The following is a 72,089-nucleotide window of genomic DNA, read 5'->3' on the forward strand; positions in this document are numbered from 1 at the left end:
TGTAACGATCTAATTTTTAGCATGTCATGACCAATACTAATCGTCAGGTGTTACTATTTAGTTGGCTTATGAGACTCTAGATTCTGTAATACGTGTATAGATATAAGCCTGTTGATAAATTCCATTTTATGATGTTATTGTGTGCTAAAAAGTGTTGAGTTTATGAATTAACTTATGTACTTTTTGACATTTTTAGAGATGTTTGTGTATATTTCTCTTATTAAGTTTTATGGTTAAAATCATGCTTTCTAGGATTATAATTTGTTAATTTTATTCCACATGATACCGTGATGTATTCTTGTTTAATATATTTTAGGTTTTAGAGGTATTATTAGTCTCAAAGATTGAAGAAAGCATGCAATGAGAGAATTGCATGAAGAAAATAAATAATGTCTACAAATACATAAATGTGTACACATCATCAGATGTACACACATAATTTGTATGTACATGCCGCTTCATGCGTACACATTATTGAATGCACGTGATTTATTAAAAATTGCACATTAAAGTCACGTTTTGGACCAAAAAATGCCCCAAGCACTAGATTTTTGAAGCATTTAAGTGAAAAATATAAAGAAAAACATCGAGTAATTTTTAGGTTTAATTTTTTTAGTATATATTAGCATAATTTTAGAGAAAGAAGCTCCAACTTCTCTCTAAAATTTTTAGAATTTCTCATAAAATTCTCTTTAGTATTAGTTCCTAATATTGTTAAATTTTAGTTTTATTTATATTTTTTTGTTCCACTATCTTATTTTAATAGAATTTTTTTGTTAATTTTTTGTTTATATTATTTAGTTTATGAATTCTTATTGAATTTATTTTTTCATGCATGAATTTGATCTATATTTTATTATTGCTTACTTGAGTTGATATTATTGAATTCTTGTAGTGGGTAGTTGTAACTTTTGTTAATTCTTACAATTTATGATGCTTTATGTCTATGTACACCAAGTTTTGATAAAATGTCGCACTTATTTATAGAATAGATTTTCATTCTTGGTTGTCAATGAGTTATAGCTCAAATGGCATAGTTTCCCCATACTCATCTAAAAGGTCGCGGGTTCGAATTTCTCTATCTTTAGTTAAAAAAAAAAAGATTTTCATTCTTGGCTTGGGTTAGAAACTTGAGTAATCTTGAATTACTAATATCCAAGTTGATTAATAATTTAGAGATGTTAATTAATCTTGTTTCTACTAACACTAACCTTTGAATAAATTCAATTAGTAAGTTGGCTAAGACATGTGTATTTAAATTAATTAAGCCTAATTGACTTTTCTCAATTCATAAAGATTAACGAATTGAGTTTTCTCTTTGTAATTATCATGTTGTGATTAGTAACAAGGATAGTGATCCTTAACCCTAAACCCTTAATAAGATCTTTTTAGAACTTGAATTTACTCTCTTTTTCAAGTTAATTGTCTTAATTACCTTAGTTTAATTTGTCTTGCCGTTTAGATATTATATTGCTCCATAATTTTTTTCTATTTCAATTTACGTTAACTGTGATCAAACCTCTAATTTTTTCATAGTCAATCAAATCTCTAATTTTTTCATAGTCAATGATTATACATTGTATTGTGATTTCAAGAGAGAACAACCCATGATTAAACTCTCTGTTATTATTTTAAATTTGTAAAATCTTTTTAAACCAAACTTTGAAAGTGTTAATTGTTGATTTTTAACTTAAAAAATTTTAAACCGATATTTAGTACTCATCACTTGTTGCGCTTATCAGAATTGCGTTAGTCAAGTTTTATAAATTTGTAGTTGAGATTAAAAACATATATAAATACAATCATACATCCATATAGCAGAATATATAATAAAAATAGATATCATACATGAGTGCCTTAAGAGCTCAATTTGTATATATATCACTATAGAGAATACAAGTCATAGCAAATAGATCAAACCCAGATACATACTGTCCAGAAGCTAGTACATATTAAGCTTATATACATATATTACATACAACACCCCAAGACTTGACCGAAGTAGGAGCCCCTAATCTAGAACTCAAGCTAACTAATGATAGTAAAAGTCTTAACCATCAGAAAATACTATAAAAAAAGAGTGAAAAATATCTAGCGTTCAGAGCTAGGATCATCGATAGATGTCATAAAATAAATCCCTACCTGATGACATCTCACAGGTGGCCTTGGACAAGGACCCTGGCTCTCCACCTTCTCCAGCTACACTCTCCTCAGATGAACTAGAAGCTAAATCTGCTACCATCCAATCCTCCATCCAGGTATCTCTTCAAAAGGATCCTCCTCCTCTGAAGAATTGGTTAGAAAGTTGTTAGCCTCGACTGGAGCAAGTGCCTCCCCAAGGGGTCCAAACTACTTTACCAAAGGATCAACTGGCTGAGGGTCTGACTAAGGTTCATGTAGCATGGCTGACTGCAAATCAGGCTCAAACCACTGAGGTGAGTCAGGATGAAACAATGGCGGAAATTCAGGTATATGTTCAACCTTAAATAGAGGCTGAGGTGGAAACAGATAATGTGCACCTCCGTGATGTAATTCGGCAAGAAGGAAATTATAGGGCATATTTAGGTCAAACTCCGAACTAAATAATGGGTGTAAAAATGGACGATCATGAAATATATATATATATATACACACGAATACCAGGCTCTCCCTAGATGACGGTACTACCCCAAATTGTGTCCTTGTAGGTGAATATATCCAGAATTTGAAAGAATATAACTCTCGAACCCATCTATAAGAACGGTGAATATACGGGAATGAGAATTTAAGGTTTCCAACAGCGTATAACGAGGGAAGGTCGAGGTAGTCTAGTACTTTAATCTAGAGTTTATATTGGGGTTAATACTCAAATTCGTCCTTGAAAGATCACGCGATCTTCATTTTTATTTCCGAATGATTTTTTTAATCAAATTAGTCCCTGAAAGATAAACTGTATTACTGTAAGTTAAATTAGTCCTTTCGTCAGTTGGATGATGACGTGACACCCACGTGGCAGGTTAGTGACACGTGGCATTACTTGACATGTACAAAAAAATTTTATTAGTCAAAATAATTCTTGAAAGTTCAGACGTAAGTCATTTTTATCCCTCAAATTTTAGAAATTAGTCAAACTAGTCTTTATATATATATTTTTTATTTTTTCTTCATAATATAAAATTTGAAATATTTTTTTTATACTACTAATTTTAATAGAAATGTAATTGACAAACAAAACATTAGTAATTGTATCTTTTCTTTTTAAAATTTTTTTCAATAAAATTATCTCTCTCCTTTAATTCTTCTCAAAATCTTTCTGTTACGGTAGGTAACCGGAGATTAATACGACGAATGGCGTTTGGCGGCCCAAGTGTGTGATGGAGGAGGACTCCGGGTAGGTCCGCAACTCGGGAGGCTCCGTCCGACTTGTGCTCGCGTGTGAATGGGGGGTGGTACCTGCAAAGACACTTCGATGCCTAAGTTAGCAAGAGTGTGAGCAGGTCTAGAGAGTATTGGACTTAGAGATACCTGAGGGGTGTCAGTGTATTTATAATGGTGAGCCAATAACCACCGTTGGTGTAGTGCCGTATCTTTAGGGTGGTAACCGTCCCTATTATCTTGGGGAGGTTAAGATATGGCTTTATGAGGCGGTTAGAGAGATTTTAGGGGCGGTTACTCATTTGAATGAGTGTTTATCTGTCAGCTAATCTCACATCCGACCTCTTCAGATCAAGTCGTGGTTGGCACCGACTTCTTATGTGAAGGTCGGCACTTAGCAAGGCTCTAATCCTTTAGATTAGGCCTTTTAGTTGGACCCGGGCCTTTGCATTGGGCCAGGGTATGAACAGTGCCCCTACATGAGCCCAAATTTTCTTAAAAGTTTGGGTTCAAGTATTCAACTCGGGTGCGTAGTCGACTTGTTTGAAGAAAACGTGGGTCTTAGAAACCGACGTGATTTTCGCGACCTTTTGTTTCTGACAGTTACGTCAGTTCAAGCGTCGTGTCCGTTGGGGAAGTGTTGAGGGCTTTGGTAACGGTGCAATCTCATTAATGACTGCTTCGTTTTTACCATTATGCCCCTGGGTGTATTTATAAATACTTTCCCTCTCTTTCTATTTTCCGTTTCTACAATCTTTCAAACTTCTCCTTTTCTTGTTCGTGCTGCATTCTTGCGTTCGAAGACTTCTGTTCTTCTCCAACCTTCATTTTTGGATAAAGGTTAGTTTTGCTTTCTCCATGTCATGTTTGCATGTTTTGTTTAGCGAGTAGATAGGTTGACCCATAGACCTCAGATTCGTATCTCTTCTCTTTAGGGGCCGTGTTTTTTGATTTTTTCTTTTCTTTTTCCCTTTTTGTAGGTTTCTGCCACTTTTCTTTATATAAAAAATGGCCTCCGTAGACATTCTTTCTCAGTGGGTTGACGTTACGGTCCTTGGGGAGGAACCGTTGGTCGACGCTGAGTTCATCACTCACCTTCGTACTCATCACAGGCTCTGTACTTCGGAGGAGGACGAGCCCAAATATGAACTGATAACCCCGGGTCTTGAAGACCGGGTCTGTTTTGGGAGAGTTAATGAGGCGGCCCCTCATTTTTTCTTCATGTATGAATGTATGATCACCCGCTTGGGTGTTTTCCTCCCTTTCTCCGATTTCGAGATATCCGTTTTGCACCACTGTAAAGTTGCCCCTACTCAGCTTCACCCCAATTCTTGGGGTTTTTTGAAGATTTATCAGTTTATAAGCCATGCTCTGGACTTCCCGACCTCTTTGAGGATTTTCTTTTATCTTTTTCATATGACTAAGCCCTTTAGTGGGCTAAACAACAAACAGCAATGGGTATCCTTCCGAGCCATTCAAGGTCGGAGGATTTTCACCCTTTTTGATGAATCTTTTCACGACTTCAAAAACTTCTTCTTCAAAGTTCAAGCCGTAGAGGGTCGCCACCCCTTTTTTCTGGACGAGCATTCCTCCCCTCGCTTTCCCCTTTACTGGTTGCCGGCCTCCCCTTGCGAAAAGATTGGTCTAGATGACCTAGACGAGGTGGAGGCGGCCATTGTGGGGTTTTTCCGAGAAGCGTGGGGGAGGGCCCCATACTTAGATACGAGGAAAATCCTTCAGGGGACGTCGACTTTTGTTCAATCTTGCATAGGTAGTGCATGCATTTCTTTTTCCGAGTTGTTTCCGCCGACTTGTGTTTTACCGACTTGTAACTTGGTTGTTTCTTTTGTAGATATGGCAAAAAAGAATGCTCAGGAGTCTTACCAACGGGTGCAGGAAGCTAAAGCGAAGTCCCGGGCCCGGTCCGGGGGTGCCAAGGCGGTCGTCTCTCCTCCTCCTCCTCCTCCTCCTCCTAGAAATGTGGGTACCCCCTCTCAACCTATTATTATTTCCTCCTCCTCAAGTTTGGCTCGACCACTCCCTTCTGCCCAACTACTTTCCGAGCCGGAGAAGAAGAAGCGCAAGACTTCAGGGTCTGGCCCCTCTTGGGAAGGTGGGGTTAAGGCGGATGCTCTTGCATTCGTCCGAAAGAACATCTATCCTCTTATAAATATGGATGATGTTTCTGTTCGGAACCACCTTACCGCTCTGGCCGAGGAAAGTTTTAGGGCGGCGGGAGTTTGTGGCAAACTTTTGGACATATTTGAGAAGACTCCCCTCAGCTCCTTGGGGACTTCCCCAAAGGTTGAGGAGCTGGAGGAGAGGCTTCTTATGTTTGAAAAACATGAGAGGGAGTTGAAGGAGGAGAGGGATAAACTGAGGAAGGAGAGAGATGTCCTCCGGGAGAAGGAGAGCCAGCTGCGAGCCCAATGCACTATGGAGGTGAATCTGAGGAAGGCAGCCCAGGAGAGTTATCAAAGCTTATTTAAAGATATGGTGGAGGTGAGGAAGGATTTGATGAACTCTCGGAATGCTTATACTGAGTTGGAGGACTCTATCGCCGAGGGCGCCGAGGAGTCTTGGAGAATTTTCTTGGAGCAGGTCAGGGTCATAGCCCCCGACTTGGACCTTTCTCCACTACATCCTGACAAGGTAGTTATCGATGGCGCTATTGTTGATCCTCCTGCCCCCGAGGTCGTTTCCGAGTCAGACCTAAAGACTCGGGGGCAGAGGATTATTGAGTCTCCTCCTCATTCCAAAGATGCTCCGAGTTCTTCAACCCTTGCCCCGACTTCCTCTTTGGCTCCTCCTCCCGGTCCTGGTGGAGCTTCTCCTGGTGGTGGTGATTCCTCTACTCCGATGAAAAAATGACTTTTATTTTGTGGCTATATGGGGGCCCGGCCTGTGGGTCCCCCTTTTTTAAACTTCTATTTATTTGTTGTGAACAATTTCCTTCTAGCCTTTTAAGGCCGTAAACAAAATATTCCTATCCGCCCCCTTTTTTGGATAAGGGTTTTAAACAAAATAAATGCCCTTTTTTGGATAAGGGTCTAAGTTACCTTATGCGTGCACATGCTTTTCTGTTTTGGATATGTTTGATCTTTTCGGAGAAAACCTTTTGTTAGCTTGCATTGTTTTCTCGAGCCTTTTTCGTGCAAAGGCTTGTATGCAACCTTTAAGCTTTTTCGGGTTTTCCTATCTCTTTTGTTATCCTTTATACTCGACTTTACTTTAGTGAGTTTTTATGACTTAGGTTATTTTTGCGATGCGTTTTTCATTTACTCGGAATATATCCGAGTTTTTCTACTCGGGTTCTTGTCTTCGACTTATGAGTCGGACTGTTCCCGAGTTTAATACGATCAGCTCATATAACCTCTTTACGCCGACTTGTACCTCGTCGTTTCATCCTGACGACCATGTTAGGTCGGTTCATGGGATTTTCACGTTTTGTCGAGCTTAAGTCGGCGCGTTTCGTAGAAAGACTTATAAAAATAAAGGAGGGTTTTAAGAGAGATATTGTAAAAAAGATCTTTATTAATTGGGAAGGTACCTTTTTGCTACTAAGGGTCTTGACAGCATGTTTTCCCTTAGCCTCTACTATGATGCCTCGTTAAAAACCCCTCTCCAGAAAAAACCCTTTTTTTTTGGGAAAAAATCATGAAGCTGGGAAAAGAGTACATCAGGGAGTAGAGTTCGCTTCTAACTGTAGTACCTTTTCATATTACAAGCATGCCACGACCTTGGTAGCTCAGTGCCGTCCAGGTCGGTTACTTTATAATAACCTTTCCCTAACACTTCCTTGATTTTGTATGGCCCTTTCCAATTTGCGGCGAGCTTTCCATCTCCTGATTTGTTGACTCCAATGTCGTTTCTGATTAGGACCAAGTCGTCTACAGCAAATGTTCTTCGAATGACTTTCTTGTTGTATCTGGTTGTCATTCTTTGCTTTAACGCTGCTTCTCTTATCTGGGCATCTTCTCGGACTTCGGGGAGCAAGTCGAGCTCCTCTTTGTGCCCCTGTACATTTCCGACCTCATCATGGAGAATTACCCTTGGGCTTTGCTCACTGATTTCTATAGGAATCATGGCTTCTATGCCGTAGACTAGTCGGAAGGGTGTTTCTCCTGTGGCGGATTGGGGGGTCGTCCTATAAGCCCATAGCACTTGGGGGAGCTCGTCAGCCCAAGCTCCCTTTGCTTCCTGTAATCTCTTCTTCAGTCCTGCCAGTATGACTTTGTTAGCTGCCTCGGCTTGCCCATTGGCTTGTGGGTGTTCTACCGAGGTGAATTGATGTTTGATTTTCATACTGGCTACCAAACTTCTAAAGGTGGCGTCGGTGAATTGGGTTCCATTATCTGTGGTGATGGAATAAGGTATTCCATACCTTGTGATAATGTTTTTGTAGAGGAACCTGCGACTTCTTTGAGCGGTGATAGTGGCTAGTGGTTCTGCTTCTATCCACTTTGTGAAGTAATCTATTCCCACGATCAAGTATTTGACTTGCCCCGGTGCTTGGGGAAAAGGACCTAACAAATCCATTCCCCATTTTGCGAAAGGCCAGGGGGAAGTTATACTGATGAGTTCTTCTGGTGGAGCCACGTGGAAATTTGCATGCATCTGGCATGGCTGGCATTTTTTCACAAAGTCTGTTGCATCTTTCTGCAAGGTCGGCCAATAAAATCCTGCTCGGATTACTTTCCTGGCCAGCGACCTTGCTCCGAGATGGTTTCCGCAGATCCCACTATGTACTTCCTCCAACACCTCGGTGGTTCTTGAGGTCGGTACGCACTTCAGCAATGGCGTTGATATCCCTCTTCTGTAAAGGACATTTGTCACCAAAGTATAATGTTGTGCTTCCCTTCGGATCTTTTTAGCCTCTTTCTCCTCTTTGGGGAGGATGTCGAATTTCAGGTATTCGACTAAGGGATTCATCCATCCGAGGTTTAGGCCGACTACCTCAAGTACCTCTTGTTGATCCTCTGTTTTTGATACCGAGGGCTCTTGGAGGGTTTCTTGGATCAGGCTTCTATTGTTCCCTCCGGGTTTGGTACTTGCTAACTTGGATAGGGCGTCAGCTCTGCTATTTAGATCCCGAGTTATGTGCTTAACCTCGGTTTTCGCAAAGCGCCCGAGGTGTTCCAAGGTTTTTTCCAAGTATTTCTTCATATTGGGGTCCTTTGCCTGATATTCTCCACTTATTTGGGAAGTCACCACTTGTGAGTCGCTGTAGATTATCACCTTTGTAGCGCCAACTTCTTCAGCTAACTTTAATCCGGCAATCAAGGCCTCATATTCTGCCTGATTGTTTGAAGCCGGAAATTCAAATTTTAAGGAGACCTCTATCTGGGTCCCTTTTCCATCTACCAATATTATGCCTGCGCCGCTCCCTGTCTTGTTGGAGGATCCGTCTACATAGAGTTCCCATGTAGTCGGTTTTTCCTCTTGTTCACCTGCGTATTCCGCAATGAAGTCGGCGAGGCATTGGGCTTTAATTGCAGTCCGAGTTTCGTATCTCAAATCAAACTCGGAGAGCTCTATTGCCCATTGAACCATTCTCCCTGCAACATCCGTCTTTTGGAGGATTTGCTTCATGGGTTGGTTCGTACGGACTCTTATTGTGTGAGCCTGAAAGTAAGGTCGTAGCCTTCGTGAGGCTATTACTAAGGAGTAGGCAAACTTTTCTAGTTTGTGGTACCTTAGCTCAGGGCCTTGTAAGACCTTACTGGTAAAGTAGACTGGGTGTTGACCGACCTCGTCTTCTCTGATCAGGGTTGATGAGACAGCCCTGTTTGCCACGGATAGGTATAGGACAAGGTCTTTTCCCGGTACTGGTCGGGTTAAGATAGGAGGTTGGCTTAAGAATTTTTTGAACTCTTGGAACGCCTCCTCACATTCCGGAGTCCATTCAAACTGGCATTCCTTCCTTAATAAGGAGAATAATGGAAGGGATTTTAGTGCCGATCCTGCCAAAAATCTGGAGAGGGCTGCAAGTCGGCCATTGAGCTGTTGAACCTCTCTTAGACAAGTCGGGCTTTTCATTTCTAAGATGGCTCTGCATTTGTCGGGATTGGCCTCAATCCCCCTTTGTGTTAGCATGAAGCCTAGAAATTTCCCTGCTTCTACTGCGAAGGCGCATTTTGCGGGATTTAGTCTCATCCCATGCACCCTTATAGTGTTGAAGACTTGCGAGAGATCGGTTAAGAGGTCGACTTCTTGCTTGGTTTTTACTAACATGTCGTCGACGTATACTTCCATTAGGCTCCCTAGGTGGGGGGAAAACACTTTGTTCATCAGCCTTTGATACGTGGCTCCTGCATTCTTTAGTCCGAATGGCATGACCACGTAGCAATAGTTGGCTCTTGGTGTGATGAACGATGTTTTCTCCTGGTCGGGTTCATGCATCGGGATTTGGTTATATCCCGAGTAGGCGTCCATGAACGATAGGTATTGGTACCCCGAGCTGGAGTCCACCAGGGTATCAATACTCGGTAGGGGATAAGGGTCCTTAGGACATGCCTTATTCAAGTCGGTATAGTCGACGCACATTCTCCATTTACCATTCTGTTTTTTGACTAGCACTACATTGGCTAGCCATGTTGGGTATTTGACCTCTCTAATAAAGCCGGCTTCCAGAAGCGCCTGTACTTGCTCCTCTACTATTGAGGCTCGCTCTGGGCCGAGCTTGCGTCTTCTTTGCTGTATAGGTCGGGACCCTGGGTAAACCGAGAGCCTATGGGACATGAGCTCGTGATCAATCCCGGGCATGTCGGAAGCCTTCCAGGCGAAGAGGTCGGAATTAGCTCTTAGGAGTTCGCCCAATCTTTGTTTCAGGGTTTCCCCTAGGTTGGCTCCTATGTGAGTGTTTTTTCCTTCCTCTTCTCCGACTTGTATCTCCTCGGTTTTTCCTCCCGGCTGGGGTCGTAGCTCTTCTCTGGTTCTTGCGCCACCTAACTCTATGGTGTGGACTTCTTTGCCCTTCCCTCTCAGATTTAGGCTTTCGTTATAGCACTTCCTTGCCAATTTTTGATCTCCCCTTACCGTTGCTATTCCTCCTGGAGTCGGGAATTTCATGCAAAGGTGGGGAGTTGATACCCCTGCTCCAAGACGATTAAGGGTAGTCCTGCCAATTAAGGCATTGTAGGCTGACCCTTCATCGATGACTATGAAGTCTATGCTTAGAGTCCTTGATTTTTCCCCTTTTCCAAAGGTGGTGTGAAGGGGTAAAAATCCTAGTGGTTTTATTGGCGTATCCCCTAGTCCGTAGAGGGTGTCGGGGTAGGCTCTCAACTCTTTTTCATCTAACCCTAGCTTGTCGAAGGCGGGCTTGAAAAAGATGTCCGCCGAGCTTCCTTGGTCTACTAGGGTTCTGTGGAGATGGGCGTTGGCTAGGATCATAGTTATCACCACGGGATCGTCATGCCCGGGGATTATCCCTTGCCCATCTTCTTTCGTGAATGATATAGTGGGGAGGTCGGGTGTTTCATCCCCGACTTGATAGACTCTTTTGAGATGTCTTTTGCGAGAAGATTTAGTGATTCCGCCTCCCGCAAATCCTCCTGAGATCATGTGGATATGCCTCTCAGGGGTCTGTGGTGGTGGATCTCTCCTGTCCATATCATCTCGCTTTCTCTTTCCATGGACGTCCGACCTTTCCATGAGATATCTGTCGAGCCGACCTTCTCTAGCCAGCTTTTCTATCACATTTTTGAGGTCGTAACAGTCGTTGGTGGAGTGACCATATATTTTATGGTACTCGCAATACTCGCTGCGACTTCCCCCTTTTTTATTTTTAATAGGTCTTCGGGGTGGCAGCCTTTCAGTGTTGCAAATCTCTCTGTATACGTCCACTATAGAAGTCTTTAGAGGAGTATAAGAGTGATACTTCTTGGGCCTCTCAAGACCGAGCTCTTCCTTCTTTTTGACTTCCCTTTCTCTCTCCCTAGAGGAGGAAGTGGGTCCAGGTCGCGAACTCAGGTCTCTTAGCTTTGCATTCTCTTCCATGTTGATGTACTTCTCGGCCCTTTCTTGTACATCACTTAGAGAGACGGGGTGTCTTTTAGATATGGACTGTGAGAAGGGACCTTCTCTAAGTCCATTGACTAACCCCATTATTACTGCCTCTGTGGGCAGGTCTTGGATCTCTAAACATGCCTTATTGAACCTTTCCATATAGGCTCGTAAAGACTCTCCGACCTCCTGTTTTATTCCCAGGAGGCTCGGAGCATGTTTTACTTTGTCTTTTTGGATTGAGAACCTCATCAAGAATTTCCTAGAGAGGTCTTCAAAGCTGGTGATGGATCTCGGGGGAAGGCTATCGAACCACTTCATCGCTGCTTTCGATAAAGTGGTCGGGAATGCCTTGCATCTCGTAGCGTCGGAGGCATCGGCTAGATACATCCGACTTTTAAAATTGCTTAGATGATGCTTTGGATCCGTGGTTCCATCATAGAGGTCCATATCAGGGCTTTTGAAGTTCCTTGGAACTTTTGCCCTCATTATGTCCTCGCTGAAGGGATCTTCTCCGCCCGGGAGTTGATCTTCGCCTTCGTCGCGGGAGTTCTTGAGGGAGGATTCTAGCTGTAAGAGTTTTCTTTCTAACTCTTTTCGCCGTTCCATCTCCTCTTTAAGGTACCTTTCGGTTTCCTTTTGTTTCTCCCGCTCTTGCTCCAATTGCTCCAGGCGGCTATGGACCAATCCTATTAGTTCAGCTACGTGGGATGGTCCGTCCTTTTCTGATTCACGCCCATCTGAGGAATTTACCTTTGGATTCTTTACTCCGGAGGTACCCTCTCTGTGCTGGTCGTTGTCTTCATTGCCATTTCCCATGTCTAGATTCTCTTGTTCAGAATCTGTTTCGACATGGCCTTCTTCATGGGATCTATCTGCCATCGTGGGATGATCTCGCGGGTCCCCGGCAACGGCGCCAATGTTACGGTAGGTAACCGGAGATTAATACGACAAATGGCGTTTGGCGGCCCAAGTGTGTGATGGAGGAGGACTCCGGGTAGGTCCGCAACTCGGGAGGCTCCGTCCGACTTGTGCTCGCGTGTGAATGGGGGGTGGTACCTGCAAAGACACTCCGATGCCTAAGTTAGCAAGAGTGTGAGCAGGTCTAGAGAGTATTGGACTTAGAGATACCTGAGGGGTGTCAGTGTATTTATAATGGTGAGCCAATAACCACCGTTGGTGTAGTGCCGTATCTTTAGGGTGGTAACCGTCCCTATTATCTTGGGGAGGTTAAGATATGGCTTTATGAGGCGGTTAGAGAGATTTTAGGGGCGGTTACTCATTTGAATGAGTGTTTATCTGTCAGCTAATCTCACATCCGACCTCTTCAGACCAAGTCGTGGTTGGCACCGACTTCTTATGTGAAGGTCGGCACTTAGCAAGGCTCTAATCCTTTAGATTAGGCCTTTTAGTTGGACCCGGGCCTTTGCATTGGGCCAGGGTATGAACACTTTCTTATTCTTTTCTATTCTAAAATGTTTTTCTTACATTATTGCATTTTGCTAGAATATATAGATATACTCAAAATTGAAATGTGTGTATTTATTAACCTAAACAATGTTATATGTTCAAAATCAAAATTTATGTATATTAACCTAAACAAAGTTATACCACTATTTTTTTCTACTACATCTTTTTTTTCCATTACGGTATTACTTACATATAGGATGTAATGGTAGTGATACTTAGAGTCAAAATTAAAAAAAAAATTCACAAATTTTGTATATAAACTGATAATGATAAACCAATTTTTCAATTATTGAGTTTTACTATATAAATTAAATAATAATAAAAATTATAATTTTAAAAATTTTAAAAAATTTAAAATTTAAAATATTAAATTTTTAAATATATAATCAACAATAATTTGATAAATTCATTTAAATAAAAAAATTCACATAAAAAATTACAATTTAAAAATGTAAAATTTTAAAATACAAATGACAAAATAATTTTATAAAAATTTAATTATTTTTATTATTTTATGTAAAGAGAATTTTGTTTACTAAGGTTTAAAAAATAATATTAAAATTAGTAGTATAAAAAATATTATAAATTTAATATTATAAAAAAATATATATAAGGACTAGTTTGACTAATTTTTAAAATTTGAGAGATGAAAATGACTTACGTCTGAACTTTCAAGGAATATTTTGACTAATAAAAAACTTTTTTACATGTCAAGTGACACGTGACATGCCACGTGTCACTAACCTGCCACGTGGCGTGTCACGTCATCATGCCACGTGGCACTTAACGTGACACGTCATCATCCAACTGATGGAAGGACTAATTTGACTTACAGTTTATCTTTCAAGGACTAATTTGATTAAAAAAATCATTTCGGGACGAAAATGAAAATCACGTGATCTTTCAAAGACGAATTTGAGCATTAACCCGTTTATATTGTTATAATCTTAACTTTAGACGATCATATACACAAGTATAAAACAATAATAGTAAAGAAAACAACAATCATAAGCACACACAATTACAAGTCATTGAGAAAATATAACAAACAATGATGATGTATGTCTATTTCTATTACAAGTTATGAGTTCACACATCGATTTACTACCCGTAATCGTTACCTGAGACTAAATCCGAATATGACTTCTCAACTATATACACTTAGCATACGTGCCTCATTAGCCGAATCATGTACATTCAGGACATTTGTCAATCATCTTAGAGTTTGACACCACAATAAGCTCCCAGTTAAGAAACAGTTTTCAACATACAGGTGAGTATCCCCACATCATTTGACACTAGCTAGGCATGATGGAACCTCCACTCTGCTAAGCGGTTATAAGTTCATAAGCATCTTGGAACTTTATCATTTCGTTTTATAATTTCTTAGGGCATTTCTGTTTAACTTTCTATTTTCTTCTCTAAGGGATCTTTTTTCTTTAGTCATTTTATATAACAATCAACTATGTCCCTTTTATCTCTAAAGAAGCCTTTTGCCCTTAGTCTTTTGCATATTGATTTTTATGTCCTTTAATATTTCTTAAAAGATTTTTATGCCATTTCTCTTCATATTTATCTTTTTACCGTTGGTATTTTATAATATGATAATTTTGCTCTTTAGCATTCAATTCTTACTATATTATCCTCACATTTTTTAGAATTACTATTTTACCCTTAATATTTTTATTTTTACTATTTTAATTTTATATTTTACCGAAATAACTATTCTACCCCTTTATTTTTAGATTCACTTATTTTAACTTTATCTTTCGCTAAAAAAATAATTTTATCTCTTATACCTTCTAAGTTACTAATTTGCCCTTAAATCTTTTTTTTAATGATAAATATTCTTTATTAGTCTAAATTATTATTTTACCCTTATTCTTTTATCTTTATCCTAGTATTTTATTATATTTATAACTTTATCCCTAAATTTTACTAAAATTATTATTTATACCCAAAATTTTATTTTAATTATATTTTTTACTCAAATCTTTCATATAATTATGTTTTACCCGAATCTACATTCATATTTTTATTTTTATACCTAATATCTTATTATTTACACTTTTAACCCACTCTTTACTCTAAATTACCTAATGATCATATCTGGTGCATCATACAAATTTTATATTTCTCAAAATCTTTTGTTTGACACTTTTAGGCTCTTTTACTCACTTTTCTTGAATTCTTTCAAACTTTTACACACTTAACTTTAATGAACATCACTTTATGAGTTTTTTTTATTTGATTTCTAATTTTTATAAAATTATAATTTAGCCCCAAGAGCTTCATTACCATACATATATATCCATCCAAAATTCATACTAAATACTTATAAAGGATATCAATGACTCATTCATCATTCAATTATCAACATAAATATAAATATTCATAGTCATCAATAATCATCAAATCATCATGAAAACATCAATAAGAGTGTATTAATCATATATGGGTCATTCTAACTATTCTAACCCTTACCTTGCTAATTCTTCCAAATCACTTTAATCCTTGTGGTCACCAAAACCTCTTAAATGAAAATCAACACGACTTTTAATCACTGTAGAGCCTTATGGCCGAATGGTCATGGAGGGAAAAGAGAAAGATTTCTCACCCTTTAGAGATTGAAATTTGGTGTGAATTTTTTTTGAGGTTCCTAAGATTTGTATCATGAACAAACAACATCAACATCAACAACAATTTCTTGTTCCTTAAGAAAATGTGACTGAATAGGAAAGAAAGAGAAAAAGAAATTCTTCTCACCTTGAGCTTAAGATTGATGTTCTTTTTACTCTTTTAGAAGTTCTTAGGCAGTGTTTGTTTTGTCATACATGTCCATCAAGAGATGGACACGGTGGTACATGTCCACCGTTTGGTTCATTAGACATAAATTTTCGATGGACACGGTGACACACAGAAGCACATAAAATACATGTCTTTAGTGTCTCTCCTTTAACCTAAGACACTAAGACACAAATTATAAGACACAAACTTTTCCAATCTTATCCCTTCTTTTTTTCTTTAATTCCAATTTTATCCTTTTTCCCTTATCCTCTCATCTTCTCCTTTCTCTTTTTCTGATTCACCTCCTTCTATCATATACTCTCATCTTCTTCTCCTACTCTTTCTTCATTCAACCACAGTCTCTCTCCATTCCATTTCTTCGCCGCCATCATCGTCGCCACTACTGTCATCTCTTCCTTCATACGTTGTCGCAACCACTGTCGCGTTCCTTTGTCACGCCGCCTCCGCCATGGTTGTCTTCTCCGTTCTCTGCCTCAGTGTCGTTGTCGAGACTTCCTCCCATGTTTGATATTGAGGCATTTCCAAATCAAACTCGCACCTCTCTTTCCAGATCTGCCTCCGTCTCTCTTTCACGCCGTTGCCTCTCTTCCACCATATGGTCATCTATTTTGCTGTTTTTTTCTTTCCAGTTCTTTGAGATTTTTTTTTGTGATGAGAATAATTGTCTGTTTTTAATTTCAATTTCAATTTTTTGTTTGTGACTGTAATTAGATCGTGCTTTTTGCATGCGAGATGAGAAGAAGATAATTGGGGGAGAGTTCTCTGTTCTTTTTATTTATTTTTTATTTAAATTTTGATTAATCTTGTTGTTAGAGTGATTTTGTGTTAGTTTGTTGATTTGTTGAATTGAATTTGTAATTGCATTAAAAGTTATTAACGGTGATAATCTGAGTTAACATAACAATGGTGATGGTGATAGAGATAGAGATGTGATAATGATGATAGGGTTATTAGTGTCATTTTATTAAAATTGTAATTTGAATGCAGGGTCCTGTACTTAAATACCAAATAAGTTTAAGATTTTTATGTCCTACTGTGTCTATGTTATTTTATGTCTTTATGTCTATGTCTTATGTATTTCCACCCACTAACCAAACGGAGCCTTAGAGATGATTTTGTATAAGAAAAAAAACAAACATAATTCCATAGGGTGACATGGATAATCGAATTTATGAAGAAAAGAAAAGAGAAATTTTTTTTACTAACCTTAAAAATTTTGATATGAGAATGGAGAAGACGAGACGAGTTGTTTGGTTTGGTTGGTTTTTTAAGGTGAGGTCTTATTCTAGTAAAGATTGGAGATGAAGTTGGTAAACTCAAAATTTGTTTGCTTCTCTATTATTTCTCTCTTATAATTTTGGCTACCTCTTTCTCTTTCTGTTTCTTTACTTTCTTCACTCTTAGTAACTTCGTAAATATTTGTGATGATGAGATAAAAATGAAAATAGTAAAAGTGAGAAAAATCAGCGTTGAAGAGAGGGAAGATAAGGATAAAATTTTATTTTTTTTAGGAGTGCTAGGAGCCAACAATTTTTATGTTTTGTAATTATTAATTGGCTATCAATAGTATTTTTAATGGTATGAGATGACATCCAATAGTAACAGATTACTCACTTTTCTTTTGATGATTAAGTGCTGGCCACAAAACACAAAAATTACTGACCTCTTAGACTTTCTCATTTTTTTCTCACTTGATATTATCTTAATTTTTCTTTCTTGGTCACTAATTTTAACAATTTCAACATGTGATGAATTTGGAAGAGGAGAGGTGGCCAAATATTAGGGAGAAGATTTGAATAGAATTTTAATTTTATTTGTCTTTTATTTTCTATGGATAATCATACAAGTTTTTCAAGTTAATTTACTATATGATGAATTAACTTGTGGTAAATGGATGGAAAAATTAAAGGAAAATGAATGTAAGACTGGAAAAATGTATGGCTAAAATTTATTTTTAGAGTATAATTACCAAAAATAGTAATTATTTAATGATTTGTCTTTACTGTATCAAATCAAGTAAACAATTATACCAGTATAAATAATACTAGTATCATATATTATTTCACTTCTAAAATATTTCTAAAATATTTTGGTGAAGTTAAACAAATTAAAAAATATTAATAAAAGTTTTTTACTAGTTGAATTTGAATCTAATAATTAAATATCATTATTAAAATTACTTTTTGTCTTATATAAAAAATAATATTTTAATGAGAACTTTTTTTTGGATATAAAGCTGCCTCGTTGAACGAAATTAACCGTGATTCATGAATTTTGAGAATTCTAATCATAGAAAGGCTGTTTTTTTTATATGATTTGGTGGTGTGAGTTATACTGGATTATGATCATTAGGGGTGAATTACACTGTTATGATGGTATTGTTTTTAGGAATTTGGGAAAAAAATCGGACCAACCAATTTCAAGCAGAGAGAAGAAGAAACACAAATCGGACCCACCGATTTGTGTGAGGGAGAAGTTGAGGTTACATGAAATCGGACCTACCGATTTTTGGGTGTCCAATTTTTTAAATCGAAGAGTGCAGTAATCGGACCCACCTATTTCTGGTGGCCAAATATTTTTTTTAATCCGGGGGTGCACCAATTGGACCCAACGATTTGTGAGTGCACGCGGTCGATCCGTCCGATTTGCCTGTAAGTGCATACATAAACTGAAAAGAAATCACAGAAGCCCCATTTCTTCATCGCCGGTCTCAGCTGATGTTCTTCCTCTTCTCTCATTCTACTCCTTCATTCTTGTAAAATAAATTTATGTGAGATTGAGAATAGTCAAGTACGTATATTGTTATGGATGATAGAGTTGTATTGAAGATTTATTGTTACGGGCATATTTTATTGTAAACATATGAGGGAGTTCAATTTTGTGTGAAAATCCATTAGATGTTATTATTCCGTTCACATTGTCATTTGAGGAATTGAAAGGTGTGATTTGTGAGAAGATAGATTCTCAAAGATCTAGGAGAGTATCATGTATTTTGTACAGGTATCCTTTATCTGTGTTTGGTGGGTTTGTTCAATTTCAGACCAAGTATGTGACGGATGAAACGAGTATGCATGAAATATTTTCAATGTATATGGAAAATCGCCACCGAATATCGTGCATCGAGTTATATATTGAGTTTGAGCAATCTGAAGCGGACCGTAACATTGAATTGGAAGATTATAATAGTGAAAGCGATGATGAATTTGAAACTAACTATGAGATCGTTGGTCCAGGTGAAGACGAAGATGAAGCTGGTGGTGCCATGAACGCAGATGTGGCAGAGAAGTTGCAAATGCACTAGCAAACCCGCATCCATTTCAGGAGCCTTCTTTCATGCGGTCGTTGAATTTGGAGGCTATGCACGCATCGGAGTTTTCGCAATATACGAATGCAGGTGCGTAAAGCTAGGTTGCTATGTGAAACTCTGAAGTAGTAGATCAATAAGTCAGATGAGTAATATATGTGATATGTGACTAGTCATTTGTGACCATAGCATTTGATTTTTTTATTAATTAATAGTTCTGTGTTATGAGTTATATTTAGTTATTCTTTACATAGATAGAATAGCGAAAAAAAAGACTATTATGATCTTACATGGTAAAGTGTGTTTATTACTTGAGTTGTAATAAATGATTTATTACTGAGTAAATAATAAAGGATTTATTACTTTTGATGTATGCAGCGCTTCCTATTGTGGCGGATGGTAAGTTCACAGTGGGGATGGAATTCAGTTTAAGGGACGTAGTAATCAAGGCAATGAAAGATTATACCATCCGGAGAGGTGTAGACTATCGGGTATATGAGTCGGAACCGACGATATTCTATGCCAAATGTACAGAATATGGCAATGGTTGTGACTGGTTGATCAGGGTTACCAAAATGCAGAAGAAGTACTGTTGGGAGATACAGAGGTACAATGGAAGTCACACTTATACCAGGTCTACTATTTCTCAAGACCATTCGAAGCTGGATTCCAAGACAGTTGCAGAAGCAATTAAGCCGTTGATAGAGGTTGACTCGTCTATAAAGGTGAAATCAGTCATTGCTGAAGTCTAGTAAAAGTTTAACTACACCACCAGTTATCGCAAGGCTTGGTTAGCAAAGCAGCAGGCTGTGTAATCGATTTTCGGAGGTTGGGAAGCATCGTATGAAGCTTTGCCCATATAGTTTGAGGCCATGTGTCACAAGGAGCCATCAGCAGTGGTTCACTTTGAAACAATGTCTGCTTACCAGGGGGATGATTTGGTTCCTGATATACGTGTACTACATAGAGTCTTCTGGAGTTATTACCCTTGTATAAGGGCCTTCAGACACTGCAAGCCAGTGGTGCAGGTGGACGGGACTCATTTGTATGGAAAATACAAGGGTTGTTTATTGGTTGCAGTCTCACAAGATGGTAATAACAACATCGTGCCTATTGCATTTGCCATAGTGGAGGGAGAGACTTCTGATGCATGGTACTTTTTCTTGAGCAACTTGCGTCAACATGTGGTGACATGTGATGGTGTGGGACTTATCTCTGCTCGACATGATTCTATTAGATCAGCTATTGAACGAAGTAATAAGGCTTGGTCTCCTCCTAGAGCTTTCTATATGTTTTGTATCCGGCATATTGAGTCCAACTTCTTGAGGAAGTTTAAGGCACCTTACTTGCAGAAGCTTATCGTCAACATTGGTAAGTTTGAATACAATGAACTTTGAATTTATTGTAAGTGCGATCGAATAGAATGGTGTTCATAGTTGACTGAATACTTTTCATAGGATACTCGAGGACCATCAGGGAGTACCAGATGCGCTATGAACGATTAAAGGAACAGGGTGAGGCTTATACCAACTGGCTTGATCGGATCCCACGTGAGCAGTATGCTTTGGCATTTGATGGTGGATACCGATGAGGTCATATGACCACCAATCTTGTGGAGTGCATCAACTCTGTCTTAAAGGGTGCACGCAATCTCCCAGTCACTGCGCTTGTTAAGACTACATTTTATAGACTGAATGAGTTGTTCACTAGGAAAAGAGCGGAGGCTGAAATCCAAATTAATGCTGGACTTGTGTTCTCTAAGATGGTGACTCCCAAGCTGCATGCAAATCAACGAGCATTGGGTAACATACAAGTTAGCTGTTTTGATAGAGAAAATAAAGTCTTTGAAGTACGCAAGATGCCTAGTGGAGTTGAGTATGCAGTTGACTTACGCCACCATCGGTGCGACTGTGGTGAATTCCAGGTTGACTGAATTTCGTGTCGACATGTGTTTGCTTGTTGTGCAAATCAGCGGCTGGATTGGCAAGTGTATGTTAACGATGTATACAAGATGGACCAAGTTCGAAGAGGATATAGGGTTAGGTTTAGACCACTGGAAAATCCTGCAACGTGGCCTGCTTATCTTGGACCTCGATTCGTTGGAAACCCGTTTCTCAAACGGGTAGCCAAAGGTCGGCCGAAGATGACCCACTTCTTGAATGAAATGGACACTCGTATGTTGCGTCGCCCTAGGCGATGCAAGCAATGCGGTGCCAAGAGCTATAGTCGTAGTAGATGTCGTCAAAGTGGTGGACCAAGTGCAGGTCCGGCCGAAGAGTAGTAGTTACCTTTGTTACATTTCATTTGAATTTACATTTATGTATGACATTGACATTTGAATTTACCTTTTCGTGCTTGTATTCATTTCAAACCTGATTAACATACTCGATAATTAAATAGTAATAAGAACCTAGTTAACATACTCGATAATTAAATAGTTATAACAACGTAATAACAATAATTAAAAAGTAATAACAACCTAGTAGTAACATATTCAATAATTAAATAGTTACAACTTAATTTTTAGATAGTAGTAACAATCTAATTAACATACTCAATTATTACATAGTGATAACTACCTAATTAACATCTTAATTAATCCATACAACTTTATTTTCTCGGTGCCCACTTCATATTTTTGTATAACTTTTTGTACTTCTTGGCAATCTTGTTAAAAGCGGATGGTGTATACCGATTCGCACTCCGATGTGGAGGATCAGCTCTAAAATTATAACCTTTACCTTTTTCACTTGTGGTCGTACCTATCAAAACACAACAAATGTTGGATGCTATTAATCAAATGGCACTTCAATATGTAATACAAATAAAAGTTCATCATGAAGCTACTAATAGAAATTCATAATCAAACCCTGAATCATTACCAACAGTTTATTTTACCTGCATTAGGCGTTGGATCCTCATCAACAACATCGTCATCATCCTCATCCTTATCTTCACCCTCATCCTCATCGTCATCGTCATCCTCATCCTCATCCTTATCCTCACCCGCATTCTCTGGATGGTCTACTAGGTAGTCATGAGTCTCATCATCAACTGTCCTATTACTCTCATGAATCAGACTCATCGGAATACGTCTAGGATTTCCACTCTGTATAATCCCTCCCTCCCTTTCATCACTTCTGCTCGAGTCAACAGACATTTTGGCACCAGAATTATCAGAGAAAGTGCGAATCCGAGGTCTCGAATCCAATGACCTCTTAACTGGAGTAATACCACCCGGATGTGCTTGATGGTCAGTGAGAAAGTCAACATAATTACCTGAATGTGAATGGTGCGGCCCCAGTGCCATGAAACCAAGCAGCTGACTGAATGAAGCTTGCTCTCCTATCTCAAACTGTGGACCATCCCAATACTGTTGATGTACCGGGACTGACGTTGAAAAATAATCAGACGGATGCGTGTTAGTAACATATGGTGCAAAATACTTAACCCCCTGTTGTGGCGGTCCTGGTGGCAGTGGTGGTGGAGGTGCCGGTGCTGGTGGAGGTGTCGATGCCGGTTCCAGTCCCGGTGCTGGTGGTGGAGGATCTTCTGGATTCTCTTGGAATACAAGGTTTGACAATTGCAAGTGATCACCAAATGCTTCTCGGTACCAATGCATGTAAATTTCCAATGGATAATGTAAAGGCACCAAGTCATCAGAGAGAATGTGACTATATCGATTGGTCCACTGCATCACCCAAAAAGAGTGGGTATTGGCCCAATCTTGATTCTTAGGCCCAGTTAGAACTTCGTCGTGTAATGTACCTTGATCCCGCTCTTGATTAGGAACACCATGTCTCAATCCAAATTGCCTCCTGACCCTATCAGATGCATGCCACTCGATGCATTCAAAAGATATAAGTGGCACCGTGGCACTCCAGATAACCGAATTATGACGGATGTCTAAAGGAATCACGTTTGGGTCAATGTCTCCAATGCCATAAGCCTGCCAAACAAACTGGACACATCGAACCAGTCAGATGATTACACAACAATTAATTCACTTAACAAGCTACATGCGGTACTTGTATTTTAGAACATACCTGTCCTTCTTGTAGATCATCCAACAACCTCGTGTAGTGCACAAGCAAATTATATCGGTAGTCATAGTTTTCACGGTCCCAGTTACGCCACCTGCCGTTGGACAATCCATTAGTTAACTTATCTTATGGAAAACAAAATACAATTTCTAGAATTTCTTTTAATGCATACTTTAATCAAAATTACTTGTTTACAATTGGAAACACTCGGAGATTGTCGGGAATTGGTGCTAGAAATGGTAGCCGGATCCAAGCCCAAGTAAGCAACAATGTCAGCAAACTGTCCATCTCCTTGCAGTCGACACAAGTTTCCCTACACAATGATCTATACAAGCGTGCCAGGCATGTCGAACCCCAACTAAACTGTATGATCCCACCGAAGTTACGGAGCAAAAGTAAAAATTTCCAATGCACCGCTGCACCCGACTTATCTCCAAACAGAATTGTCCCAAATAATAACATTATGTGACACTTTACATACATCCGAATGTGAACATCATCATTTAACACTATACGATCTTTCAAACCCCTAAACCATGTTAACTTTATAAAGCTCCCTTTACAGTCCGTCTTCCTCGGTGTAACTCCAAATTGGTGCAAGCACTCGGCTTCCAATGCCTTAAAACTACTCATGGTCGGTCCTGTAACCAGAAGACCATTTGTCAGCAGACCGAGAATTATCGCCACATCCTCCAAGGTCACGGTACACTCACCAACCGAAAAATAAAATGTGTGAGTCTCAAGCCGCCATCTCTCAACCAGAGCATTAATCATTGCTGACTGACATTGGATAACTCTAATATGGGAAACATAATAAAATCCAGTCTCGTGTAAGTGTGACCCAACGATTTAGTTGTATGGATCCGACGGCTTTAAATGATCACACATCAACATCCGTGAACCCTACAATATCACATTTCCGTTATAAGGACCAGTATAATATAACTATATTATCAAAAATACAATTATCCTTACATGTCCATTATAACTAATTCCCAACATAATTGCATTTCAAACATACATAGTAAATTTATTATACAAAAATTCTTCCATCATATTCATTACCTTATAACAAAAATTAATTAACCTTAACTAACTAATCAGAATAATTTCACGACTGATAAATTATTTATTCATAGAACAAATATTTTTTTTCAACCTCTATTATTATTATTATTATTATTATTATTATTATTATTATTATTATTATTATTATTATTATTATTATTATTATGATTATTATTATTATTCATAACACAGCATACTCATTTCCTAATCTAAGTTTAGTTATCACTAATTTATTGTCTAAATTTTACTGAATTAAAATTCAATTATTAATGATCATAATAAAATAATTTATTAAATTTTTATTATTAATCATAATAATTTATTAAACTCAATTACTAATACTAATAATAACAACAATATATCAATATCTACTCTAATCTAATATGTACAGATCTCATTCTCCTTCTTCTTTCATTCATTCATTCTTTACATTCATTCATTTCTCATTCTTTCATTTTATTTTAACCAATAAGCATAAAAAAAATCCAATTCAACGGTAGAACTTACCATATCATACATACATACATACATACATACATGATTAATTCCTATTTTAATTTCTATTTCTAACCACCTAACAATAAAATCATACATACATACATACATGATTAATCTCTACTTCGTGTCATTATAATATATATTGCTAATAAAATCTAATATTATCACTATTATTATTATTAAATCGTATTATTAAAAATAAAAACTTACATAATTTGAATGCCCAAGATAATTAACAATATGAAACTCTGGTTGATTTACTTCTTTAATTTTTGGTCTTCTTGGCATTTTTTTAAATTTTTTTGGAGGATTGTATGTTGTGGTCCAACAATGGTAAAGAATGAGAAAAGTGGTGGGGTTGGGAATAAGAAGAAAGGGATACGAGAGTGAAATAGATACTGCTGGGAGGGGGAAACAATGGTCCTTGGGATAGAGAGTCACGAGCCAACCAAGAAGCCAAGTGCATGCGTGACGCGTGGACAGGGTACTCAAATCGGACCCACCGATTTGTGCACCTTCCGCGTCGTGAAATCGGTCCGTCCGATTTCCGTCCTCCTAATCAGTGCGTCCGATTTCTTCTACACTACCGTCACATCTCCGTGAAATACCATAAACCCCCATATCGCTGCTATAATCCATCAACACCTCCATATCAAAATTAAAAAACTATCATAAAAAGACCAAAAAATCATTCTTTGAAAAATTGGATTCTTGCATAATTTATGTGTAATTATTCTAGACAAATAATAACTCTAAAATTATTTTGTTAAATTTAAATGTAATTAAAAATTTAAATAAAAATAAAATTAAATAATTAAAATTTAACCTAACCTGAAGACTGGTGGTGGCAGGACAACGATGTAAAGTCCTCCGGCAATGATGGAGACAATAGTGGAGGCAATTGCAACCATGAAAAAGGTTTAGGTTTAGAGTTTTCTTAAATAAAAGGAAACAAAATGAGGAGAAGGAGGGAGATGATGAACATGGTAAGTGGAGGTGGAAAAGCACTCCGGGGCGGTAACAACAACTTAGACATGGCGGTGACATCAACAATGACAGTAGAGATAGAAAGAAAGTAATGAGGAAAGGCTAAGGAGGGGAGAGAGATGGAAGGCAAAGGAACTCTAATCGGCGGCGGCGCAATGCACAATGACATTAGGAGGGACAATAATGGCTATTGGGGCAGTTGGTGGCGGAGAGAAGGAGAAAAACAAAGGGTTAAGGGTTTGGGCAGTGTCAAAGTGAAAGCAAAGGGATGAAGTGCCTATTAATGTTTGAATTTATTGTTGGATTTTGAGTTAGGAAAATCCGACAATAATATTGGTCCCATTCAACGAATGGATCGCTTTATGGTACATATGTAAATCGGTATAGATTTACAGATATTTTAAATTGTACGTTGTTTGACAAACACGTGGTCTATAAAGGGGACAATATGTCAGATTTTAGTCAGTTTAAGCGACTTTTTTTTTGTCAAGTGGATTGGACAACCCCCAATCCTAGGTACAACACACATATCCACACACTCCTCATATACTTACCATTTTTTCTTCCTCGGTTGCCATTGGTAAGAGTTGAGCCCGAGACCTTTGAAATGAAGAGGGGGCGGAATGCCGTGTTGGTCCTATAACAGTAAATCACAAGAGTTCCATTAGTGGCAACTTTTTTAGTTTTGGTCATATTAGTGGGAGTTTTTGGACATGGGCTTTTGAAGAGGAATTTGGACTTCATTGTTCTTATAATGTTTATTTTACCGAATTTTGTAAACTGCCAAAAGCCCAAAACCTTGTTATGGAATATGGGTTAGGTGTTGACAAATGTTAATGGAGTTTGGAACTTTGTAATGGACTAATGGTTATACAAGGATGAGCCAACCGAGAAAATTTTGGAGAAGGAATTTTTTGGTTGTTATTGGTGAATTTTTTTGTGGGAAAAATAAAGACAAGTTTCTGTGTTTTTATTATTTCCACCGAAATGCAATGAAAAGGGAAAAATGAGGAAAATAATTTACAACACTAGTTAATAAAAGAGCCAAAAATATTATCTATTTTATTATATAAAAATTGAATTTTTACACTTAATAATAAAATTGATGTGGCATGTTTTTAAAAATATTTTTAATTTATTTTTTTTATTTCATTAAATAATATAATTCATTATGATGAATTAATTATATCAATTAATTAATTTGATTAGATATTTAAATATTACACACTTTATTAAAATTTATATCAATCAATTAATTATAACAAATAATTTAAATCAAATCAATTATAACAAATAAATTATAGGGTAAAACACACAATTGAACCAAATCCAACTCAATATTATACAATTCGCCCAAATAAAAAAATACTATATGGATCTTTTAAATTATCTCTCTATGTAAATCGAATGAGTCAGACTAGATTTAGTTCTCTATGTAAATCTAATCACCCGGTTCGATTTATACATGCATGATCTAATCTCTGTTTCGATTTATGCATGCATGCATGCTGTCCTAGTAAATCTAAACAGAGTGAAACAAAATGATTAGATTTACTAGGATAGCATGCATGTATAAATCGAAACAAGGTGATTAGATTTACTAGGACAGCATGCGTGCATAAATCGAACCAGTGTATTGCGATTTACAATATGTAATTTGAGAAAAATAATTAAGAGAAAGTCTAGGGACCAGCACTTTTATTAAAATCTAGCCATCATTTAACCATCAAAAGAAAAATTATTAATCCTATACCATTAGATATCATCTCATACCATTGAAAATATTGATGATGGCTAATTAATGGCTAAACATCACAAATTCTGCTGGCCCTCTAGCACTCCTCAATAATTAAAATACTACATCAACCAAATTATCATTTAATTTATAAAATTAAGTATAAAAGTTATTTTCTTTAAAATATTGATACACTATGCATACACATACATTAGGATTTTTTAAATAAATATTTTATTTACGGATATAGATAATTTGTAGCATATTTACCAATTTTTATTTTTTTACATATTTTGTTTATCGCCGTGTAAATAAATTAAAATTGCTTATATCTCGAGATACGATTTTATTTGGCATTATCTCATTTGCAAACGAGATAATAGAATTTTAAAAAAATACACATAACGAGATAAATTCATAGTTATCTCATTTATACGGTAAACGAGATATATGAAGTTATAAATATAAAAATAGTATTAATAATTTAATTTAGACAAATTTAAAAAATAAAAATTGATAAATTTTGTTACTATTTAGATCGACTCTAATTAAATTATATCTCATCTATATTTTAAATTTTAAATTAATAAATTTTTCATGTTTATTTGTACTGAAACTTTAAAAATAGATGATTTCAAATAATAGTAAAAATAGACGGTTAGTTTTAAATTAAAAAATCACTAATTTTTAGAAAAATAGATAAATTTACGTAAAAGTAGTGATTTAAAACTGTCCATTTAAAATTAGCTCATTATATTTCTATGAACCAACCCCTTTGAATTTTTAATTATATATGTTCAAGTAAAATTTATCAAAATATTTTTTTATTTTTTATTCTTTTTTAATACTATTTTTTTAATACTAATTTAAATGCGTTAGTTTTTATAAAAATAATGTGTTAATTGTGAATGAACCATTTTAAATCACATCGATTTTTTTAGAAATTAGTAATTTTTTGTTCGTGTACATAACTAATCTAAAATAATGTTTAAAATTTTAAACTTAACTAAAATGAAAAAAAATTGAATATGAGAATTTAGTGCAACTGTAAATATGAATAATCAAAGAAGGCAGAAACTGTATGTGAGTAGTGTATAGTTATTGATAATTATTTAAATTATCATATGAATACAAAATTATAGTTATTAAAAAATGTTACATGGATATCTCCAATCACCTCTCTATTATATCGAATGAGTCAGACTAGATTTATCTCTCTATGTAAATCTAATCACCCTGTTTCGATTTATACATGCATGCATGTATACATGGTGTCCTAGTAAATCTAATTATCACTCTGTTTAGATTTACTAGGACAGTATGCATGCATGCATAAATCGAAACAGGGTGATTAGATTTACATAGAGTGTAAAATCTAATTTGACACATTCGATTTACATAGAGAAGTGATTGGGGAGATTCATGTAACGTTTTTTTATTTGGGTGAATTGTGTAATATTGAGTTGGGTTTAGTTTAATTGTGTGTTTTATTCTAAATTATACAGCTAATTAATTTAATTAATACATATATCATACTAAACCCTAAATTAATTATAACTAATGAAAAAACTGATGTAGTTTCATCTTGAGGGTATTTTATGCTGAGGCAAGGATGGAGAATGAAATTTTTCAAAGATAACTGCGAAGACTTGAGTAGGATCTCCGCTTTATTCTCCATAATCTTCGAATTCCTCAAAATTTTAGACTACTATGAGTATTTAGTAATTTTATCTCTCATATATATTTTAGTAATTTTTTTGTGTTATTTTATTTTTTTAAACATGATATTAAATTTTATTGAATTTATAATTTTGAACAAGATGTATTCATAAGTTATTGTGATGTTTTATGATTTTTTATATTTTATTTTTTTATTTTTATTAGAATTTTTATAGAAAATTATTAAAAGTAGATAGAGAATAAAATCTTGTAGAAATTGTGAAAAATATAAGAGAATAAAAATGAGAGTAGAAAAATATATTAGTAAATAATAGGTGGGATAATATTTTAAATTTCTTAATTACAAGAACTAATTAATTAATAGGTTAGAGTCATATATTAGTAAATAATTATTTTGCTTTATTTATTAAACTTTTATTAGATAGAATTTATCTGTTTAGATATAAAAAAAAAGGTGCTTTATTATAATTGATTAGGACAAGCAAAAAATGTAATTGAATATTTTTTATTATTCTCATAAAATTTCGAACAAACAAATTTAGAATATTAAATTATTGTTCGTTAGCTAGACATGTAGTAGAAGTGTAGAACACATAAGATAAAAATTTAAGTGTAGTTAATTTAATGTGAAATTAATAGTTGAGAACTAATAGTTAAAAATTGTTAGATAATAATTTAATAAAATTTAAATTATTTAACTAAGAGAACTTCTCAATTTTTGTTTCCATATGTGATCACTATTCACTAAAATCAAAGAAAATAAGTTTTCTTAAATAAAACAGTGCAATTTATGAGTTTAAGAAAGTCTTACGAAATTCTACAAAGAATTTTTTTAATTTTTCTTTTTTTTTGCTAACTTATAATATTTATGTAACACACATAAAAGTTTATACAGTTTGTTTATAACAATACTAGTATAATTTATTCACATATTTTAGAAATAAAAATACACTAAAAGTATAATATTGTATTAAAATGGTCAATTTTAGTAATTCTACATTTAAAGGAAATTTTGAATTTATTATTATTAACTTAACCAAACAATATTCATTATAATTAATAACTTTTTTTAAATAAAAAATTTCTATATACTAATCCAAACATGAGTTATAATACACTTTGCTATATTCTTTATTTGTTCGCCATTATTTTGTTTGTACCTTATTAATATGTTTATATCATATCCCTCAAAAGTACAAAAATAGATAAAGTTGATAAATGAACGTTTATTTTTGTTGTTCTCAAATTAAATTGCAACGTTTTTTTACAACTATAATATTCTATAAAGAAAGCAATAGTAGTTATATATATAGCTAATTTCAAGCTAACTAACCTTAGCAAAGATTGTGCGTAAATATTTATGGAAATAATAGTTTCAACTCTGAAATTGGATTAACCGTTTTTCAAGACAGGGCATGTGAGTGTGTGGTTTAGCTCAGATCCTATGTACTTAATTGTTTTATTGGAAAAACAGCAAAACTTAGATGCCACAGAATCTCTCATAAAACGAGAAGATATCAAGATAAACAATATTAATGTTGTATTAGATAAAATAAAATAAATAAGCCAAGTTGATTGAAAATCACAAGTTCATAACTCATCAAATGATATTAAAGTGCATCCTTTTAAATCGTGATAGAATAAGCTTCTGTTTTTTGTTTTTTGTTTTTTGTTTAATCAATTATGAGAGGACAAATGCTAATATGTTCTTGAAAAAAGAGGAAATATAAGGGTTTTTAAAAAATAACCTGTTTTTAGAGGTAACATAAAATTAGAATGTTCTAGGCTTTTATTTTTTAAAATCTTGCAAAAAAAAATTATGGTAACCTATTCTCAAGTTATTGCTATTTGTTAAACTGTCTACTTATTTTAGTTAAACTCAAATAAAATTTATTGCCTGAAATGATTCTTTCATTTTCTTCATTTATCTAGGCACAAAATTGTTATTGTAGTAGGTGATTATTTGCTTTTAGAAGATAAGGTTTGAAAGGAGATATTATATTTTTGTTAAAATTTTTAGTCTTTCCAAAAATTTCTTTTAAATTCTGCCACTGGTCAGTATGTTCTTCTAGTATGACTTTATTAGTGGCTAATCTACCACTTGTATTGTAATTGGTGGCCAACATGTTCTCTAAAAAAAATTCTTTACTATAATAGATTAGAACAAAAAAAGTGTAACTGAATTCTTTTGTTACAATCATACAAATTCGAACAAACAAATTTAAAGCATTCAATTATTGATACTTAGACATCTTTCTGTTTTAATTTGTTTAAAATATTTATATTATATTACAAACCATAATAATACATAAATGCATGATTAACTAGAAATAGTAATATATATATATATATATATATATATATATATATATATATATATATATATATATATATATATATATATATATATAATAATTCAACAACCTACTATTTTATTTCTAATAAAGAATGGAGCAGGTCATCATGAACCGGTAGTTGGTAACTAACTACTATATATAGTCTAGCACTCTAGCTTCTTCTTGTTTTTTTTTCATAGCTCTTGATACTGAAGAATATCAAACAAGTTTTATTATTGTTATTAAAAAATGTGTTATAATATATAGCATGCACTGTGGTTAGACTATATCTAATTATACTTGAAAGAAATTAAATCATTGCATATGGCCAATAGCCTCTTTTCCTTTCATGATGCGCAGACGCTTGCATGATTGCACAAATATCCTTGTGGTAAGCTAAGATTAATTTAGATAAAAAAATTAAAACTATGTTATATGACCGGAAAATTTTCAGATGTTCCATTTACTTTAATGAAACACTGGTATGGCAAGTACAGTCCGGTTGGATGTCACAAATTTGTCGTGTTGTGTGAAATGAAATACCACATACATCCTTAAAATTTGTCTAAAAAGACAAAAAAAAGCAGCTGTCAAGACAGCCATGACTCTATGAAGAAGTTACTAAAGCCGAATTTTGCAAAGTAAGCCACATACAGCATAAAATAGTTGGACTAAATACTAATCATAAAGGCCTTGTGAAATGTGAACAAAACTACCTATTGGTGCAATAAAATCCTACTGAGTTGTGGCTGAGTTCATTTTGGTAACAATGAATAAATTCTCACTTTATGTATTGAATTTGGCATTTTTAATGGAATTAATAATTTATATAATAAAATAATAATAATAATAATAATAATAAACAAAGTAAATATTAATTCAAAAATATATAGTAAAAATTATAAAAAAACAAAAGAATAATAAAGTTCCATAAAAAAATATGTATTAATAAAAATAATTAAAAAATTTATATGAATAATAAATATTTAAAATTTCATTACAAAAATACAATAATATACATTAGAGAACATTTAAAAAAATATAAACAAAAACATCTATATTATAAACAAGAAAAATAAATAAAAAATTGATAAAAAAAACAACACTTAGAAAAAATATATTAAAAATAATAGTCTAAATTTTTTTTTTGTAAAGTACAACCATAAAAAATTACAAGAATTTTGATTATTGTTCCTAGTATTTCTTATTATAAATGAAATTGAATAATAAATTAACAAAAAAAATTTAATTACTTTCCAATATAACAATTAAACGGAAACACAAAAATTATAATTTATTACTTTTGAATTAAAATGTGGTTGAAGAAAAAATTTTCAATTTTGTTACAAAAGCATTTACCATTCAACACTTAAATTCAATCTCATTTAATAGGTAAAAGTTAGTGCACTCCAAGTAAAGTAGAGAGTGCAGCACTTTTTAAAAGTTAACCTACTATCAAAGGTTATAAGGTAAATTAAATTTATTTATTATGTTTTTGTTTTTGTTATGGGCTAAATTAGGGCTGAAAGTGAGTCGAATTGAGTCGAGCTAGACCAAGCTCAAGCTCGGCTCACAATAATTGAGATTGGCTCACGGCTCGACTCATTAACAATCGAGCATATTTCTTAAGCTCAAGCTCGACTCACCGAAAGCTCACGAGCTGGCTCAAATAATAGAAATATAAATACATAATCTATAATTCTATATCAATAAATTATAACTTATATATTTTAAAAAAATATTTAAAAAGATCAATTTTATATATTGTTGTCTATCAATAAATTATAAATTTTTTATTTATGTCCTACATCAAAATTATATGTAAAAAATAAATATAAAATTTCAAATAATTAAGATCATTAATATATATAATTATATAGTACTATTTCATATGTATATATATAATATTAAAAATATATTAAATGCATATAGGATATGTGTATTAATAATTATATATATAATCGAGCCAGCTCATGAGCTAATGAGCTGAGCTTATCCAAACTCAAGCTCGGCTTATTTAATTTATGAGCTCAATTCCAACCTCAAGCTTGGCTCACTAGCTCATGAGCTTAGCTTATCGAGCTATTAACGAGTCGAGTTCGAGCTAGCTCATGAGCTGGCTTGACTCACTTCCAGTCCTAGGCTGAATAAACAAATTGACATTGACAAAAAAACTAATTTTCTCATTTAACACAGTACGACCTTTACACCAGTCACCACAAATATACTCAAGAAAACTTGATCGAATTCTTCCATTACTCTATTATTATCGATGTGATGTCTTATCTTCACTGTTTTGTTTGCTGACGGTGCTTCCACGATATCATTCTGCCTACTTGAACCCACTCCCTTCCACCTCTGCCATGAATGACCTTCAAAGTCCAAAAAATTACTGCCATAGAAGAGGAATAAGCCTATCTGTAGCCGTTGCTGGTTGGCTAACTCCAAATACAAAATCAATTCTGTAGAAGAACTCCGGTCTCTATGAAGGTGCCAAAATTTTCAGATGACAACGCAGTTAAAGCACAAAATACATAGCAGTTACAACAAGTCCATTATCTTTTATTTTAATTCATCCTCGACGTGTAATAGAATGAAAAATTAAAATACAATTATATTAAAACAATTATTTGTATTATTTTTTTATTAATTTATTCAAAAAATAATTAAACTTTAAAGTTAATTGGTATAAAATATTATGGATATAAAATTAAGAGAAATTTTTATTTGTATAAGAATGAGCCTAATAAATAATTATTTTATTTAATATATAATTAAGATGATTTCTTTCTTTTACCAACGAGTTATAATTCAAATGGCATATTCTTCTCATACTCACCTAAGTCAGGAATTTGAGTCTTTTTATTTTTGATAAAAAAAATTTTGAGTACTTCTTTCTTTTATTAACTTATATAATATTTATTGAATAGTTTCGTAAATTTTTTTTGTCATAGTATTTAAACAAAAAAATATTATTTTAAGAAAAACTAATAATATATTTTTAATAAATTTTTAATACAAAATAATAAATTTTAAATATTCTTTTAAATAATATATTAACTAAAATAATATAATTATTTCAAATAATATATTTTAGATATAATAAAGTAACATATTTCAATAAAAAATTATATAAATATTTTTTATATGAATTTTTGTTTCGCACAAAATAAAATTATTATATGTTTGTTTGCTTCTTATCTTGTATATATGTTTTTTAAATTAAATTTATATAATACAAATTTTTTTTCATTCACTTCATATTTAATGTTATAATTTTATTTCATACAAAATAAAATTATATATATATTAATTAAATTTATATAATACAAAATTTATTATTATTGTGTTTTTATTTAATATTATAATTTTATTTTATACAAAACAAAATTTATTTAAATTTTAATATTATATACATAATATATATTTAATATTTTTTTAAAGATTCTAATATATCTTTTTTTTTAATTTAGTACATAGATTTTCAAATTATTTTTTATGTATTATTTATTTTAATTTTAAAGCCCAGTAATATTTTTTGTTGTATAAACATATTGCTTTTAATATTTATATACTATATTTTTTGTTTTGGACTTCAGCTCAATATCTGAAACTTATAAAAAAAATCTAAAATTTCTAAAAAAATGGTTAATCTGATTAATATGTTACCTTTTTAAATCTAGATAATTCAAATAAAATATAATAAATAAAAAATTTAGATTTAACGAATTAATAAAATGTGCAGCACACCATAAATAACAAAGAGCGTTTAAAGATGAGCCCATTTTTAATATGTTGCTAATTAAATATTTCATATGTATTTTCTTATGCAACAAAATTATTACTACCAAGATTATTAATTTTTTAAGCTCACATTAATTTTTTCAAGCTCACTGCCATTTTGTTTTCATTCTCATTGGACCTAACATTCAATTTTTTTCAACATTCAACATACAATAATATAGCAACTTCAATAAAGCTTAATTACTATACGTATAATTACAATTGGGAATGGATCTTCTCAAATTTTTTTAAAGAAGTAAAATATAATCTCTCACCATTAATTTTATGAGTGAGATTAAAAATAAATATTAAAGAGAGAGTAATGAAAGGTTAAATATCATATTTTATATTCTCAATTTTTTTAACAATTGAGAGGATCTATTCTCACTGAGTTATTCTCCACATACAAGTATTTTTTCATATAAGTCATACAAATTATTTATATTCACGTATTTTTTACGTTTTTTTTGTGCCTCTTTTTCTTCTTCTTCTTCTTCTTCTTCTCTTTTCGTACCTCCTCTTTTTTTTCTTCTTCTCCTCCTCCTCCTCCTCCTCCTTGTAATTTTTCTCTCTCGTTATCGTCGTCATCAACACCACCTCTTCTTCCTCCTTCTCTTTCTCTTTCTTTTTTCATTAAAATTTCTTCTCCTCTTTTCATTTTTTCTCTTTCATCATTAGTTATCTCGTTGTTGAAGATAATAAATAATTCAAGTTCAGATTGTCAATTGAACCAGAATAAAATTGATTATTATTTTGAATCCAAGGCTAAGGTGTGGTTCAATTTAAAAGAAAAAATATAGCATTAGAGGAATAAAAACAAAATTTAATTCATCTTTTTTTTTTATTTTATCTTCTCAAGTTTCTTCTTGTTTTACTTTCTTAACAAGATTAAAAACAAAAAATATTACACAAAGAAGAAGAAGAAATACATAATACTGCAAAATTACTTGAAAGAGGATGAACTTACAATCATTTAACTAAAAAAAGAAAAAATAAGGAAAAAAAAAGAAGAAGAAAAAAACACAGCATTAGAGAAAATATTTTTCTGTACTTGCAGCTAGGGGTGGCAAATGGGCCTAAACCCACCGGGCCGGCTCGCATAACCCGTCAAAAAAGGCGGGTTGGGCTGAAAAATTGGGACCGCCAAATAGCAAAAGTCCGCTTAACCCGCACTGCTTAAACCGTGGACTTTGGCGGGGCGGGGTGGGCTTTCTCGCCGGACTTAGTATTTTTTAGCAAGGGGGTATTTTTACAATTTTTTACCGAAACCCAACTTCTCCCAACCCAACTTACAAGAGAATGAAGATGAAAATTGAGTGTTTTGGATTATGTTTATTTTGTTTTAGAGACAATATTTATAATTATGTTTTGGATTATGTTTATTTTGCTTTGGGAACAATATTTATAATTATGTTTTGGATGAAAACTTAGTTTATAATTATGTTTATTAGATATTTATAATTACAAAGACTTTAATGTTTGTGAATATAAAAATTATAATTTGTTTATACTTTTAGAAATTATAATAGTTAAAAGTAAAAAACAAAAGAGATTTTTGTATGTCTTTATATATATATATATTATTTAATAATTAAAAATAAAAAAAAGTGCCCACCAGCCCGCCATTAGGCGGGGCGGGCTGGAATTTTGGGACCGCCTCACTAGGCGGGGCGAGCGCGAGCCAACCCGCCTAGGGGCGGGCTTTTGGCGGGGCGGGGCGGGGCGGGCTTCCCCGCTTGCCACCCCTATTTGCAGCAAATTTGGGTGTAGCACGAAGTTATTTGGGTGTAATATGAAGATATTTGGGTGTATTTTAAGAATTTTTAGGTGTATTTTTATTCTGATAAGTTCTGCATAATTCAAAATTCTTCCTCTTCTTCCTTCTCATCTTCTATTGTTTCTTCCTTTTTTTTTTTATCATCATTACAATTTTTTTCTTCTTTTTTTTCTTATTCATCTTTTCTTTTTTATTGTACTTTCTCAAGAGAAGGAGGAGAAGGTGGAACGTGAAAAAGAAGAAGTGTCTTTCATAATGGTGAGTGAGAGCGCGCTTTGAAAATGGTTGAGTGATGCGTGTGTTATCACGCTTCAATGGGTGAATGTAATTTTTGTTAGATTTGACACAACTTGTAAGACTTATAAGCCAAAAAGACTTGTATGTACAGCATTACTCATTCTCACTACCAGTTACCACTACGCAAACCATTCATTTTTAGACATCATTAATAAAAAGGGCTTCTTAACAATAAATAGCGATAATTTATTAATAGTTACCCTTTTTTTTATTCTTTTTTTTTTGGTATTTAGTTACTTTTTCTTGTTTTTTGATTTTTTACGGTATTTTTCAACCCGACAGGCTAAAGAGTAATCCGTCGCGGTACTGAGGTCCATTTAAGAGTTTGTCATTGACCAATGAATTGTTACATGCACAAGACGGGATTTAAACCCCTTTTATTTTGTCATCGCATGTTACCCTATTTTTCCTTGGCCTACATTTTTTACATTTACACTGGCTTTAGCCCACACAACCCAACAAGAATATGGGCCCACTATTCCATCGGCTTCAAATTCCAGCCGACAAATTTTCTCTCAAACTTGGCTAAGGAAAAAGACAAAAATCAATGCAATTGTCCATTACGTCATTCTCATAAAAATAAAATACGTTAAGGAAATGACCCGTGCTAGGATCTACCTGCACTCTCTCTCTCAATGATTTACTGTATTACTTAATCATACATCTACACCATCTAAATATTATATTATAAATCTCAACGTCTCTGCACACTGGAATAGCAATAAAACAATAAAGTACCATGGCATATGTGAAAACCTTCCTATATGACCAGCAATGTGATATGTACATCACTTCTCTCTCTCTCTCTCTCTCTCTCTATATATATATATATATATATATATATATATATATATATATAATGAAAACATTATTTCATGTTAATTAGAAAAAAAATTTAGCTATCACTTTCTACTAAAGCTGTTGCTTTGATAAATACTCCAATCCTACCGAAACAAGCATGTATATATATGCATAGAGTTATTGTTATTGCTGTTGTTTTATAACACAGTTAAATTAGTACTAATGGTTATTTTTGTTTGAATTTAATTAAAAATTTACTTCCATGGAACATCACCGACAAGCATCCCGTCACCATCCTTGTCTTCATAGGTTGGGACATAATCAGAGCCGTTCAATAAATCTACCAGCTTACTCTCATTCATGAAGTCCTTCATTCCCTTAGTATCCACAATTTTCTTACCCATCATAATATCAACACCACAAAATATCACCAATTAACAATCGTATTTCACTGCATGCAAAAAAAGAAAAAAGAGTGTGAATTGTTACCAATGGTGAAGGAACAGAACATGTTGCCTAAGGAGTGAGAGGTGTTGATAACTAGTCGAACTTTTCAAGAGGTAAGGTGCTCCATCCATGCTTGTTTTTTCAAAATTTTCATTTTTTTTGCAGCTCTTTTATTGAACTACCATCATGTTCTTTCAATACAATTTTATTGATGGCCAACCTATCACTTGCGTTCTATGGACGGGATAATATTTTAAATTTTTTATTATAAGAATTAATTAATTAATAGATCTGAATCAGATATTAGCAAATAATTATTTTGTTTTATTTATTAAATTTTTATTGGATAAAATTTTATCTGCTTAGATGCAAAAAAAGATGTTTTACTATAATTGACTAGGATAAAGAAAGAGTGTAATTGAATATTTTCTGTTACTCAAAAAAATTCGAACAAATAAATTTAGAGTATTAAATTATTGCTAACTAGTCAAGCATGTAGTAGAATACATTTTACGCATGTAATTATAGCCGCTTATTTTATAAGGTAATTGTTGAACATGTTCAAGTCGATCTTTCAGAAGTAAGGTGCTCTATCCATGCTCACTTTTACAAAGCTTTCATTCTTTTCATCTTTTTCTGCACTGCTTTTTTGTTGAACTACCACTATGTTCTTCCTATACAATTTTATTGATGGCCAACCTATCATTTGTACTCTATGTGCAGGATAATATTTTAAGTTTTTTAATTACAAGAATTAATTAATTAATAGGTTAGAGTCATATGTTAGTAAATAATTATTTTGTTTTATTTATTAAATTTTTATTGGGTAAAATTTTACCTGTTTAAATACAAAAAAGATGCTTTGCTATAACTGATTAGGACAAGAAAAGAGTCTAATTGAATATTTTTTTGTTACTCTGGTAAAAATTTGAATAAACAAATTTAGAGTATTAAATTATTACTAGCTAGCTAGACATGTAGTAGAACACATTTTACCCACGTATACTCGCTTATTTTATAAGGTGACTGTTGATAACTATTGAACATGTTCAAGTGGACTTTTTGGAGGTGCTCCATCCATACTCACTTTCACAAAGTTTCCATTCTTTTTATTTTTTTCTGTAGTACTGCTCTTTTATTGAATTGTCACCATATTCTTTCGGTATAACTTTACTGATAGCTAATCTATCACTTGTGCTCGATGGACGGGTAATATTTTAAATTTTTTAATTACAAGAATTAATTAATTAATTAATAGGACAGAATTATATATTAGCAAATAATTATTTTGCTTCATTTACTAAGCTTTCATTGGATAAAATTTTACTTGCTTATTAAATGTAGAAAAAGATGCTTTGCTATAATTGATTAGAACAAGGAAAGAGTTTAATTGAATATTTTTTGTTATTCTCATAAAATTTCGAACAAACAAATTTAGAGTATTGAATTATTGCTAGCTAGCTAGACATGTAGTAGAACACATGTTACGTACGTAATTATACTCGCTTATTTTATAAGGTGATTGTTGATAATTATTGAACATGTTCAAGTGGAATTTTTGGAGGTAAGGTGCTCCATCCATGGATGCTCACTTTCACGAAGCTTTTATTCTTTTTAGTTTCTTCTGCTCTTTTGTTAAACTACCACCATATTCTTCTGGTACGACTTTATTGATAGCCAATCTATCACTTGTGCTCTATGGGCGGGGTAATATTTTTTAAGTTTCTTAATTACAAGAATTAATTAATTAATTAATTAATAAGACAGAGTTATATATTAACAAATAATTGTTTTACTTCATTTACTAAATTTTTAATAGGTAAAATTTTACTTGTTTAGATGAAAAAAAATGTTTTGCTATAATTGATTAGGACAAGAAAAAAGTGTAATTGAATATTTTCTGTTACTTTCATAAAAATTCGAACAAATTAAACAAATTTAGAGTATTAAATTATTGCTAGCTAGTGTAACATCCTAACTACCAAAGCTCACGCTTCCGACTGCGCAACTCTGATAGCTCGGACATTACGACGACACTTATACTATTTAATACTAAAATATGAGCCTGTTTAAAACTTTGAATCGCAATACCGCTCCCAAAAATACTTTTGCTATACAACGTACATTCATACATACCATACAACTTCAAAAAACTCATAAAGAGTACATCCATATATATACATACATATATATAAATAATATTACACACATTAACCAATACAATTCCTATCCCTCTTACAGAATATATCAAGATAAAGGCGAGGGTACAATAAACCATAACTGAAACAATACAGAGCATCACAACAACAATTAAATACACCCTTCGTGACTTCAGCGCCCATATTCTGAAAGGAAAAAAATATAGGGGGGTGAGAACATCATTCTCGAAAGGGTTCTCAGTAGAGGGTTTTTGGGAATTACTGTAATAGGATACATGAAGATAAACCGTACCAGTGATTAATAACCGTCCTATGCCTCTTTTCAAAAATAACAGTTTACAATAAAAGTAAAGTCGAAAATCTTTTCTGAAAGAGGAACCGTTCAATTCTCAAAACATCAAAAGCCTTTCAAAAAGGTTTATCTATACTGAACCAAAATAGCCCTTCATAATTTTCCAAGCCAGAAACATAAAACCGGAATCAAGCATCGGTCCATCTCAATTCATCCACGGCCCTAGGCCCAAACAGTCCAATCCAACAACCAATCACCACAAACCAACAGAGTCCCAGTTGCAAACACAGATAGGAAGTTCAAGCACAAACAAACAGTTACAGCAAGTAGAACAAGTAGCAGGTAATCACAAGTAATCACATAGGCCAACCAAGTATAATATGCACACCTAGACAATGTCACATAGATGCATATGATGCATGCCTGTCCTGGTGGCTGATGATATCATCTGTCGGTTATAGAGCCAACCCGACAAGTCCTGGTAACTAACCATGGACAGAAACACCCATCGCGGAGCAAGTAAGTTTGAGCTACAACCCCCTTGCTATTACCCGCTCAACCCAGAGCTAGTGGAATAACCAATACTCGGCTACTACCAAGGCGGGTGTTTAAAAGTTCAACCTGGAGCGAGTGGAATCACCACTACTACCGCTACTACCCAGGCGTCACAATCTCTGACCTGGAGCAAGTGGGACGAACCACAACCCTTGCTACTGCCCAGGTATCTCAAGCATATATTCATTCAGTCCCAGCCATGGATCAACAACCATCTCAGCCATCCGGCTTAAATTCAAAATTTCATAGTCAGCCATACGGCCTATAACTCATTCGGCAATCAGCCATAAATCAATATCATACACAGCCATTCCGGCTCACGGTTCAATCCAGAACCAGCTAATATTCGTAATCATACATAGCCATTCCGGCCCATAACAAAACAGCACTTCCACCATTCAACATCATCAAATTCATAAAACCGGCATTTAAGCCATAAATCACTTTTCTCAAGCCATTTCACTTTGAAATCAAATTTTAACTCTTTTTAGCCTTGGATTTAAAGATCTCATTTCTCAAATCATCTCAGGCTCGTAAGCCAAATTTACTCAAAGTGAGTTCCTTTTTTAAAACAAAGCCACTCTCGGCATTCTCTTTCCAAAACTTCCAAAAATCATGGAAAGTTAAAGATTCATTTTGGGAACATTCAAAATCACCTATCTCACAATGGGATTTTATAACAAAGTTTCTCGGCAGAGTCCCAAGTCTTTAGGGAAGGTCAATCTATATCAACTCTTTAAAATTCATTGAAACTCTTAAAATCATAGATTCTCGGCTCAAGTAAATAAAACTGAATTTATTATGAAACCGAACCATACAAAATCACAAGTTCCAACCCGGTCCAAAAATCAACTCATTTGAAACGAAACCGGTTCATTTGAATCAAACCGTTTTCAGATTTCTTTTTGGAACCCATTTTTCTAACTCTTCCAAAATGCCTCAAGCTTAATTACTCAATCAAAAGTCTGGTTTCCTTTAAAACCACTAAAAGCTCCTTTTTATATTGAAATCAATATTAGAGCACCATTCTTCCCTTCAGTGATTCAAATGGTAAAAATAGTTCATTTCTAAATAAGCCGAACTCAACGCATAAAGTTCATTAAATAAATTAAGCTTGATAACATAAATATTCTCTTAATAAATCAAATAATACAATTTCTCAAATCCAACCCTTTTTAAATAACTTTTCAAACAAGACTAGGATTTTTGTAGAAATTTTGGCAGCACCTACCCTAAAACTTGGACTTTTGCCACCTGGTTCGGGTCCCAACTAAACCGTTCCTTATTCCTTTTCAACAACACAAAACTAGAAATCAATTCAAAGCAAGCTAAATCCAACAATCGCCTCAGTGGCGTATCTCAATGATACCATTTAAAAATCAACTCAATATCAATCGATTTAACTCATTTCCAAAGCTTTAAAGAATCGGTTCAGCAATAAATCATTTGTCCAAAACCAAGTCAATTAAAGTAAACTAGGCTGAATTCAAAAGTGCATTCGACTTTTCACATCGTCAAAATAATCAGCTCAAACCAAATCAATCCTCAACAGATTAAACTCACATTTCAAATCTTTCAAGAATCAACTTCAAACATTACAGTTCACAAATCCGCACAACAATTCAGCCAAACCAACATCCATAATCATTCGAGTTAATCAAATAATTCATAAGGCAGATAGAATCACCACATACATAATATCTCACATCAGTATCCATATGTAATAATTCCAATACATAAAACATAGTTTTTGGAAAGCGCCCCTACCTCAAAACGCAAATCCATAACCCAAACATCTCACAGAGTCCTTTTCGCCTCAACTCGAAATCCCGGCTCCGCGTGTTTTCCTCAATAGAAGAAACAACCTCAACGCCACAAGTAAACTCAGATTCTAACCCCTAGAACCGTCAACATCATAAACACTTTATTACACAGAATTGAACACTAATGCAGGGCTTTCAAAACAGAAATACTTACTGAAACTAAGAAAGAGCGGCTGAATCAAGCAGTGGTAGCTCCGGCGGTGGTTTCAGCAACAACCGTGCTACCCCCAGCGACCAGAACGGTAACAATCGACACTCGAACCTATGTTACCAAACCTCAGAGTCTTTAACCACGCATAACAGAATACTGACTAAAAAGGGCTTTTCAAAATGAGCCTGCTTACCGCAACAAAGGAAGAACAATTACACCGAGCAGCGGTAGTTTCTATGGTGTTTCCAGCAACACCTGCGCCACCACCGGCGGTTGGAAACACAGAGCCGCAGGTTCTCCGACAGCGATAACGTAACATATGACAGCCCCTTCATTAAACATAACAGTTTCAGTGACAGCTTCAAACTAAAATCGAATTGGCGGAACTAAGAAGAACCAGAAACAGAGCAAAGCTCACCAAATCAGCAGCGGTTCCTGGCAGCAGCAGCGGCGGGTCAGCGGTGGTCCTTGGGCGGTGACATGCACGACTGAACGCACGGCCTCCCTCTCCCCGCAACTCGCTCTCTCTTTACGTGAACTTTTCCCTTCACGGGAGCCAGCTGCTGCAACGCTTCCTCTCTCTCCCAACTCAGCGATGACAGTGAAGGACACGGCGATGTGGCTCCAACGGCGCTCACTCACGGCGGACCAGGGAAGCAGAAACGGAGCTCTACCATACTTCTCATTTGGAGCTGGCAAGGATGACGGCGCGGTGACCCCGACAGCGACTGGGCGCAGCTCGCAGCCCCGTGGGTGACGGCGACGCGGTGAGTTCCTATTCTTCTCTCCTTTGCCTCGTGGCTTCTTCCCCCTTACTCGATTCTGGTCCTCTTCGTGATGGCGGCGAGCGGTGAGCAGCTCGGTGGTGACGACGAGGCCCGCCGGTGCTAGCCCGCGCCTCTCTTCCTCCCCTGCTTCCCTCGGCGTTCCCCATTTCCTCCAAGCCCTTTTCCCTCTTTTGTTTCTTCTGGTAGCAGCTGTTGCTGCTGTAGTGTTGCGGCTGGGTTTGGGGGCTGAGTGGGATTGAAGGAGAACCGGGTCGGGTAGCAGGTTAACGGGTTATGGTTTCATGGTTAGTCTTTTTTAGTAAAAATTAGGGTTAAGGGCATTTTAGTAATTTCAAATGAAATTGGGAATAATGTAGAAATTGAAACCCAAATTAAATCCAACACTAATTGTATATAGAAAAATACTATTTGCTCATCAATCTTACAAATTATTTTTCATAAAATGCCCAAATCAAAATAATTAGAAATAATATAATTAAACCCTTTATTTTCTAAAGTAACGTGTTAATATTTAAAATATTAATTATTTAATCCAAATCATATAAAAATTCTTATTATTTCACAACTACCAACTTTATAATATAATTATAGAAAATAATCCAATAATCAAATTGGATAATAATCATAACTCATCTCAAATTCAGTAAATCAAAACTTGCCTTAAATATCTTTAATAAAATAATTTCTGAAATTAAGGTTGTAAATAACTATATGATTTGGGACTTAATCATAATAAGACTTTTCAAAGGTTTTGGGTCTTACAGCTAGCTAGGCATATAATAGAACACATTTTACGCACATAATTATATCCCTTATTTTATAAGGTAAATGTTAAACATGTTCAAGTCTATTTTTCGGAGGTAAGGTGCTCCATCCATGCTCACTTTCACGAAGTTTCCATTCTTTTAATTTTCTTCTACACTGCTCTTTTGTTGAACTGTCACCACCATGTTCTTTTGATACGATCTCATTGATGGTCAACCTACCACTTGTACTCTATGGGCCGTGATGAGTTTGAAAAACTCAGATTTATTTTGATGATGAACAAACATTATTGAAATAATTGATTACAAAATTATTAATTATGATCTTCATGTAACATGTGTTAATTAATAATTTGTAATGCAGGTTTACTATTGGGCCAAAAAATTAAATAAAATTATGCAAGTCCAACTGTGAATTTATTCAGCCTTGATTCAAAAATGTTCAATGAAGTATGACTGAAGTGTTGTGATATTGATTGGGCCAATTTGAATGTTGTTACTAGAAAGCCCAAATTTAATTTTATGATGAGTAATCACTCCTATGCACGATCCGAAAATAATTCATCAAGAAAGCAAATGTTGATATTTGCCTATGCCTTCCAACGGATCTCAACTCTTACCATGAGATGGATTTCAAATCCATTCAATTATCATTTATTGCATGGAAACTATGAGAGAGAAATTGTCAACTTGATTTGATGGTGATTATCAATGCTACACGCTACCCCACCTAAGGGAAGTAAAAGCAACTCACTTTAATTAATTTATTCAAACACACTTGATTGCTTTTCTTCATACTTTCTTCTCTCTCATCTCTTTCCTTCTCTTCTTCGATTCTTACACATCAAACCATGGAGACTTTGAGCTATCAAAAGGAAGGGAAGGCACGCTACAAGACCATCTCAATGATGGCAAGAAAAAGAAAACATAAAGTATGATGTGGCTGAGATTCTTATCACTTGTGGAAAAATTTTGTGATGGGATCTTAGCTTCTCCATACCAAAAAAAGTTGAAGAAGATTTTGGCCAGCAAGGTGGAGATCCTTGGAGGTATGGCTTGTCTCTGATTCTGCTCAACCACCACAGGAAGTAGCTAGGGTGGCTACGTGATGGAAAAGGCAGAGATTGGAGCAGATAAGGCCATCATCATCATGAAGTATCAAGGGCCAGAATTTTATCTTGGAGAGCAAGCCAAGGATGGAACACTCGGATTGATGAAGAGTGATGACCAAGGAAGAACTAGAGGTATTTGCATGTTGGGTTTTGCATGGGTTACCTCTTCTCTCTCTTTTGCCAAACCGGTTATGGGTGAAGGAAAAGAAATTAAGCTTGGCTTTTGTTTCAACTATGAAGACTTCTCCTCTCTATAAAAGGGGTGAACAGTCACGGTTTGATTCAAAGAAAAGAAGTGAGCAGTGAGAGTGCAAAGCACAGAATTCTCAGAGCTACCTAAGCTTACAGATTTTCTTCTCCTTCAAAGTTTTCTGTTTTGTATTTTTCTGTTTAATTTTGTCATGTCTTGAGTCTCATAGAAAAAGTCAAACAGTGAGGTTTGTTTGTAAAAGTCATAGAGCAGAAAAAGGCAGAGAGTGCAAAATTAAAAGAAAAAGCCATAGATATCCTTAGAGTTTCTTTGTACATCTGTGTTGTGTTTCATGATTCTGTGGAAATCCCCTTGTAAGTTGGGTTAGCACTTTACAGTTTGTAATCAGGATGATTATAGTAAAATTCTATTATTGTTGTGATGGAGACTAGATGGAGGCTGTATTGCACTTAGCAGCTGAACCAGGATATATCTGAGTGTAATTTTCTCTCCTACTCCATTTTTGTTTCTACTACACAGGAGCTAAAACCAAAAATATCTTGTGTCAAGTGACGAGACAAAAATAAAAGTCTCGTGGCTAGGGACGAGACAAAAATCAAAAAGTCTCTTCAAAGACCAGAAAGTGTAATTGATAAAAGGGGGCTAAGATTCAACCCCCTTCTCTTAGCCATTGAAAACCATCAATTGGTATCAGAGCTTGGTCTCAAAGAGATCAAGCTTTGCAGGTTGGAGAAAAGATCCACATGGCAGAAAGCAGTGGCTCAAATCTGGTGTCCTACAACCTTACAGAAGGGCAGTCAAGCAACAAACCGCCTCTTTTCATTGGGAAAAACTATATTTATTAGAAGGAGAGAATGAAAATCTTTGTGCAAGCAGTAGACTATAGGCTTTGGAAGATCATCCTAGAAGGTCCTCAATTTCCAACCAACACAAGTGATGAAGGAGTAGTCACACTTAAACCAGAAGCTAGCTGGACCAAGGAAGATAGAAAGAAGGTTGAGCTAAATGCTAAGGCTGTAAATCTACTCAACTGTGCTATCAGCTTCGAGGAATATTGACGGGTATCAAGATGCACAACGACAAAGGAAATCTGGGACAAACTGCAAATCACTCATGAGGGAACCACCATTGTGAAGAAGACTCGGATAAACCTGTTAAACAGAGAGTATGAAATGTTTTCAATGAAGGAAGGAAAATCCATTGATGAACTGTTCAAATGGTTCAACACCATCATTGTTGGCTTGGATGCTATGAGAATAACACATTCTGATTCTGTGCTTGTGAGAAGAGTGTTGAGATGTCTCACTAAAGAGTGAGAAACAAAAGCTTTAATTATTTCTGAGAGCAGTAGTCTTGATTCCATGACATTTGATGATTTGAGAGGAAACCTTCTTGCTTTTGAAAACACTTATTTGAAAAAAGATTCAAAAAAAAGGAATTACTTTTTCCTCTGTAACTAACCCCCTGGATGATGAATCCAGTGATAACTCATCTGAAAATGAATTTGTGTTGTTTGCCAAAAAATTCAGAAAAATGGTGAAGTTCAAAGGCAAAGGCGGTAGCTCAAGGAAAATGAAGAAAGACTTTAGCAAAGTAACTTGTTGCAACTGCAAGGAAATGGGGTACTTCAAATCTGATTGTCCCAAGTTAAAGAAGGAGGAGAAGCAAAAAAGGGGGAAGAAGAAGGGTCTGATGGCATCATGGGAAGACTTGGAAAATGACTCAAACAGTGATGAAGAATCTGAGACCAAGTCACAGTCTTGTCTCATGGAAAATCATATAGATCAGGTATTCTTTCAAAACCCTGACACTGAAGACCTTCATCTTATGATAGATCACCTTTCTGAAAAAATAAGATGTTTTCTGCTTGATAATCAAGATCTTGAACAACAAATTATCATTCTTAAAGCTGAAAATAATTTTCTCAAAGAAAAGCTAAGGGAGGCCAAAACTGCTTGTGATCTTGTGGAAGAAAATAAGCAGTTGAAAGCTCAACTTAGAAGTTGCGAAAGTGATCATTCGGTAGTTGCATATGTAAACTGTTTCAAAGAAAATGAAGAGTTGCTGGAAAAGGTTAAAAGTCTTGAAAATGACTTAGCCAAGTTTACTCAAAGTTCTGAAAATTTAAATCAAATATTGGCTAGTCAAAAACCACTATTTGATAAAGCTGGTTTGGGATTTTATAAATCTGATAAGAAACCTTCTTTTAAAAATAGAGTTTCTTCCTCTAATGACACAAGGTTTTAAGATCCCACCTACTTTAACAAAACAACAACTCCAAGGTTTTGTAGGCTATGCAACTGAAACGGTCATTTTTCCGTTTAATGTTTTTTTTTTGTGAAAGAATGATTGGTGATAAAGTTTACAAAGTTATTTTTTATTACAATGATTTGGGACATATGAGATGGTTTAACGTGAAAGGATCCAAGAAGATTTGGATACCTAAGGTCACTTGAGCTCATTTTGTAGGTATGCCTAGCATCCAAGAGGAAGGAAAATATGTGGTACATGGATAACGGATGCTCTAGGCACATGTCCGGAAAGACAACCTTCTTCATAAAGCTTGATGAATATGATGGAGGACTTGTCACTTTCGGTGATGATGGTAAAGAAAAGATAGTGGCCGTTGGAAAAGTTGGTAAAAGCTTTTCATCTTGTATAAATGATGTTCTTCTTGTAAATGGTTTGAAACATAATTTACTTAGTATAAGCGAATTGTGTGATTTAGGATTTGAAGTTATTTTTAGAAAGTTTGTTTGTTTGGTTGTTTGTGAAAAAATTGGGGATATTCTTTTTGAAGCTAAAAGATGCAACAATGTGTATGGATTAACTCTTGAGGACTTGAAAGAACAAAATGTAACATGTTTTACATCTCTTGAATCTGAAAAATGGCTATGGCATAGAAAGTTAGGTCATGCTAGCATGTACCAAATTTCTAAGCTAATAAAGAAAAATCTGGTTAGAGGAATTCCTAAAATCAAATTTGATAAGGATCTTACTTGTGATGCTTGTCAATTAGGCAAACAAGTTAAATCCTCTTTTAAACCAAAAGATGGAATTTCAACCAAAAGGCCATTAAAGATGTTACACATTGATCTTTTTGGTCCAACAAGAACTCAAAGTCTAGGAGGTAAATACTATGGTTTGGTAGTGGTAGATGATTACTCTAGATTTGGTTGGGTACTTTTTCTTGCTCATAAAAATGATGCATTTCATGCCTTCTCAACTCTTTGCAAGAAAATTCAAAATGAAAAAGATTTAAAAGTGGCCCATTTGAGAAGTGATCACGGAAAAGAATTTGAAAACCAAGATTTTGAAAAATTCTGTGATGAATTTGGAATTACTCATAATTTTTCATGCCCTAGAACACCTCAACAAAATGGGGTTGTTGAAAGAAGGAATAGAAGCCTTCGAGAGATGACTAGGGCTATATTATGTGAGAATGAGGTTCCAAAGTTTCTATGGGCTGAAGCTGTAAATACAACATGTTATATTTTGAATAGGACCATTATTAGAAAAGGGTTAAAGAAAACTCCTTATGAGCTATGGAAAGGAACATCTCCAAATCTTAAGTATTTTCATGTTTTTGAATGCAAGTGTTTTGTGCTTAATAACAAAGAAAATCTTGGCAAATTTGATCCAAAATCATATGAGGGCATGTTTGTTGGATATTCTACTACTAGCAAAGCCTATAGAATTTACCTCAAAGATCATAGAACTATAGAAGAATCCATACATGTTACTTTTTGTGATTCTAACTTAATTCCCAGTACTGTGATAGATAATGATTCAGATTGTGAAGAAGCTGGAACAAGTAAAGAAAATCCCAAATCTGCCCAAAATGAAGAATCTGCCAATCAAGTTTTGTCTCATCAGAATGGATGAGACATTTCCATTTTGTCTCCTGAGCCAGCAAGAGAAACTGAAACAGTGAGACCCACAGAAGATCATCAAAGCTCAACACCAATCCGGAAGCCTAGAGAATGGAAGTCAATGAGGGGTTATCCTCATGACTTTATCATTGGAGATCTTTCTCAAGGTGTGACCACAAAATCCTCAACCAAAAGGCAATCCGAACCAAGCAATTTTGTACTCTTGTCACAATTGGAGCCCAACAACGTCAAACAAACTCTTGAAGATCCATCATGGGTGAAAGCTATGCAAGAGAAGCTTGCTCAATTTGACAAGAACGAGGTTTGGACACTAGTACCTCATCCGGATGGTAAGAAAGTTACGGGTACTAAATGGGTGTTTAAAAATAAACTTGGTGAGGATGGACAAGTTGTTCGTAACAAGGCTAGATTAGTGGCCCAAGGTTATGATCAAGAAGAGGGTATAGATTTTGATGAATCTTTTGCTCCGGTAGCTAGAATGGAAGCAATTAGGTTGCTTCTTGCCTATGCTGCCCATAAGGGCTTTAAAATGTTTCAAATGGATGTTAAATGTACTTTCCTTAATGGTTTTATTGATAGAGAAGTGTATGTGGCTCAACCCCCCGGTTTTAAACATAAGGATTTTCCAAATCATGTTTTCAAACTCTCTAAGGCTCTTTATGGTCTTAGACAAGCTTCAAGAGCTTGGTATGAAAGGCTTAGTGCCTTTCTATTAGAAAATCGATTTCAAAGGGGTGCCACGGACACAACTTTATTCCTTAAAGCATCTAATGATGATATCCTCCTAGTTCAAGTTTATGTGGATGACATTGTGTTTGGATCGGCCAATGAGTTCTTGTGTGAAGAGTTTGGAAAACTCATGACTAGTGAGTTTGAGATGAGTTTAATGGGAGAGCTTACTTTCTTTATTAGTCTCCAAATTAAACAAACTTCTAGTGGTACCTTTATTCACCAAGGAAAGTATGCAAAAGAACTTATCAAAAAGTTTGGCCTAGAAAACTCTAAACCAATTGGAACACCAATGCATCCAAACACTAAACTTGGAAAGGATGATTATGGCAAAGATGTGGATGAAACACGGTATAGAGGAATGATTGGTTCACTAATGTATCTTACTTCATCTAGACCGGATATTGTTCAAAGTGTGGGTGTATGTTCAAGATTTCAATCTCACCCAAAAGAATCTCATCTTACAGCTGTTAAATGCACCATTAGATACATTAATGGAACTAGTGATTATGGCTTATAGTATCCAAAATCTGATAATTTTTGTGCAGTAGGATTTTGTGATGCAGATTATGCGGGAGATAGAGTGGATAGAAGGAGCACCTCCGACATGTGTTGCTTCCTTGGAAGCTCACTCAACATGTGGTCAAGCAAGAAACAAGCCACAGTAGCTCTATCCACAGCTGAGGCTGAATACATATCCGCATCTGTATGTTGTTCACAATTAATTTAGTTAAAAACGCAGTTGGAAGATTACAAATTAAAGATCAATAGTATACCATTATTTTGTGGTAACATGAGTGCTATAAATATTTCAAAAAATCCTATTTTGCACTAAAGAACAAAGCACATTGAGATCAAATATCATTTTATTAGAGAACATGTGCAAAAGGGTACTATTGATATTCAATTTGTAAAATCTGAAGATCAACTTGCTGACATTTTTACAAAACCCCTCTGTGAAGACAGATTCTGTTCATTAAAAAAAAACTTGGGAATGATTGATCTTGTTTATATTGATAATTTGTGAAATTCTGATTCTGCCCAGTTTTGTCTCGTAGGAATGGACGAGATAAAAAATAAGGATGAAGGAAGGGATGTGATCTAAGGGAAGGCTGCGCAGAAATTAATTTTCGTGGGCCATACCAAATCTCTTTGACCCCACCATGACCATTTTGTTAGTTCATCATTTTTTTGAAAATCAAAATCTTTTTGTGGTCATATCAAATCTAGTTGAAAGAGGCATAGTGTCAAATCAAATCTTTCCATTCAACTAATCCCTTAATTTAAGAAAACCACTTTTTCAAATTCTTGGAAAACCCCTGGTTAATAACCGTGCTCTTGATGGCCATTAACTTCCTCCACCATCTCTCTCCAATCCACATTTAATGCTTCCCTATCTTCCCTCCTCCCTCACTCCATTCGGTTCCTACTCAACCTCCTCATATTCCACTTCTCCATTTTCACTACCATGAAAAAGAAAACTGCTCCTAGGAAAAGCGAACGGATTCTCCTTTCTCAAAAACCGTCAACTCCTCAATCTCATACACATATACACATTCATTCCACAACATCATCTTCTCCCTCACCTTCCTCTAAACACACAGACACCATGAGAAGAAAAGTCATAGCCAAGAAAACCTCTTCAAGGAGGAAGAAGGGAAAGAATCCTGTGGAAGAAGAGGAATCACAAACATCCTCCATTCCATCACCACTGCATTCATCACCCAAGAAGGCCACTCCTGGAAAGAGTACTCAGAAGACAGACGGTTTTGCGCTGCACGACACCACCGAACCCGCCAACTTGGAATTCATGGAATTCAAGAACAAGTTCAGCAAAACACACTCCCACTATGACCCTGCCAGATTCAACTCCTGCGCCTCATATGAATTCTACAAAGATGTTCTGGAAAGGCGTCATCTCTGTCTAACCTATCTTGTCAACCTTGACAATCTCTCCAACAAAGGAATAAATGTATCTCCTCTATTTGAACTACTTCAATGGACTCCATTACTTCACATTCAAAAACCAGTTTACCCTGGCTTAGTCCGAGAATTCTATGCCAACATGAGACTCATTGATGGCACCATCCACTCATATGTAAAAAGGGTTCACATCACTCTTGATACTGGAACCATTGGGACGGCCTTGGGCTACAAAGATGAAGGGCCGAAAGCATACATGGCCGACAAATGGGATTCTCAAGTCGGCGATACCTATAGGGTTGTTCTTCAACACATCTGTGAAAATGTCTCTAGTTTGGATGGCACTATTCCTACCCATAAAGCCCTCGGTCCCATCAATTCTCTACTACACAGGATCATCACCCACATCTTGACTCCTCAAAGTGGCTCTCATAATAGAGTAACATATTCTGACTCTCTCATCCTTTTTGCACTTGTTACCTCTACTCCTATTTCTTTTGGTTATCTTATGATCCGCCATATGTGGGACTCGGTAAAGAGCACCAAAAAGGCAAATCTGCCTTATGGTATGTTCTTAACCAGTATTTTTGAATTTTTTAAAGTTGACCTTTTGAATGAAGCAGTAGAAAACAAAATGTCAATGGTCAAAGGAGGTTGAGCTGTTAAAGGAACCAAGAGCAAGAAATCCATGGCTTCGGAGAGTGACTATGAGAGCAGAACTAAGTCATCCAAAACAACCGAGTCCATCAAAGAAATTCTTACCGAATTTTCAACTATGTCAGAATTTATGGTCCAATCTCACAAGGCGGTACGCAAACTGGCAGATGAAAGTGAAAGAGCTTGGATGAGATGTAAGGACATGGTCAGTTTGATGTTAGAAAATTTGGAGAAGGAACCGGGAAATGCAAGTGAGGACGGGGCTGAGGAATCTGATCTGCCTTTATCTGATGATTAATTCTCTGTTTAAGTTTAGGATATTGGCTTAAGTAGGCTCAATCTGTTTTTTTGTTCTGTTGGCTTGAATACTTTGTGATACTCTGTGATACTCTGTTTTGCTTAGTTATATCTTGCATATTATGTTTTCTATGTCAAAATCTTTTTGCAGGTGCCCCTTTGATGACAAAAGAGGAAGAAAGTGATGAAAATTGAACTGGAAAATAGGGGATGAAATTCTCTTTTGAGAGTTCATGATCACCCTTGTTAGAATGATACACTTGATTCTTGATAATGCATACTAATAATTCTTGGTTGATTATAATGTGATGCATTCGTTTTGACAATATGGCTGCCTGGTTATTTATATGCATGTGTGGAAGCAATCATTTTATCTTGATGAATAAGTTTTGGATTAGGAATATACATCTAATTCATCTTGATAAACATGCTTGCTGAAAATTTTATTTTTGGCAGTTCCTTTAAGCATTGGGTATGAAAAATAAATGTTGAAAAAAATTTGATGTGATCATGTCATAATTAAAAATATTTTCTTTCCATAAGTATGTTGCTCTGATTTGATTGGAAAATATTTTTAAACAACAATTTATTTTCAAAGATTTTTTATTGATTACGTTTGAGCAGAAAATCAAAATTATTGATAACAAATTAGTTTTGTATATCATTCAAATATGCTCATAAATCAAGCATTTAGCATCACGTAATGAATATGCTAAATAACATTGTTACTTGAGGCTTGATTAAAATGTTACAGGTTAGTGCTTCCCTTGGTAAAAGATGGCATATATTAAGAGGGAGCCATGTGACAATTTGAAAGGGGGAAAATTCAAAAATTCAAAGGGAGTATTCTTTACTCAACCTTAAATTTCTTTTCATTTCAATTTTAATAATGTTTGTCATCAAGGGGGAGATTGATGAGTTTGGAAAACTCAGATTTATTTTGATGATGAATAAACATTATTGAAATAATTGATTACAAAATTATTAATTATGATCTTCATGTAACATGTGTTAATTAATAATTTGTAATGCAGGTTTACTATTGGGCCAAAAAATTAAATAAAATGATGCAAGCCCAAGTGTGAATTTATTCAGCCTTGATTCAAAAATGTTCAATGAAGTATGGCTGAAGTGTTGTGATATTGATTGGGCCAATTTGAATGTTGTTACTAGAAAGCCCAAATTTAATTTTATGATGAGTAATCACTCCTATGCACGATCCGAAAATAATTCATCAGGAAAGCAAATGTTGATATTTGCCTATGCCTTCCAACGGATCTCAACTCTTACCATGAGATGGATTTCAAATCCATTCAATTATCATTTATTGCATGGAAACTATGAGAGAGAAATTGTCAACTTGATTTGATGGTGATTATCAATGCTACACGCTACCCCACCTAAGGGAAGTAAAAGCAACTCACTTTAATTAATTTATTCAAACACACTTGATTGCTTTTCTTCATACTTTCTTCTCTCTCATCTCTTTCCTTCTCTTCTTCGGTTCTTACACATCAAACCATGGAGACTTTGAGCTATCAAAAGGAAGGGAAGGCACGCTACAAGACCATCTCAATGATGGCAAGAAAAAGAAAACATAAAGTATGCTGTGGCTGAGATTCTTATCACTTGTGAAAAGATTTTGTGATGGGATCTTAGCTTCTCCATACCAAAAAAGGTTGAAGAAGATTTTGGCTAGCAAGGTGGAGATCCTTGGAGGGATGGCTTGTCTCTGATTTTGCTCAACCACCACAGGAAGTAGCTAGGGTGGCTACGTGATGGAAGAGGCAGAGATTGGAGCAGATGAGGCCATCATCATCATGAAGCATCAAGGGCCAGAATTTCATCTTGGAGAGCAAGCCAAGGATGGAGCACTCGGATTGATGAAGAGTGATGACCAAGGAAGAACTAGAGGTATTTGCATGTTGGGTTTTGCATGGGTTACCTCTTCTCTCTCTTTTGCCAAACTGGTTATGGGTGAAGGAAAAGAAATTAAGCTTGGCTTTTGTTTCAACTATGAAGACTTCTCCTCTCTATAAAGGGGTGAACAGTCACGGTTTGATTCAAAGAAAAGAAGTGAGCAGTGAGAGTGCAAAGCACAGAATTCTCAGAGCTACCTAAGCTTACAGATTTTCTTCTCCTTCAAAGTTTTCTGTTTTGTATTTTTCTGTTTAATTTTGTCATGTCTTGAGTCTCATAGAAAAAGTCAAACAGTGAGGTTTGTTTGTAAAAGTCATAGAGCAGAAAAAGGCAGAGAGTGCAAAATTAAAAGAAAAAGCCATAGATATCCTTAGAGTTTCTTTGTACATCTGTGTTGTGTTTCATGATTCTGTGGGAATCCCCTTGTAAGTTGGGTTAGCACTTTACAGTTTGTAATCAGGATGATTATAGTAAAATTCTATTATTGTTGTGATGGAGACTAGATGGAGGCTGTATTGCACTTAGCAGCTGAACCAGGATATATCTGAGTGTAATTTTCTCTCCTACTCCATTTCTGTTTCTACTACACAGGAGCTAAAACCAAAAATATCTTGTGTCAAGTGACGAGACAAAAATAAAAGTCTCGTGGCTAGGGACGAGACAAAAATAAAAAAGTCTCCTCAAAGACTAGAAAGTGTAATTGATAAAAAAGGGGGCTAAGATTCAACCCCCTTCTCTTAACCACTGAAAACCATCAGGCCAGAATAATATTTTAGGTTTCTTAATTACAAAAATTAATTAATTAATAGGTCATAGTCATATATTAGCAAAGACCGTTTCACTTTCTTTTATTAAATTACTATTTGATAGAATTTTACCTGCTTAAATAAAAAAGAAGATGCTTTACTATAATTGATTAGAATTAGAAAAAAGTAAAATTTATTAGTTTTTGCTTCTCTCCTAAAAATTTGAACAAACAAATTTAGAGTATTAAATTATTGTTAGCTAATTAGGCCATGTAGTAGAACACATTTTACGTACTAATCATACTCACTTATTATATAAGATAAAAATTTAAGTACAATTAATTTAATATGAAGTTAATAGCTAAAAATTAATAGTTGAGAATTGTCAAATGACAATTTAATTAAATTTATTAAATTATTTAATAATTTTTAATTATCAACTTCACATAATAAATTTAATTGCATTTAAGTTTCTACCATTATGTTGTATTATACACTCTTCCATCGTATAATTGTAGAAGCAAACATATACTATTTTTTTTTTGAGTTTCTACATCATTACTTTCTATATTGCATAATCTAATCTCTTTTATTAATTTGTTTTCGTTTATATACTTAAATTTTTACTATGTAATTTTATATATAAAATAGATCATATATATAAGTTATTTTTAGATCATCAAGCAAGTTAATCCAACTTCAAAATCAAGAGAAAAACTATATATATAAAATAAAATGCATTGATCGAGCATATATAAAAAATAGAATTTAATAATAAAAAAGTGAATTGATCCAATATCTAAGATTATAAATAATAGAAGTTGTATGGAAAAGCAGGTATCTAATAACGAAAATGATTACTTACTTGGGTGGAGGTTTGGCAGGATTCTCGGGGAGAAGGGCTTTGGATTTATGAGTTGGATGTGACTCCTTGGAAGACAGATTAAGCATCAAATCCACATTAGTCTGCTGAGTCTCAGTTTTAGAAAAGGGTCTCTGAATTATGTGTGTATATATCTCTCTAAGCATTAATACAAGGACGCATAATTGGAGGTCTGTTTTGTCTTTTTCATGTGTGGTGGAATTCGACAACCCCATGCATGTTGCCTGCTCTTAATTACTCTCCATTATTCACTTAATTAAACTTACTTCAACTGCCTCTTGCTTGCATTTACAAATAGCAAGGGTCAATGATCAATCATAACAATACATATACATACGTAATAATATGGACAACTATCTATTATATATACGTGGCTAGGGAGTAATAACTATCAGATCACACTTAATGCCACTGTTCTTTTAGATACAATTATATTCATATCAACAATGCATGAAAAAGTGAATGATATTGTTTTGAAAAAGAGTGTGAGTTGAGTGATAAAAAGGGATAGATGACCACCAACAATGACCTCATCGGTGGAGTGTGTTCTGGGGTGAAAAAGGATAATCTAATTAGAATGCTTTTATTAAGTGACAAGTGAGAATGACATTCTAACTATTAAATAAGAATAAACAGCTGATGAGATTAAATTTTTAAAAATTTGTATCCTCTTAAACTAATTTGTCCTTAATTTCTATATTACTATCATATTTTCTTTCATCTTTTTTTTTGTTAGTTTCTCTTTCTAATTTCATGAATATCATTTTAAATTCTTAATTTACTTCTTGTTGATGTTTACCTTTGCCTCTAACATTAATCAAATTCTCTCGTGGGTGATGTGAGTGGATTGCTATCAAGAGAAAAGAGGAGATGAATTCCCAGTCAAGTGTAGAGAGAGACAAATAAAACACTTTAATTTTTAAAGGAGACCACTTTAATAAAGACACTAAAAATATCTTTTTTTAAAGACATTTATATGTGTCATGTTATTATTTGATATTTTTATTAAACTGGTTAATAATTTATTTTTTAATAAATTAAAAGAAAACTAGTTTATTATAGCAACAATAATAAATCCAATTGTCTGCATTATAATTATTAGATCAGATTTGATCCGATCGAATTACAAAATCTAAACCGAATATCTTTAAATTCTTTGATAAAAAGATAAATATATCTCTCACTTCTTATTTTGCGGACATTTAAATTCCTAAAAATTTAAAAATACAATTAGATCCCAAAAAAATTGAATTTATTGTTATTGTTATAAAAAAATCGGTTTTATTTTAATTTGTTAAAAAATTTAAAAATAATCCGTTCATTAATACGTCCAGTAATAATGCGACGCGTAAACGTCTTTACAAAAAGACGTTTTAAGCGTCTTTATAGGAGTATCCTCCATTTTTAAAATATTAAATATATCTAAACCGTTTATTCTAATTCAATCTTGTTAGATAATTAATTAAGGTGTCAACATACAACCAACTATTAGTTGAATTATAAAGAAGTCGAGAAAACACCAAAAATATGTAATTTTTATCTCATTATCTACCATCTTGTTCTCACTATTATAATAATAATAATAATAATAATAATAATAATAATAATAATAGACTTTATTAACTTTTTGTACAAACCACCTTAACTAAAAATATATGTATATTGCTCTTAGAAATAGAAATATTTAGGCAAATTAGATTAGAATCAAATTATCTAATTATATTAAAAATTGTAAATTTTAATTTTTAAAATATTAAAATACTCTTATAATTAATTTATAAAAGAGTAAAATAATATTTGAAAATTAATTTTAAAAAGATTAAAAAGACTAAAATGTCATTTGACATTAATTTAAAAAGACAAAACTACCATTATAGTATTAATTAAGAATTTCGATTGTATTATAAATTAGAAATTTGATTTTAATTTTAAAAATATTAAATTACCGTATTGATTAGTTTTTAAAACACTAAAATAATATGTTAGAATTAATTCATGGATTTTCATATCCACAATGCATTACCCAACTAATAATTTTTCATGCACTCACCTAACAGTCCACACATGACCAACAATTAAAAAGCCCACACAACTATCAACCCATACATCCCGTCTCATGTTATCAGCTCTATGTCCCGTTAACTCAGCACAAAGCCGCAAACAATAGAGGTGAGCACGGTCGATTTGGTTCGAGTTTATGGTAAAATTAGAATCGAATTGATTAAAATGTAATTGGTTCGATTTTGTTTGAATTTGTATTTTTTTGTATATATATCCGAATTAAACCAAACCGATTAAAAACGGATTAGTTCGGTTCGGATAATTGGATACCCGATGACTTTAAAACTCATAATGTAAGACCCAGAATTTTAAAAGAAAATTATTATAATCAAGTCTCAAATCATATAGTTATTTATAGCCTTAATTTCAGAAAATATTTTATTAAAGATAATTAAGGCAAGTTTTGATTTATTGAATTTGAGATGAGTTATGATTATTATTCAATTTTATAATTATTGGATTATTTTCTATATTTGAATTATAAAGTTGGTAGTTGTGAAATAATGAAGATTCTATATGATTTGGATTAGATAAGTAATATTTTAAATATTAGTAATACTATTTTGAAAAATGAAGGAATTATGTATATTATTTTTAATTTTTGAATTTGAACATTTTATTGAAAATAATTTGTAAAATTGATGAGCAAGTAGCATTTTTCTATATACAATTAGTGCTGGATTTAATTTGGATTTTAATTATTATATAATTCCCAATTTTACTTGAAATTACTAAAATGCTCCTAACCCTAATTTTTGAAAAAGGAAACCCTAACCCTGAAATCCTAACCCATGACCCGGTTCCCTTTAGCCACACCTCAACCTCTCTTTGTTCTCAGCAGCAACAGCAGGCCTTTTCCCCCCTTTCCCCAACCGAACGTAACACACACACAAGGCTCCCTATTTCCATGAAAGAAATAAACTGAGGCAGAGAGGGAAAGGGAGACTGAGTTGCGGCAGAGGAGAGGCGGAAGGAAGCTCATCGCGTTGCCGTTGCTTCGCCGCCGCCCAGCCGCGTCCAGCCCACCGCCAGTCGTTGCTGTCACCGTCGACCTCGTCGCAGCCACTCCCGCCAGAGCTCATGCCGCCGCCATGGCCGTTGCGGAGGAGGGAACCCAGAACAGAGAGACGCACGAAGAAGAGAAGCTCGCGGCTAGCCTTGTCGCCGCCACTGCTTCCGTGTCTTCCAACGGCGCTACTATTGTCGCCGTAAATCGCGGCCAGAGGGGGAAACGAGAGACCAGAAGGGAGGCGTGTCACGTTCTGCTGCAGTAGAGCCAGCCTTGCTGCCTCCGCTGCTGGGGGTTGATTTCGTCGCTGTCACTGGCGAGAGGGAGAGAGCAGTGCGGGGGGAATAGAACGCGATATAGGAGAAGTCGGCTTTGCTACTGCCGATCTGCTCCTCTGCTGTGCCTAGCTGAAGCTTCTGCACTGTTGCTGCCGGAGGAGGAGGAAGCCTTGCCGCTGTTCTGGTCGCCAGGAGCAGTCCTGTGGCCACCAGAACCACCACCAGGGATGCCGCCACTTGGCTCAGTCACTTCTCCTTAGTCGCAGTAAGAGTTACACTCCGGAGCCCTTGAAATCTGCACCTTGTTATATTTGGGTAGAAATCCTAAGGTTTTAATAACTTAGGGCTGAATTTGGGTTATGGCATGTCACGACTAGAGTTGTTGTTGCTGTTACGAGTAGTTGGAGCTGAGGCTGCCTCTGCCGCCGGAGAATGCTCTGCCGGTAAGGGTTTTAAATTTGTGGTTTCGGTCATTTTGAGTTTTGAGAAGGTTTTAATGCTGCGTGGTTTTTATAGTTGATCCACCTGAGCTTCTAGCCGCCGTTAGAGCTGTTGCCAGGGCCGGTTTGAAATCGCAGCCGCTTCGCTTGTTAGTGCAATAAGTATTTTACATTTCGAAAAATCCCCGCGTTAATGTCTTGTTGTGTATGTTAAGGTCTTGCGGTGTTAATGTGTTAGGAATTAGAATCCGGTTTATTTATGCCGCTTGTAGCTGTTTCTGTTTTCGAGAGAGAGCAAGCAGAGCCGAGGTTCTGATTGTCGGTGATTTCGGGCTAAGTAAAAAGGAATCAGTTAACGAGCTTGGGTTATAGTTTCAATTTGTTGAGGTAGGGGTGCTTTCGAAAAACTATACTTTATGTATTGGAGTTATTACATATGGATACTGATGTGAGAAAATGTGTATTTGGTGATTGTATCGGCCTTATGTATTATTTGATTGTCTCGAAAACTTATGAATGTTTGTTGGCTGAAATTGTTGTGCGGTTTTGTGAAATGGAATATTTGGAGTTGATTCTTTAAATATTCGAATTTTGGTCGGATATCTGATAGTAACATTTGTGCCATTTAAAGGATTTTGCTACGGTGAGGAAGCCATTTTTATTCCTTACCCGTTGAACGTACGTGGACAAACAATAAATAAACGCGTGTGGTGTGTGTCTCGATGGAGGTGAACAAAATCTACAAACTGTCAAAATCTGTGTTGCGTGTTGATAGAAAAGGATTAATCAAGTGAAATTGATTAATGATTAATGTTGTTAATTAAGGTTGTGGGTTTTTTTACTGGACCTTGAATATTTTTTTATCTGGTTGGTCTCCAGTTGATTGTTGTTGGCTTTGGCGATAAAAATGTGATAATTTATTTGTTTCACATGAAAGTTAGGCATGGGGAAAAATAACTGATTTTCGATGGAGTTGTGTGGTTTTTGGTTGGAACGGATTGTACAATAGTGTTGTTTGTTTGGGAAAAAAATAGTTGAGCGACTTATAATTTGTTAAAGTTTTTTTTCCAAATATAGGAGATTTAAACTCGCGATCTCTTAAGTAAGTATGAAGAGATTATATCGTTTGTTAAAGCTTAATTTAGATTTTGGATAAAGTTGCAATGATATCAATTTTATGTATTAGTACGTTAAATAGTATACGATGATATAATTAGCAGGAGAAAGAAAATTATTGGTATCATTCAAAATAATGTTTGGTTTAGAAAGTGTAAAAGAATATACTAATGACATGATTGGACAATTAAAAAGTGCCTATGTAATTTTTCACACACAAAACAATGTATAAAATGTTTTTTGTTCATATCTTGGGTCGAACTGTCCGACCCGAGATGTTATACCGACAAAGCGACCGACCTCTTCAGGTCAAAGACAATCCGACCTCTCCTTAAAGAGCTCGGCCAAATTGTCAGGAAAGTCCAATAAAGGGCCCAAATAGAGGAACACGACCCAAATCCAAAGGCAGCCCAAGCCTATAGAGATAAGGGCGGTTTCCTTGAAGATACGAGGACCCCAGTCAAAGATAAGATAAGATAACTAACTTTTCTTATCTAAAAAGGTCTCTCGGCAACATTATAAATACACTGGAGCACCCAGGTATAACTCATACTCTGATTCTACTAAAAACATGCTTAATACCCTCGCTAACTTAAGCATCGGAGTCCCTTGCAGGTACCACCACCCTCCGGTGACGAAGGATCAGCAGCACCACCAAGCCCAACAAGTCGGACATAACCGTGCCGACCATTACCGAAGATCTCATCTGGGATCGACCTACAGTTTCAGGTAACCCTCGGAACATTGGCGCTGTTGCCGGGGAACCTGGAAGTCATCCCATCATCATGGCGGACAACCATGACAACGACCACATTTCAGATCTAGAAGATAGAACCCCGCATAAAAATGCGGACACCACACCAAAAGATTCTTCCCAACTTATTGATGAGCGGATAATTTATACGCTTTTTGGCATTGTTTTTAGTATGTTTTTAGTATAATCTAGTTAGTTTTTAGTATATTTTTATTAGTTTTTAATTAAAATTCACTTTTCTGGACTTTACTATGAGTTTGTGTGTTTTTCTGTGATTTCAGGTATTTTCTGGCTGAAATCGAGGGTTCTGAGCAAAAATCTGATCCAGAGACTGAAAAGGACTGCAGATGCTGTTGGATTCTGACCTCCCTGCACTCGAAGTGGATTTTCTGGAGCTACAGAAGCCCAATTGGCGCGCTCTCAACGGCATTGGAAAGTAGACATCCTGGGCTTTCCAGCAATATATGATAGTCCATACTTTGCCCAAGATTTGATGGCCCAAACCGGCGTAGCAAATCAGCATCAGAAATTCCAGCGTTAAACGCCGGAACTGGCATAAAACTTGGAGTTAAACGCCCAAACTGGCATGAAAGCTGGCGTTTAACTCCAGAAAAGGTCTCTACACGAAATTGCTTCATTGCTCAGCCCAAGCACACACCAAGTGGGCCCGGAAGTGGATTTTTCTGTCATTTACTCATTTCTGTAAACCTTAGGATACTAGTTTACTATTTATAGGATCTTTTGACATTGTATCCGTACCTTATGACCTCATGACATTTTTTACACGTTTCTTGTGTACCTTCCACAGCATGAGTCTCTAAACCCCATGGTTGGGGGTGAGAAGCTCTGCTGTGTCTTGATGGATTAATGCAATTACTACTGTTTCTTATTCAATCATGCTTGCTTCCATTCTAAGATATCACTTGCTCTTAACCCGGATGAATGTGATGATCCATGACACTCATCATCATTCTCAACTATGAACATGTGCCTGACAACCACCTCTGTTCTACCTTAGATTAAGTAGATATCTCTTGGATTCTTTAATCGGAATCTTCGTGGTATAAGCTAGAACTGATGGCGGCATTCAAGAGAGTCCGGAAGGTCTAAACCTTGTCTGTGGTATTCTGAGTAGGATTCAATGATTGAATGACTGTGACGTGCTTCAAACTCTGAAAGGTGGGGCGTTAGTGACAGACGCAAAAGAATCACTGGATTCTATTCCGGCCAGACCGAGAACCGACAGATGATTAGCCATGCTGTGACAGAGCATCGGGACGTATTTTCACTGAGAGGATGGGAGGTAGCCACTGACAACGGTGAAACCCTACATTCAGCTTGCCATGGAAGGAGCCTTGCGTGTTTGATGAAGAAGACAGTAGGAAAGCAGAGATTCGGAAGATGGAGCATCTCCAAAGCCTCAGCCTATTCTCCATTACTGCAAAACAAGTACCTTTTTCATGTTCTTTTGCTTTTTACAATCAATCCTGATAATTTCTGATATCCTGACTAAGATTTACAAGATAACCATAGCTTGCTTCAAGCCGACAATCTCCGTGGGATCGACCCTTGCTCACGCAAGGTATTACTTGGACGACCCAGTGCACTTGCTGGTTAGTTGTGCGGGATTGCAAAAGTGTTATTGCAATTTCGTGCACCAAGTTTTTGGCGCCGTTGCCGGGGATTGTTCGAGTTTGGACAACTGACGGCTTATCTTGTTGCTTAGATTAGGACTGTTTTATTTTTGTTGGTTTAGAGTCTTTTAGTTGAGTCTAGTTTCATATTTTAAGTTTGGTGTCCATTGCATGCTTTTTTTTGTTCTTCTAGTTTTTCGAAATTGCATGTTCTTAGTCCCTTTTTGATTTATAAAAATTCTAAGTTTGGTGTCCTCTTTGTGTTTTTCCTTTAAAATTTTCGAAAATTAGTGTTTGATTTTCTAAAAATTTTAAGTTTGGTGTCTTTTTGTTGTTTTTCTCTTTCCTCTTTTTAAAAATCAAATCTTTTTCATAAAAACTTTTCAATCATATCTTTTTAATTGCTGTTTTCAAAATCTTTTTAATTAACTAATTGATTCAGTTCTCAATTTGCTTTGATCTTATTTTTCTTTTTGATTTTCGAATTTTTTTTGTTTTATTTTCCTTTTGTTTTATTTTATTTTTATTTTTTTCGGTTAAAAAAAAAAAACAAAATTTATCTCTTTGCAATCATTGTCATTTCTCTTTTGTCCATTATGGACTTAAGTGGAATTAATCAGTCCAAGAGGACTCTGGGGTCATATGCTAACCCCATTACAGCTGCATATGGGAGTAGCATCTGTATACCTCCCATCAAAGCAAGCAGCTTTGAGCTAAACCCTCAACTCATTATCATAGTGCAGCAAAATTGCCAGTATTCTGGTCTTCCACAGGAAGAACCTACTGAGTTTCTGGCACAGTTCTTACAAATTGCTGACACAGTGCATGATAAAGAGGTAGATCAGGATGTCTACAGACTATTACTGTTTCCATTTGCTGTAAAAGATCAAGCTAAAAGGTGGTTGAATAACCAACCTACAGCAAGCATAAAGACATGGAAACAGTTATCAGACAAATTCCTGAATCATTTTTACCCTCCAAAGAGGATGACACAGCTAAGGCTGGACATCCAAGGCTTTAAACAAGAGGATAATGAATCCCTTTATAATGCCTGGGAGAGGTATAGAGGTATGCTTAGAAAATGCCCCTCTGAAATGTTTTCAGAGTGGGTACAGTTAGACATCTTCTACTATGGGCTCACAGAAAAAGCTCAGATGTCTTTAGACCACTCAGCTGGTGGATCTATACACATGAGGAAGACAATTGAAGAAGCTCAAGAGCTTATAGACACTGTTGCTAGAAACCAATACTTATATTCTAGCAATGAGTTCGTTCCAAAAGAGGAGGTCATGGCATTAGTCACTGATCCTAATCCTCAAGAACAGATGAATGAGCTTAATCAACAATTGCTCCTGATGACAGAACAGTTAGCAGAATTTAAAGAAATGCTCCATGATACTAAAGTTGCTAACAAGAACATAGAACTGCAGTTGAATCAAACAAAACAGCAAATATCTAAACAGATAACAGAAGGATGTCAAGCAGTTCAACTAAGGAGTGGGAAAACACTGAATACCACTGCTCAAAGGAGCAAGAAGCCAAACAAAGAACAATTGACAGAGGATAACCAAACCACTGTTCAAAATCCCTCTGAGGACAATAAGAGCCCAGAGAGGAATATTATTGGCGTTCAAACGCCAGAAAGGGAAGGAAAGTTGGCGTTAAACGCCCATTCCTTGCCCAGTTCTGGCGTTCAAACGCCAGAAAAGGGGGAGAAGTTGGCGTTTAACGCCCAATCTTCACCCATTCCTGGCGTTCAAATGCCCAAGGAGGATCAGGCACCTGAGAGTGCTGATAATTATCCCTCTAACAAGGCTTCTTCAACCACTTCTGTAAGGAATAAACCTGCAGCATCTAAGGTTGAGGAATATCAAGCCAAGATGCCTTATCCTCAGAAACTCCGCAAAGCGGAATAGGATAAGCAATTTGCCCGCTTTGCAGACTATCTAAGGACTCTTGAAATAAAGATTCCGTTTGCAGAGGCACTTGAGCAAATACCTTCTTATGCTAAGTTCATGAAAGAGATCTTAAGTCATAAGAAGGATTGGAGAGAAACTGAAAAAGTGTTTCTCACTGAAGAATGCAGTGCAGTCATACTAAAAAGCTTACCAGAAAAGCTTCAAGATCCTGGAAGCTTTATAATACCATGCACATTAGAAGGCGCTTGCACCAAGACAGCCCTATGTGATCTTGGAGCAAGCATCAATCTAATACCTGCATCCACTATCAGAAAGCTTGGGTTGGCTGGAGAAGTCAAACCAACCAGGATATGCCTCCAACTTGCTGATGGCTCCATTAAACACCCATCAGGCATAATAGAGGACATGATTGTCAAGGTTGGGCCATTTGCCTTTCCCACTGACTTTGTGGTGCTGGAAATGGAGGAGCACAAAAGTGCAACTCTCATTCTAGGAAGACCATTCCTAGCAACTGGACGAACTCTCATTGATGTACAAAAAGGGGAAGTAACCCTGAGAGTCAATGAGGATGAGTTCAAGTTGAATGCTGTGAAAGCTATGCAGCATCCAGACACACCAGATGACTGCATAGGCGCTGACATTATTGATTCTCTGGTAGAAGAGATCAATATGGCTGAAAGCCTAGAATCAGAGCTTGAGGACATCTTCAAGGATGCTCAACCTGATCAAGATGAACTAGAGGAAGTAAGGGAATTTTCGAAAATTCCTCAGGAGGAGGATAAGCCTCCCAAACCTGAACTCAAACCTCTACCACCATCTCTGAAATATGCATTTCTGGGAGAGAGTGACACTTTTCCAGTGATTATAAGCTCTGCTTTAAATCCACAGGAAGAGGAAGCACTGATTCAAGTGCTAAGGACGCACAAGACAGCTCTTGGGTGGTCCATAAGTGATCTTAAGGGCATTAGCCCAGCTAGATGCATGCACAAGATCCTGTTGGAGGATAATGCCAAACCAGTGGTCCAACCACAGAGGAGGCTAAATCCAGCCATGAAGGAGGTGGTGCAGAAAGAGGTCACTAAATTACTAGAGGCTGGGATTATTTATCCTATTTCTGATAGCCCCTGGGTGAGCCCTGTCCAAGTTGTTCCCAAAAAGGGAGGCATGACAGTGGTTCATAATGAAAAAAATGAACTGGTTCCTACAAGGACAGTCACAGGGTGGCGTATGTGTATTGACTACAGAAGACTCAATACAGCCACCAGAAAGGATCATTTTCCTTTACCATTCATAGACCAAATGCTAGAAAGACTAGCTGGTCATGATTACTACTGTTTTTTGGATGGCTATTCAGGCTACAACCAAATTGCAGTGGATCCCCAGGACCAAGAGAAAACAGCATTTACTTGCCCTTCTGGCGTGTTTGCCTACAGAAGGATGCCTTTTGGTCTGTGCAATGCACCTGCAACCTTTCAGAGGTGCATGCTCTCTATCTTCTCAGACATGGTAGAGAAATTTCTGGAAGTCTTCATGGATGACTTTTCAGTATATGGAGACTCATTCAGCTCCTGTCTTAACCACCTATCACTTGTCCTGAAAAGATGCCAAGAGACTAACCTGGTTTTAAACTGGGAGAAATGTCACTTTATGGTGACTGAAGGAATTGTCCTTGGGCACAAAATTTCAAGCAGGGGAATAGAGGTGGATAAGGCAAAGGTAGAGGTAATTGAAAAATTACCACCACCTGCCAATGTTAAGGCAATCAGAAGCTTTCTTGGGCATGCAGGATTCTACAGAAGGTTTATAAAGGATTTTTCAAAAATTGCCAAACCTCTGAGTAATCTGCTAGCTGCTGACACTCCATTTATCTTTGATAATGAGTGTCTGCAGGCATTTGAGACCCTGAAAGCTAAGCTGGTCACAGCACCAGTTATCTCTGCACCAGATTGGACATTGCCATTTGAATTAATGTGTGATGCCAGTGATCATGCCATTGGTGCAGTGTTGGGACAGAGGCATAACAAGCTTTTACACGTCATTTATTATGCCAGCCGTGTTCTAAATGACGCACAAAAGAACTACACAACCACAGAGAAAGAGTTACTTGCAGTGGTTTATGCCATTGACAAGTTTAGATCCTACTTAGTGGGATCAAAGGTGATTGTGTACACTGACCATGCTGCTCTTAAATACCTACTCACAAAGCAGGATTCAAAACCCAGGCTTATCAGATGGGTGTTGCTTCTGCAAGAGTTTGATATAGAAATAAGAGACAGAAAAGGGACAGAGAATCAAGTAGCTGATCATCTGTCCCGAATAGAACCAGTAGCTGGGGCGTCCCTCCCTTCTACTGAGATCTCTGAGACTTTCCCAGATGAGCAACTCTTTGCCATTCAGGAAGCTCCATGGTTTGCAGATATTGCAAATTATAAAGCTGTGAGGTTCATACCCAAGGAGTACAGTAATGTGCAGAGAAAGAAATTAATTTTAGATGCCAAGTACTACCTCTGGGATGAACCATATCTCTTTAAGAGATGTGCTGACGGAGTGATCCGCAGATGTGTACCCAGAGAAGAAGCACAAAAGATCTTATGGCATTGCCATGGATCACATTATGGAGGACATTTTGGAAGTGAGCGAACAACCACTAAAGTCCTCCAGTGTGGCTTCTACTGGCCTACTCTCTATAAAGATTCCCGAGAGTTTGTGCGTAAATATGACAGTTGCCAAAGAGCTGGTAACCTGCCTCACGGATATGCCATGCCTCAACAAGGGATATTAGAGATAGAATTGTTTGATGTTTGGGGAATTGACTTCATGGGGCCATTCCCACCATCATACTCAAATACTTACATTCTGGTGGCAGTGGACTATGTATCTAAGTGGGTAGAGGCAATTGCTACACCCACTAATGATACTAAGACCGTGCTGAAATTCCTCCAGAAACACATCTTCAGCAGGTTTGGTGTTCCCAGAGTACTAATCAGTGATGGGGGCACTCATTTCTGCAATAGACTGCTACACTCTGCTATGGTTAGACATGGAATCAGCCATAAAGTGGCGACTCCATATCATCCACAGACAAATGGGCAAGCAGAAGTCTCTAACAGAGAACTAAAAAGAATCCTAGAACGGACTGTGATGGCCCGAAGAAAGGATTGGGCAAAGAGCTTGGATGATGCTCTGTGGGCATACAGAACAGCGTTCAAGACTCCAATAGGCACCTCTCCATACCAACTGGTGTATGGGAAGGCCTGTCATTTGCCTGTGGAACTGGAACATAAAGCCTACTGGGCAACCAGATTCCTAAACATGGATGCTCAGTTAGCTGGTGAAAAAAGATTGCTCCAGTTAAATGAGCTAGAGGAGTTCAGACTCAATGCCTTCGAAAATGCTAAAATTTATAAGGAAAAGGCAAAGAAGTGGCATGACAAGAGATTGTCAACCAGAGTCTTTGAGCCAGGACAAAAAGTTCTGCTCTTCAACTCCAGGCTCAAATTGTTTCCAGGAAAACTCAAATCCCGGTGGAGGGGTCCGTATGTGATTACAAGAGTGTCACCATATGGATATGTTGAGCTTCAGGATATTGATTCAGACAGAAAGTTCATTGTTAATGGACAGAGAATCAAGCATTATCTTGAAAGCAATTTTGAGCAGGAATGCTCAAGACTGAGACTTGAGTGATTCTTAGCAGAAGTCCAGCTAAAGACAGTAAAGAAGCGCTTGCTGGGAGGCAACCCAGTCATTAGGAGGGTATATGATTAGTTCTTACAGAGGCAAGTATCAAAAATGAAGGAATTCACAGAGTTACAGAAAGATTCAGCTCAAAAAGCAGAGAAAATGAGCTTACTGGCGAAAAAACGCCAGTAAGGGGCATTTTGGGCGTTAAACGCCAGAATGGGTACCATTCTGGGTGTTTAACGCCAGGAATGGTGCCATTTTGGGCGTTAAACGCCAGAATGGGCACCATTCTGGGCGTTTAACGCCAGGTGTGCAGCATCCTGGGCGTTCTGAAAAACGCCCAGTGACAAAGGATTTCTGGCGTTTAACGCCAGCCAGGGCACCTGGCTGGGCGTTAAACGCCCAAAAGGGGTAGCAAATGGGCGTTAAACGCCAGAATGGGTGCCATTCTGGGCGTTTAACGCCAGAAAGGTGGGGGGACCACATTTTCGTTTTCAACTCAAATTTTTTCAAACTTTCCTCTTTTTAACCATACTCTTCTACATCTGGTTTTCTCAATTTCTTTCCATATCTCCTCAAATCTTCTTTCTAATTTTTATTTTTTTTCTTTTTTTTCGAAACCTCTTCTCCCCACCCTTATAAATTCACGTTTGGAACCCCCTTTGCCCACACCATTCGAATTTCCTCTTCCTCTCTCTCTCTCTTCTTTCTTTTCTTTTGCTTGAGGACAAGCAAATCTCTAAGTTTGGTGTGCTTTTCCGTGATCACTAAGCCAAGATTCATCAATATCATGGCTCCTAAGGGAAAACAAACCAATTTGAGAGGCAAGAAAGAGACTAATCCAAAGAATCTTTGGAATCAAGAGAAGTTCTTAACCAAAGAACATGAAGACCATTATCACAAAATAATGGGTCTGAGGTCAGTGATCCCGGAAGTGAAATTTGATCTGAAAGAAGATGAATATCCGGGGATCCAAGAGCAAATTCGAAACAGAGGATGGGAAGTTCTAACCAATCCTGAGACAAAGGTTGGAAGGAACATGGTTCAGGAATTCTACTCCAATCTGTGGCTGACAGATAAGCAGAGAATGACTGGAACCGTTTACCATACCTACAGAACCATGGTCAGAGGGAAAGTTATGTACTTCCATCTGGACAAAATAAGAGAAATCTTCAAGTTGCCTCAACTGTAAGATGATCCTGACTCCTTCAATAGGAGGATGGTGAGAGTAGATAAAGGGTTGGATCAAGTTCTAGAGGATATATGCCTCCCTGGAACTAAGTGGATAACCAATTCAAAGGGTGTCCCAAACCAACTCAAGAGGGGAGACCTCAAACCAATTGCAAGAGGTTGGCTAGACTTTATTGGGCGTTCCATATTGCCCACTAGCAACCGTTCTGAGGTCACCATCAAGAGAGCAGTGATGATTCATTGCATTATGCTTGGAAGAGAAGTGGAGGTTCATCATGTGATTGCTTGTGAGATCTACACAATTGCAAATAGGAATTCCACTGTAACAAAATTGGCTTACCCAAGCTTGATCTCCTTGCTCTGTAAAGAGGCTGGGATAAAGATGGAAGCAGATGAATTCATACCCATTGGAAGGCCAATCACCAAGAAGTCAATGGAAGGAACAAGAGAAGCAGGGCATGAAATTCAAGAATTAAAATGCCAAAAGCTCTCCTCTCAAGCTGAGGGAGCATCCACTTCTCAAAATCAAGGTTGTTGAGTCCTAACTCTGTGAAAACCTCTATCATTAGGAGCCTATTCTTTTTCGTTTTTTATTTTTCTATTTTTAGTTTCATCTTATATTTATTTTCTGAGTCTTGTTCTTAATTCATAATTAATAAAATTAAAGTTTATGCCTTAAAGCTATGAATGTCCTATGAATCCATCACC

At 35.6% G+C, this 72,089-nt stretch overlaps 1 pseudogene; it reads right to left on the bottom strand.

The window, feature by feature from the left end:
• Positions 1-31,605: 31,605 nt before the first annotated feature.
• Positions 31,606-57,513, bottom strand: LOC130956678 (auxin-induced protein AUX28-like; annotated as a pseudogene).
• Between the last annotated feature and the right edge of the window lie 14,576 nt (positions 57,514-72,089).

Source organism: Arachis stenosperma, chromosome 10, assembly GCF_014773155.1.
Source record: "Arachis stenosperma cultivar V10309 chromosome 10, arast.V10309.gnm1.PFL2, whole genome shotgun sequence".
NCBI classification, from domain to species: domain Eukaryota; kingdom Viridiplantae; phylum Streptophyta; class Magnoliopsida; order Fabales; family Fabaceae; genus Arachis; species Arachis stenosperma.